Below are 72,089 nucleotides of genomic sequence, written 5' to 3'. Positions count from 1 at the left end.
CCTTTTGCGAAAATCCAAAAAATCTGGGGGAGGAAAAATTCCATAGTCTGGATGTTAAAAGGGCTCTCGTAGAATATATATCTGCCACTAGCCAGTGGAGGAGGTCACAGTCCCTATTCGTAGCTTTTCAGGGTGCCAGGAAAGGCTATGGGGTTTCAAAAGGGACTATTGCTAGATGGATTAGGGAAGCCATTAGTGTAGCCTATTCAGCTAGTGGTATCCCGATTCCTGACGGCATCAAGGCTCATTCCACCAGAGCCGTGGCGACCACCTGGGCTGAAAAGGCAGAGGTATCAATCGAACAGATTTGTAAGGCCGCTACCTGGGCCTCACCTTCAACCTTCTTTAAGCACTATAGATTAAATCTATCCTCCTCTGCTGACTTAACCTTTGGTAGAAGGGTGCTGCAAGCGGTGGTCCCTCCCTAAGGTGTTTCGAAGTCTCCAAAAATCTCTCAGGTGGTGCTGTCATGGGTGAAGGGAAAACCACCATGGTTACTTACCGGTAGCCGGTTTTTCCGGAACCCATGACAGCACCCGTACATTCCCCCCCTTTTTTACTGTATGGGTGTGCACAATTAGTAGGGTGTTTTGAGTGTTGTGGTGTTGGATTAAACATGTAACTAACCGGGAAGCCCTCTCAATGCTCTGTAACCCAACTGAAGCGGGGGAGAGGTGCCGCCCCTTATGTCTCAGTAGGTTCCTGTCCTGGCGGGGCGGATCCCTCTCTCAGGTGGTGCTGTCATGGGTTCCGGAAAAACCGGCTACCGGTAAGTAACCATGGTGGTTTATTCGGACTCCCATGACAGCACCACGAGAGAGGGGATCCGCCCTATAGGAACAGGAAACCTACAGATACAAAAGGGCGGCACCTCTCCCACGCATCAGTTGGTTTCCTGTTCCTGAGGGGACGGGATCCTACAGAAGATTTGGATCCCAGGCCGGCCAGCCGACTCCGGTAGCGAGGGGGTCTCCTACCTCGGCCTGGTTCGGATTTCCTGGAGGACGCCACGGTGGCCCAGGATGGGTGTCACGGCGGTGGCGTGGACAGCAGGGAGCGGCGTCCGGAGGATGTCCGTCTCCAGGAATTTAGCCGCCGCCGGTAAGTATACCCCCCCCGGGGATTCCCGGCTCCGGCGGCGCACATGGGTTGGCAGCGCCGAGGTAGCGGTGACGTCAGGGGGCGGGCGGAGGAGGCGCTTCCGGGTCAGCGCGCCACTGCGCATGCGCGGCGATTCCAAGATGGCGGCGCCCATCGGAAACACCGATGGCGCGAGTTCGGGCGCCAGCTGGGGTAGGGAGCTCCGTTAAGGGGGGGGAGGGGCGCGGCATGGATACTGCTGACCGGAGGAGGGGGTATTTAGGCGGGACCCGGGCAGGGTTCCTTGCCTTGGCCACATTACTACATGCAGCAGTGTGCAGCAGCAGCAGCAGCAGCAGTGGTAATGGAAAGCGATCGAGAGCAGCGGCAGCAGCAGCGGCAGAAGCAAGGGCAGCAGCGGCAAACATCACTGCCGCCCCTGGATGACCTTCGGCAGGTCAAACAGAAAAAGAAAGGGTCCCGTGACAGTAATGCGGGACGAAGTGACCAGTCCACTCGTAAGAGCTCCTCCAGGCAGACAGGAGCATCGGCTGAAAGAAATCCCCCTCGTTCTCCGGTACTTGATTGTGGCACTGGTAAGTGATCTTCGTGAAAGTTCACTCAGTGACGGGACCCCCCTTCTGTGTTTTTTCTTTTTCTAGGGAAAAAAAGCGACAAATAAAAATAAGCATAGGGAATGCGCACTCTGTGCATGCCCATTACCGGACGCGTGCCTCAAAAGATTGTGCCCTCCCTGTATTCAGCAGACGGTGGCAGAAGAGTCGCCTGCAGTAGCGGCGAGTTTGAGAGACATTGTCAGGGTAGAAATGAGGGAAACCCTAAAGTCCTTGTCTCAGCCGCAAAGTCTAAGGGGCGAGGTCCCGGCGGAGTCTGATTCCTCGACAGAGTGGAGAAAAAGCAGAGACTCCCAGGCTTCATCTCCCTCATCCTCCTCAGGAGAAGAGGACTCGGGGCGATTTTGTCTGCCTCTTGACCGGGTAGACAAGCTGGTCAAAGCAGTCAGAGGGACAATGGAGGTAGAGGAGCCTAAGCCCCATTTATCCATGCAGGATGTCATGTTCGGTGGGCTGGAACAGAGAAAGCGGAGAGTCTTTCCGTTAAACCAAAAGATACAGGATCTGATCCACAGAGAGTGGAAAAGACCGGACAAAAGAGGGTCGCTACCACCAGCCCTCAAAAGGAGATACCCCTTCGACGATCCGGCAGTAAGTTCTTGGGACAGAGCCCCCAAGTTAGACGCGGCCATTGCGAAGGCATCAAAAAAATCCTCGCTCCCCTTTGAGGACATGGGATCCCTTAAAGATCCCTTAGACAGGAAAGCTGATACTTTCCTGAAAAACACCTGGGAGATGGCGGCCGGGTCCCTAAGACCAGCAGTGGCTTCAACGTGCACGGCCAGGTCCATGATGGTCTGGTTGGACCAGTTGGAGTCACAACTAAAACAGGGTACATCAAGACAGACAATTCTTGGGGCCCTACCGACCATCCAAGAGGGAGCAGCCTTCCTAGCAGATGCCTCAGCGGATGCGGTGAGAATGGCCGCCAGAGCAGCAGGTCTCTCTAACGCAGCTCGCAGAGCCCTGTGGCTAAAGTGCTGGCAGGGAGACATCCAGTCCAGAGCAAAGCTCTGTGCGATTCCATGTGAGGGTGAATACTTGTTTGGAACTGTCTTAGACGAGCTGCTTGAAAAGGCGGGGGATGACAAGAAAAGGTTCCCAAACCTTTCATCAGCGTCCTACCGTCGCCCATTTGGTAGAAGGAGATTTGGCCAGGGGAGAAGGCGCAACTCTTCGCCTGTTAGAGATCGACCCAGATGGGAAGACAGAAGGAGACGAGGTACGGGCTATATGTTTACACGCTCGTCGAGAGATCAAAAGAAACCAAATCAATGACTAGCGGTTCCCGTAGGGGGTAGACTGTCATCCTTCTTCCTGACATGGTCACAGATTACGAATAGTGACTGGGCGCGCAAGGTAATATCCACCGGGCTTAGGTTGGAATTCTCCCAGATCCCGCGGGACACCTTTAAACTGACCCCCTTAAGATCTTCTCATCTCGAACAAGCGGCTTTAGAAGCGGAAGTCTTGAGCCTATGTCAGAAAATTGTTCTGGTAGAGGTCCCAGAGGCTGAAAGAGGAAGAGGGTTTTACTCTCCCCTGTTTCTAATCCAGAAACCTGATAACACATTCAGAACGATTATAAACCTTCGTTCCCTTAACGAGTTTTTGATTAATCATAAATTCAAAATGGAGTCCATTAATACAACAATAAAAATATTGTTTAAAGGTTGTTTTATGGCAGTCATAGATTTGAAAGACGCGTACTATCATGTACCTATCCATACAGACTTCCAGCAGTTCCTGAGGGTGGCAGTTTCAGTAGAGGGCACAGTACGTCATTTTCAGTATAGAGCCCTTCCCTTTGGTCTCTCAGCAGCACCCAGGGTTTTTACAAAGTTAGTGGCCGAGGTTATGGCTCACTTACGGGAGGTGGACGTCTTAATCATTCCATATTTAGACGATTTCTTGATTGTAGGAAAATCAGTGGGTCATTGTAAATCCCAGATAGAAAAAGCTAAATCCAGGTTAGAAAACCTGGGATGGATTTTAAACTACGAGAAATCCCGACTCCAGCCCTTAAAAATACAGAAATTTTTAGGGTTGATACTAAATTCAGACACTCAGCGGTGCCTGCTACCACTAGATAAAATACAAAAGATACAGGAGCAGGTTCTTCGGGCAATGGATAATCCATCTATGACCCTCAGACAGGCCATGTCCCTGTTAGGTTCTCTAACTTCATGCATCCCAGCAGTAAGGTGGGCACAGTTCCATACCAGAACCCTTCAAAACGACGTCTTGATGAATAGCAGGGCCCTTGGAGGCTCCTTACAGGGTCGGATGTGTCTAAGCCCCTCTACTGTTGCATCACTGAGATGGTGGCTTGAGAGCGAGAACCTAGCGTCAGGGGTGCCCTGGATAACACAGATAACCCGTATTATAACCACAGACGCAAGTTCCTTCGGGTGGGGAGCCCATATGGGGGACATAGTGGTACAGGGCCAGTGGGATTCTAATTCTGAAATCTCATCCAACCAGAGAGAACTATTGGCGATAGAGCGGGCAGTCAAGAAACTCATTATCTACCTGCAGGGCCATCATGTGAGGATACACTCGGACAACCAGGTAGCGGTAGCATATGTCAACCACCAAGGTGGAACCCGCTCCAGCGCTCTGATGCAGATAACAGAACGGCTCCTCCAGATAGCAGAGAGAAATTGTCTATCTTTGACCGCGCTCCACATCAGCGGAAAGGACAATGTAAGAGCAGACTTTTTAAGCCGCAAGGCTCTAAGACAAGGAGAATGGGCTTTGAACAAAAATATTTACCGCCAGATTGTCCGCAGATGGGGCCAGCCAGAGGTAGACCTCTTTGCCACCAGAAAAAACAGAAAAGAAAGATTGTTCTGCTCTCTGAACCCCAGGGAAAATCCCCTGGCGGTGGATGCCCTACTGATAAGATGGGATTTTTCTCTGGCATACGCCTTTCCACCATTGAATCTTCTTCCTCTGGTAGTCAGGTAGTCATGGTTGAGGACCATGTCGGTAGGCGATCCCTGGGTACTGCCGAACCTTGCACGGTGTGCACATGGCCTGATAGTGACCAACCAAAACTGGTCAGAGTAGATGAATGTGAGATACATCCAACGAGGAGTACGGGAAGTATCTGCAGCTCCACCACTGGGTCATGAAGAACCTGAAATATAAGGAGAAGAATACAACGAATTCCAAGAGAAAAGCATCAACGTGAAAGAGGCGACCTCAAATATTCCTCTATGTGTCCCATACAACACAGACAGAAAATGCTGGGAAATCGGGCATGACGTCTGAGAAGACACAGCCGAGAAAGACTCAGCCGGATCTCAGAGATTCCAGCTCTACAGATTCATCCCTGTTACATTACATGATGGTTTTCTACAATTCACTCCGACAACTAGAGAGTAGCGGTCACCATATTCTATAGCTACTATCCTTCCAAAATACCAGACTGCTGCTATAAAGGGGCTACAGACTGCTGCTACAGGGGGCTCTAGAGTATAGGTCCAGATTGCTGTTATAGGGGGTTCCAGACCACACACCCAGACTGCTGTTATAGGGGGCTCCAGACCATACATCCAGACTGCTGTTATAGGGGGGCTCCAGACTACACACCCAGACTGCTGTTATAGGGGGGGCTCCAGACTACACACCCAGACTGCTGTTATAGGGGGGCTCCAGACTACACACCCAGACTGCTGTTATACGGGGGGCTCCAGACTACACACCCAGACTGCTGTTATAGGGGGCTCCAGACTACACACCCAGACTGCTGTTATAGGGGGGCTCCAGACTACACACCCAGACTGCTGTTATAGGGGGGGCTCCAGACTACACGCCCAGACTGCTGTTATAGGGGGGGCTCCAGACTACACGCCCAGACTGCTGTTATAGGGGGGCTCCAGACTACACACCCAGACTGCTGTTATAGGGGGGGCTCCAGACTACACACCCAGACTGCTGTTATAGGGGGGCTCCAGAATACACACCCAGACTGCTGTTATAGGGGGGCTCCAGACTACACACCCAGACTGCTGTTATAGGGGGGCTCCAGAATACACACCCAGACTGCTGTTATAGGGGGGCTCCAGACTACACACCCAGACTGCTGTTATAGGGGGGGCTCCAGACTACATACCCAGACTGCTGTTATAGGGGGCTCCAGACCACACACCCACACTGCTGTTATAGGGGGGGCTCTAAAGTATAGGTCCAGACTGCTATTTTAGAGGGCTCCAGACTACGCACCCAGACTGCTGTTATAGGGGGCTCCAGACTACGCACCCAGACTGCTGATATAGGGGGCCGTCTAGACAACAAACATCTAACAGATGCATAAACAAAGCAAAGTTTGTGTCCCAGAATTACAACTTACCAGCTATCCACAGGATCGGTGATTAATGAGCAATCACTTGGGTTCTAGCAGCTGACACCTTTATGGATGATAAGTAGAGTTGAGCGAAACGGGTCGAAAAAATTCAAAAGTCGCCGACTTTTGGCAAAGTCGGGTTTCATGAAACGAAACCCGACCCTAGGATGAGGTCGGCCACGAGGTCGGCGACTTACGCGTCAAAGTCGCGTTTCAAAAGTTTGTTTTGCGCTCTTTTTCAGCCAATCAGGATCCACGGACACTGTGGGCAACGTGATGTCATAGGCACGGGTCACCACCATCTTTCAGAAGGGCATGCAAGTGATTGGCTTGCTTTGGTGGGCGTCACAGGGGGTATAAAAGGGCGTGCACGCCGACCGCCATCTTACTTCTGCCGATCTTAGTATAGGGAGAGGTTGCTGCTGATTCTGTAGGGAGAGTGTTAGGCAGGGAAGAAGACAAAAAAACTGCTTCTGCTGCTAGCGATTTGGCCTGCACAACACACAAGTCACTGTGTGTGCAGTGCAAGGGGAGGCTATATTGTGGTGTATCAGTGGTGTTGGTTGTTGGGCTGCCTTCTAAGGCTTCCTGACACGCTGGCATTGCTGTTTACCCACTGCTCCGCAAACTGCTTTTTTAAATGCAATCCAATCTCCCTTATCCTCTCGTCACTTTGGTCACAGGCAGCTGTGCCATCGAGCGTGTCACATAGCGCTCAGATATCAGTGGGCCGCACACAATCCACAAGTGTCCAGTGTCCAAAAGTGTACGCAGAGATTCAAAATCTCCATTATCCTCTCGTCACTTTGGTCACAGGCAGCTGTGCCATCGAGCGTGTCACATAGCGCTCAGATATCAGTGGGCCGCACACAATCCACAAGTGTCCAGTGTCCAAAAGTGTACGCAGAGATTCAAAATCTCCATTATCCTCTCGTCACTTTGGTCACAGGCAGCTGTGCCATCGAGCGTGTCACATAGCGCTCAGATATCAGTGGGCCGTACACAATCCACAAGTGTCCACTGTCCACAAGTGTACGCAGAGATTCAAAATCTCCATTATCCTCTCGTCACTTTGGTCACAGGCAGCTGTGCCATCGAGCGTGTCACATAGCGCTCGGATATCAGTGGGCCGCACACAATCCACAAGTGTCCACTGTCCACAAGTGTACGCAGAGATTCAAAATCTCCATTATCCTCTCGTCACTTTGGTCACAGGCAGCTGTGCCATCGAGCGTGTCACATAGCGCTCAGATATCAGTGGGCCGCACACAATCCACAAGTGTCCAGTGTCCAAAAGTGTACGCAGAGATTCAAAATCTCCATTATCCTCTCGTCACTTTGGTCACAGGCAGCTGTGCCATCGAGCGTGTCACATAGCGCTCAGATATCAGTGGGCCGCACACAATCCACAAGTGTCCAGTGTCCAAAAGTGTACGCAGAGATTCAAAATCTCCATTATCCTCTCGTCACTTTGGTCACAGGCAGCTGTGCCATCGAGCGTGTCACATAGCGCTCAGATATCAGTGGGCCGCACACAATCCACAAGTGTCCACTGTCCACAAGTGTACGCAGAGATTCAAAATCTCCATTATCCTCTCGTCACTTTGGTCACAGGCAGCTGTGCCATCGAGCGTGTCACATAGCGCTCAGATATCAGTGGGCCGCACACAATCCACAAGTGTCCACTGTCCACAAGTGTACGCAGAGATTCAAAATCTCCATTATCCTCTCGTCACTTTGGTCACAGGCAGCTGTGCCATCGAGCGTGTCACATAGCGCTCAGATATCAGTGGGCCGCACACAATCCACAAGTGTCCACTGTCCACAAGTGTGTGCAGAAATTCTAAAACTCCCCTGTCCTATAGACACCTTGTACCTTGTTTTACATTACTATATAGTTTGTTGGATTTTGTCTACATTTCTACCAAAAATGAGGAAGGCTGGTGGAAGAGGCCGTGGAATTGGGCGGGGGTTGGCAGCTGGTAATGATGGTGTTGGTGGTGGATCTGATGGTAGTGGCAAGAGCAAAATAGGACCAAATGCAGGAGGTGCTGACCCTGCGTCATCGTCTGTCTACATAAGGCCTCGAACGCTTAGTTTTCTAGGAGTTGGAAAACCGCTTTTAAAGGCAGAGCATCAGGAAAATTTTTGTCTTACATTGCTGACTCAGCCTCCAGCTCTATCGCCTCCTCTTCTTCAGTTGTAAAAAGTAAAAGCACTGAGTCGTCATTGGAGGCTCATGTTCATGAACCACACCTTTCCTTGTGTCCTTCACCCCAACCAAGATTGAAGGATGACGCAGGCCATACTACTGATTACTCCATGGAGCTGTTTTCACATACCATGCCTGGATTATCAAGTCAAATGGTGAATTACCCAGGCCAAGATGAATCTGACATGGAGTGCACTGATGCACAGCCGCTGATGGATGATTCTGCTGGTACATTCACTCAGAGCACTACATTGTCCTCGCAGTGTACAGAGCCAGATTTTGACCCTGATGAGACTCAGGTGCCCCTTCCCGCACACTATACCACCATACACGGTGACACAGAGAAAGGTGCACATGACATAGAAGAGGAGGTGATGGATGACCCAGTTGTTGACCCAGATTGGCATCCATTGGGGGAAGAGGGTGCTGCTTCCAATAGCTCAGATGAGGAGCATCCACAGCAGACATCGACATCGCAACAGCTGTTATCTGGCAGGCCCGGAGCACTCCAAAGACAGGTTCCAAACATCAAAAGAGTTGCTGGACAGCTTGTCCAGAGGGTCAAAAGATCACAGCGTGCTAGGCCGCAAAATGTCTGCCAAAGTAGGAAGAGTGCAGTGTGGCAGTTTTTTGAACAAAATCCTCATGATCAGGCCAAGGTTATCTGTAAGAAGTGCGCAAAGACCTTTAGCCGAGGGAAAAATCTGAAAAATTTGAATACCAGTTGCATGCTTAGACATTTAACCAGCATGCACTTGCAAGCGTGGACACAACACCAAACCTCAAGTGCCACATGTGCAACTGATCACAACGAAGGTAGTCAGCAACGCTACATTGTTTCCCCCACTGTAAGCACACCGGTTAGCACAGCAGCAAATGTTGAGGTGTCGTTGCAAGGCCACAGCAGTCAGGGAATCCCACTGTTATATCAACGAAAGACTGATTCTAGGCCATCAGAAAGAACACCAACTCCATCACCATCATCAACCCTCTCTCAGTCCGCCCTGTCCACCGCTACTTCCACCATATGCAGCTCTCAAGTCCAGCTCACCCTCCCAGACACTATGAGTAGGTCAAGAAAGTACTCAGTCTCTCATCCGCGTACACTGGGTTTGAACGCCCACATTGCCAAACTAATCTCGTTTGAGATGATGCCCTTTCGGTTGGTGGAAAGCACAGCTTTCCGCGAACTCATGGCCTATGCAGTACCACGCTATGACCTACCCAGTCGCCACTTCTTCTCTCGCAAAGCCATCCCAGCCCTCCACCATCATGTGAAAGACCGCATTGTCCATGCACTCAAGCAGTCAGTGAGCGGAAAGGTGCACCTCACAACTGATGCATGGTCCAGTCGGCATGGCCAGGGCCGTTACGTGTCCATCACTGCGCACTGGGTTAATGTGGTGGATGCAGGGTCCACAGGGGACAGCGGTGGTGGGACAGTGCTGCCTAGCCCACGGTCTAGGAAACAGTTGGCTGTAGGCGTTCGACCCTCCTCCTCCTCCTCCAGAAGCGACAGCTCGTCCACAGAGCGCAGTCGTACGAGCACTCCATCTGCAGCTGCCACTGTTGCACACGATGTGTCCCCCTATCGAGCAGCTAGTGGAAAGCGTCAGCAGGCTGTGTTGCAGATGATGTGTTTGGGCGACAGACACACCGCCGAGGTGCTGGCCGAGTACTTGAAGCGACAAACTGAGTCATGGCTGGGCAGTGTACATCTTGAGGCAGGCAAGGTAGTTAGTGATAACGGCCGTAATTTTGTGGCAGCCATAGCCCTTTCAAAACTCAGCCACATACCTTGCTTGGCTCACACCTTGAACCTGGTGGTGCAGTGCTTCCTCAAAAATTATCCGGAGTTAACAGCCCTGCTCCAGAAGGTGCGAAGACTGTGCGCGCACATCCGCCGGTCGCCTGTACACTCCGTTCGTATGCAGAAGCTGCAGCGATTGCTCCACCTTCCCAAACACCGCCTCATTATCGACATTGCAACAAGGTGGAACTCCACCCTGCACATGGTGGAGCGGCTGTGCGAGCAGAGGCAGGCCATAATGCATTTGTGGGAGGATACACGGCCAGGCACTTTGAGAGCAGACATGGAGTTGACAGGCGTGCAGTGGTCGAAGCTGAAAGACCTTTGTAAAGTCCTTCAGTGTTTTGAGGAATGCACATGGCTGGTAAGCGCAGACGACGCCATCCTAAGCATGAGCATCCCACTTATGCGTCTGCTCATGCAAACTTTGACGCACCTTAAGGAGCAGGCGTCTGCAGCCAATGTTGATGAGGAGGAAGAGGAGGAGGGAATCCTTGATGACATTCAGCCATTGTCTGCTCAGGGACCTCTCCTGGACGAGGTGGAGGAAGAAGAGGAGGAGGAGGAGGAGGAGGAGGATGATGGGGATGATTACTTAGGGGAGGAGGATGCATCTCGTGGGGCAAGTGAAAATGTTGGCGTGGCAAGGTCTGGTACAGGGTTTGTGCGTGACTGGAGGGATGTGGATTTGCCAGAAAGTGCTCCTCCACCCAGCACTCGCAGTGCATCATTGACACCGGGAACATTGGCCCACATGTCAGATTATGCCTTGCGGATCCTAAAAAGGGACCCCCGCATTGCCAAAATGATGAACGATGACGACTACTGGTTGGCCAGCATCCTGGATCCACGCTATAAAGGCAAATTACAAAACATCATGCCACAGGAGAACCTTGACCTAATATTGGCTTATAAACAAGCAACTCTGGTAAATCGGTTGCTTGAGGCATTCCCAGCACACAGCAGCGGTGATGGTTCTCACATGAGCCGTACGGGCCGGGGCAGCTTGGCAGAGGTGTTCGTGGTGCACACAGCAGAAGTGGCGTTGGAGACAGGGGTTTCATGACAATGTTGTGGACTGATTTTTCAAATATCGCTCACACAACTGGTAATACTGCATCGATGGAAAGTGACAGGAGACAGCAGTTGTCAACTATGGTTACAAACTACTTTTCCTCCCATATCGATGTTCTCCCACACAGGTCATTCCCCTTTGACTATTGGGCCGCTAAACTGGACACCTGGCCTGAATTGGCCCAATATGCCTTACAGGAGCTCGCTTGCCCAGCTGCAAGTGTGCTATCGGAAAGAGTCTTCAGTGCAGCTGGATCAATCCTGACAGAAAAAAGGACCCGTCTGTCAACCCAAAATGTGGATGATCTAACCTTCATTAAAATGAACCACGCATGGGTTTCCAAGGATTTTGTCCCACCTTCCCCTGATGACACATAGGGTGACAGAAAAATGGCTTGCTTTGGTCCACCTCTTCCTGGTACTTCACCTATTTCGCCTTTTGCATCAGTTGAATGTCCAACATCAACATATGCCACTTTCTAAAACTCCCTAACTGTGCTGCCTCCCCCCCATGGCCGGGGTCACCACCTAGCGCACGACACCGTGCGAGTGCCGTTGCCCTGGACAGGTGGGTAGGCCGACTCTTGGGCGCGGGCACTGGCACAGGGTCCCTCATAGTGCAATCAAGTGTCTCTGATGGTGGTGGTGCACACCCGCCGTCAGACACACCGCTGTACTATGAGGGGCCCAGTGCCAGTACCGACGCCCACGAGTGGGCCCCCCTTGCTTGGCCAGGGCCCCAGCATTTGCAATCTTTACCTCTCCCTGCTCCTCCGCTGTGTAATCTGGGCCGTCAAATCCATACTGTGCCTGACACCGTCTGAGCCTGCCTCCTGATGTATAGACATATATTTTGAATGTGTACGCTATCCATACATGTTATCCGGGGATACGTTACCCCTTCTAAACTTTGTGCAATGACGTGCAATCCATACTGGGCCTAACACCGTCTGAGCCTGCCTCATGCTGTATAGACATATATTTTGAATGTGTACGCTATCCATACATGTTATCCGGGGATACGGTACCCCTTCTAACCTTTGTGCAATGACGTGCAATCCATACTGGGCCTAACACCGTCTGAGCCTGCCTCATGCTGTATAGACATATATTTTGAATGTGTACGCTATCCATACATGTTATCCAGGGATACGGTACCCTTTCTAACCTTTGTGCAATGACGTGCAATCCATACTGGGCCTAACACCGTCTGAGCCTGCCTCATGCTGTATAGACATATATTTTGAATGTGTACGCTATCCATACATGTTATCCAGGGATACGGTACCCTTTCTAACCTTTGTGCAATGACGTGCAATCCATACTGGGCCTAACACTGTCTGAGCCTGCCTCATGCTGTATAGACATATATTTTGAATGTGTACGCTATCCATACATGTTATCCGGGGATACGGTACCCCTTCTAACCTTTGTGCAATGACGTGCAATCCATACTGGGCCTAACACCGTCTGAGCCTGCCTCATGCTGTATAGACATATATTTTGAATGTGTACGCTATCCATACATGTTATCCGGGGATACATTGCAATGGTGGAACCTGCCTAACCTTAAAAGCTAACAAAAATCTGACATTTGTATTTATTTTGGGTTAGAAATTTTTTTTGAAGTTTTTTTTTTTAAATGAAATTGCAATGTAAGACCTCACAGAAAAAAAACCCTATCCATCATCAAACATCAAAGCTTCCAGGAGTCTTCTACATTTAGTGTTCAAGAATGGAAGTCGTTTGTTAATATGTATTTTCCTTTTTTTTCATGTTTAATTCAATTTCGTTCTTATCTTATGTTTACCTTACATTTATAATATGCGCATCGAAAGTACTGGAGTCTAAATTACTATTTTTGAGAAATAAAATTTGACGTAAATGGTCTCTGTACTTTCAGACTTCATCCCATTTGTTGGATAATCTGATTAAATTTGCAATCTGCAATTCATTTTATTTATACATTTTGGGGCCTTAACCTCGAAAAATCCCTCTTTTTGTTCACTGCCTGTTGTTAAGTGTAATCCACCTCTAGAAGACAAGGATCTAGAGACGGATTACAGGAAGTAGGGCTCCAATAAGGTACATAGAGTCCTACTATAATGATCTGTGGGGGTCTCAGCAGTCAGACATCTCCTGATGAATCATATGCACATGTATCACAACAGCATGGATATGAAGAGTCTACACACCCCTGAGGACTGCCGGGTTTTTGTCATGTAAATCAATTGTACCAAGAAGAATTATTGCAGAACTCTTCACATCTTTAATGCCTCCCATAATCTGTACAAATCTATTGAGAAATAAACTGAAATATTTTGGGATGGAAAAGAAAAATAAAGAACTAAAATAACGTTGTTGCAGAAATATGCATACCCTGGAACTTTGCTATAAAAAAAATCTTTGAATTTATGACAGCATTCAGACTTTTTGAGTAGGAGTCTATAAGCATATGACAACCTTTGCCTACTTTTCCTTGCAGTAGCTCCACATTTGTCAGATTGCAGGAGTATCGCCTGTGTTCAGCACCTTCTTCAGGTTAGCATAGATTTTCAATTGGATTTAGGTCTGGACTCCATCTGGGCCATTCCAAAACCCTGATCTCCTTCTATATTTTATATTCTCTACACCTTGACTAAAGCCACAGTTCCAGCTGCTGAATAACAGCGCTAAAGCATAATGCTGCCTTCATCATGCCTCACTGTGGGTATGGGGTTCTTTTAGTGATGCGCAATATTGACTTTACACCAAACATACCTTTTGAAATCATGGCCAATAACTTGAACTTTGCTCTCATCAGACCATAACATGTTTTCACACATGCTTTTTTGAAGATTTGATGTAGGTTTTGACAAAAAAATTAGCGGGGTTAGGATGTTACTCATTGTAAAAAAAAGGCTTCCGTCTTGTCACCCTACCACACTATCCTGACATATGAATAGTACGAGATTGTACTCACATGCAGTATACAACCAGTACTTGCCAGAAATTCATGCAGCTCCTTTAATGTTGTTGTAGGACTCTTGTTAGCCTGTAGGGCCATTTTCTTGTCAATAAATTTATGAAGGACAACCAGATCTGAGTAATGTTATTGCTGTGTCTATGCCAAGTCTTGATGTCTCCATAGTGCTCCATGGTGTATCTAATGTCTTTGAATTTGTTTGTTGACTGATAACTTGGAACAATGAGATCCCTTTGCTGTGTTGTAAGCTGTTTACTGACCACGGTTTTTACTGAAAAATGCAACTAACAAAATGTTAGGAAAATCCTCCTAAACCAGCAACACTTACTATGGGGGTAATCATAAAATGATGGTGGATGTGCGCTGACTACTATGTAACATGAGGGTAATAGTGATTGGCTAATTCTGAACACAATTACATCCCCAATTGTAAGAGGGTGTTCACACTTATGCAACCACATTTAGACTTTTTACATGATAATTTAACCCGAGTGGTTTTCCCTGCTTGATCTCTACAACAGCCAACTAAATCTGCATTTTCTCAGTCATTTCAAGGTATATTGTCATTTTAATGCCACATTTCCCATCAATAAATACAGAAGTGCTGATTAAATCCATATCCAGGGTCCGCTTCTCCGTAAGCGAAGCCAAAACACTGCCGCTCTAAACAGTCTCAGGAAAGCACTTTCATTTAATCTACTGCATTAATGCGCTGTTATGTGGAGAAGAGACTTTACTGAAAATTAGTGATTGCAGTGTGTGAACCTACGCTGTGCAAAAAGCAAAGTAATGTACTAATAACAACCACAAATAGCCATAAGTGAGAATTAATTATAGTCTTTGCATTGCAGTTCCTAAGGGGGTAGGTGTCCAAAATGGTTGCTTGCTGAAAGGGGTGTTTTATCTTGATAAATGGGTAAAATTGCAAAGTGCTTTTAAAAGAAAGCAACATTTTAATTTACCACTTATTAAAAATCCTTTCTGTTGTCAAGAACGAAGGGATTCTATAGTTTACTGGCTACCTCTGCAGGCTGTAAGAGGTGGCCGGTTTCCTAGCAAAGGAGCAGGCTATAAGAGGTGGCTGGCTCCCTAGCAAAGGAGCAGTCTATAAGAGGTGGCTGGTTTCCTGGCGAAGGAGCTCAGCACTTACAAGCTCTTTGCTATAGAGCTTGCAAGTGCTGCTCTGAAGTCGTCCAGGTGACTGGACCCGGCAGCTTCAGTGCTCCAGTGCTATTCCGATGGTGCAGAAGCAAAGCTGCCTCTGATAGCTCGGGCCAGCGGCTCATCCATGCCGCTAATCACAATCACCTGGAGAGCACTGTCCTCAGCTATCTGAAAGTTGGGAAACTGGGGGCTTATCTAACTATTATGAAAAGAACACTTAAAAGAATTATTCTAAACACATGTGGATAGGAGATAACTTGCAAATCAGTGGAGGACCAGATGTTGGACAGTCTAATGAGGGAGACCACCAGTCAAAAATGAACTTTTTACTGAATGTGAACTTGGTAGGGAGTATATACAAGAGATACACAGTCTTATGAACGTTTCCTTCACAACTCAAATAATTTTCCGCACACAGATTCCTTTCTGTTTACCTTGTTGTCCTCAATATTCACCTTTCCTTTTTACTCTCTTTATTTGTCCTCTATACTCACGATTCTTCATGACTTCCCCACAATCCAGCTCGAAACTACAGTCCTTGTTTAGCTTCACCCGCGGTTTTGTATCTTCTCTCCCCTTAGGGAAGCTATGGTGCCAGTATGGTCGGTACTTATCTTCTCTAGTGCTGACGCTCTGGAACTCCCACCGGGGTGGTGTACTCATTTTGCATACTCAGTCTTGTCCAGGCACGTTACCTTCAAGAGTTACAAAACTCTGGGCCTTTCTGCTAAGCATCCTCTCCCAGGAACCATCTCTGGAAAATCACTCTCTGTCGCTTCTTCTCCAGATCTCGCTATCCATTTCCTCTTAGTCTCCTCTTACTTAGGGACACCCCAGAATGCGGTACTGCTCACTTTGTACCTTAGATCCTTTCTCTATGCACTCTAGGTCCTATCTATCTCTCTGACAAGAAACCATCACTTTCCCTTCAACTTGCCCCTCACCCCCATTTTGGGCTAGTCCCAAACATTAATTATCACTATCCCTACTGTCAAACTACACCCATTAACATTAATAATATATTTAATACACATCACAATTCACCGTATCATCCAAGGAAACATGTAAACTTACCAGCTGCAATCTAAATGACAAGAACCAGATGAATAGTAACTCAAAGCATGATGTCATAAAAAATAGCCTTATCATGTTTTCACAATACCACTTATAGGATTCAACGATGGCAATAATGTCCACCAACCCCAAGCAAGAGGTCAGATTCCCACTTACCAGATACACGAATGATTACCCCAATATCTTAACCTCTATGAAAGCACGAGACTACCTTAGGCATAAAGGAGGGGTCTAAGAGGAGGATAATGCTATCTGCAGTAACTGTTAAGTAGGGCTCCTGCATTGATAGGGCCTGCAGCTCTCCTACACGTCAAGCAGAAGTAATTGACACCAGAAAGGCAGTTTTAAGGGTAAAGTTTTTTAAACTCAGATGATAAGGGTTCCAATGGATCTCTGGTTAAGCTATTAAGCACCAGATATAGATCCAAGGGGGAATCCGGCTACGAATCCTAGGCCGGATTCTAGCAGCTGAGGTCATGATTCGCTTTATCCAGCGATGACTAGCTAAGTTCTGGTCAAAGAAAGAACTAAGGCAGGACCCCTGCACCTTCAAGGTGCTAGGTGTAAGACCTAGATCAACCCCCTTTTGAAGAAAGTCCAAAATCTGAGCAATGTTAGGATGGAAGGGATCAGGAATGTTCGGAGAACACCAGGACAAGAATTTCTTCCAAACCTTGCCATAAATGGCGTTGGTCACTGGCTTCCTGCTCTTCTGGAGAGTTTGTATTACTTCATCCAACAGCCCTTTAGCTCTTAGGATTCAGGTTTCAGTAGCCAGGCTGCAAGGTTCAACCTGTGAAGGTCCAAATGTAACAGGGTACCTTGGTGAAGGAGGTCGTCCTTCTGGCATAGCGGTAGTGGACCTTCCTGGGCCATGTCCATCAGAGCGCTGTACTAACTTCTTCCCGGTCACATGAAAGCGATTAGGATCGTGGTGACCTGATCGGACCGTATCTTCTGTAATGTCCTTGCCAGAATCGGGATCAGTGGGAAAGCATAGACCAGGTTGAATCTCCAAGGGTGCGAAAAGGCGTCTATGCCCAATGCCCTGTCTGCGGGATTCAGAGAGAACTTCTTCACCTTCGCGTTTTGGCCATTGGCAAAAAGATCCACATCCGGAATTCCCCATCTTGTCACTAGGGATAGAAAGATTGCTTGGTCGAGGCACCACTCCCCCGGTTGGACGTCCCTTCTGCTGAGGAAGTCCGCCTTAGCATTGGCGAACACCTTCAGGTGGACTGCTGTAATGGACAGAAGTTGTTTCTCCGCCCAGGAAAAAATTCTTGCAATGACCGATTTTAATCTGACGCACTTCGTGCCCCACTGGTGACGGCGGTATGTCACTGTGGTCATATTGTCGGAATAAATCCGTACATGATAACCTTGGACAAGGGCAGATACGGCTTTCAACGCTTCCTCTACTGCCTTCAGTTCTCTGAGGCTTGAGGAACTGGATCTGATGTCTGGGGACCATAAACCTTGGAGTGGGTTCTCTCTATCACAGCGCCCCAGCCTCTCTGACTTGCGTCTGAAGTGAGTATTTTCAGGAGAAGCTGATCCCAGCTGACCCCCCCCACTGGAGGTTCCGACAGTTTAGCCACCATGCAAGGGAAGACTTCACATGACCAGGAAGGGGAACTCTCCTGGTTAGAGAATTTTGATGCCTGTCCCAAGACGAGAGAACATGAGTCTGGAGGACTTGTGTATCAGCTTGGGCCCAGGACACTGCCTGGATGCATGATGTCAGCGATCCCAGGATGGACATTGAGTCCCTCATGGTAGGAGCCCTCTGGTCTCTGAGATCATCTGAAAAAGATCGAGTTGGCGATCTATGGGCAAGAAGGTTGCTCTTTTTTCTGAATCCAGGAGGATTCCCATGAATTTCTTCCTTGATGAAGGATGAAGACATGACTTCTCCAGATTTGGGATCCAGCCCAGGGATTTCAGAATTTCCAAAGTCTTTGCCACATCTAGATTTAGATGGGGAATAGATGGTGCAATGACGAGGAAGTCGTCTAAATACAGAACGATGCAAATCCCGATGACGGATTACTGCTTCTGTCATAATCTTGGTGAATACCTGTGGTGCTGATGAAATGGCAAACACGAGGACATTGAATTGGTAATGGCTGACCCGGAGACCATGGGAAACTACAAGTCTGTGGAACGCCGATGATCTGGGTAGATTGGCACATGGTAAAAGGCATCCTTCAGATCTATTGTAGCCAATACCGAATTCTGTCCAATGAGTGGGACTGTCGATTTGATCGATTCCATCTTGAACTGTCTATATGTATATATGTGATCACCTGATTCAGGGGTTTCAGATTGATAATTCTGGGTTTCCCTGAGGGTTTCTTAACTAGGAAGAGGAGAGAATAGCAGTCCCTGCCTATCTCTTGTTGGTATACTCAGAGACCACCATTGCTTGAAGAAGACCCTGAAGACCTGACAAGGAGTCTTGAAAGTGTAGATTTTGTAGTGAGGTAATCCTCAGGAATTGAGGGGGGAAACTCTCGAACTCTAGTTTTAATCCATCCCGAGTGGTACGGAGGACCCTCTGGTTTGTGGAGATGGACTGCCACCGAGTGAGGAAGCCCGAGAGTCGACCCCCGACAGGGGAGGAGTCATTGCTTGTCAGGAGCTTGCTGGTGGTGGGGGACGAGGATATTTTTGTCGTTACCACTTTTTGGATAGCTCCAATGGTCTGATTTGCCTTTCCCTTTGTATTCCCTCTGGGAAGACTGGTCTCGGGAGGGACAAAAAAAACGTTTCCTAGGGTTTTTCTGTTCAGGGAGCACTTTCTTTTTGTCCGTAGCTTTCTCCAAGATCTCATTGAGAGCTGGACCGAAAACATAGCGACCCTGAAATGGAATGGCGCAAAGCTTAACCTTAGAGGTGACGTCACCAATCCATGATTTCAACCATAGAGCTCCTAGCCGAGTTGGAGAGGACTGCGGACTTAGCTGCTGTGGTGCCCCTGAGGCTTCAGTCGCCACAGAGGTACTGCACCTTCTCCTAAGGTGTGGTATCCCACCATCGAGGTAGGGTGGGAACTCACTTCCACATTCCAACACCTGCACCCCACACACAGGATAGTTCAGCAGGGACCCATCCATGCTTTATGCTGGAAAGGTCATAGGGTGCCTTTTGTGGTCCCTGGCTTCGTAACACGAGAGGTGCTGGGGAGGCGGGTGGAGTTAGATATAAAAGAGAGGGAAGGTGTAGGATTTCAAGTCAGTCCACAGAAGAGGGCAGGCGGAGTAGGAGAGGACAGCCACTCGCTGAGGAGTGGTGATCCCTGGAAGAAGGTATGGAGGAAGGAGTGCTGCAGCTGCCCCAGTGAACTGGGCCAGCTGGCACGGGAAGGAAGAGTAGGAGAAAGAGACGTAGACTGGAGACTACAGATTCCATAAGAGAGAGAGAACAGATCGGTACGAAGGAGAATAGAAGGACGGTGGGAAGCAGGTTGAGAAAGAGAGAGAACCCTTCCAGTCCAGAGCGCAAAGGCCCTGGCCCGGTCCCCGAGGTTGATTGGATCTTTATGTCCGGCAACAGACACCGGAGGAGTAGTGAGCCACTAACGCCTTACTCCCATCATAAACTTGGGACACAACAGCAACTGGATAGTGAGCCGAGACGCAGAGAGGAGTCCCCGAAGCAGGCTACAGCTGTCTGTCATACAAGTAGAGACTAGGAACACCTAGAGAGAGGCATTCCAGGGTAACTAAGTACTGGAGTGCTTCGCACCTAAAGGCGCATTGGAGGAGTCATTCGGTAAGGTACATATTGGCGGAGTGTGGAGGGGAGAATCCTATCCTTCCTGGAGGTTGGCTGGGGCCCTGACCTGAAGAACACAGTGCGGAGGCTGGCAGTTGTGTGAACTGCAAACAGTGAGTAAAGCTTTGGAACCGCATACTCTGGTGTCCTCCAGTTATTCCAGCATCGCTACACCTGGGTACCTGCACCTGCACCAACTGCGCCTCCCCGCCATTACTTCATCTACACTGCCCTGGGACTACAGCTCCGCCTGTGGGGAGCTTTACCATCTAAACTGCGCATACCATCAGTCCCAGAGGATCTGCCCGCAGCGTCGGCCTAACATCACACTTGCCGAGCACAACAGGTGGTGTCACGAACTATTCCAATAAAATTTAACACCATTAACATCACTGCCATTGATATTGGGCGCCCAGGGCCACGGACCGGGTCACCGCTGCTGTGACACATTCCCCCTGACACTGATCCGGTGCCGAGTATCCCGCTGCCCTGGGTGGGAGGGCGACCCGATTTTGGCGTCACGAACAGGATGACGAGACCCGATGCCATCGGGTTCTGTGTGCCTGAAATTTGTGAGACTTTGTGCTTTTGAAAATGTGCAGAAGACCTGATTTAATAGACTGTAAAATGGACATTAGACATGGCCGCTGGCGCGGAGAAGAAGGGCGTGAAGAGATGGGAGGTCCTAAGAAAAGACCGCGAAGAGTATTGGGCCTTCCCTGCCTGAGGAGTGGTGATCCCTGGAAGAAGGTATGGAGGAAGGAGTGCTGCAGCTGCCCCAGTGAACTGGGCCAGCTGGCACGGGAAGGAAGAGAAGGAGAAAGAGACGTAGACTGGAGACTACAGATTCCATAAGAGAGATAGAACAGATCGGAACGAAGGAGAATAGGACGGTGAAAGCAGGTTGAGAAAGAGAGAGAACCCTTCCAGTCCAGTGCGCAAAGGCCGGGGCCCAGTGCCGAGGTTGATTGGATCTTTGTGTCCGGCAACAGACACCGGAGGAGTAGTGAGCCACTAACGCCTTACTCCCATCATAGACTTAGGACACAACAGCAACTGGATAGTGAGCCGGGACAGGTGGCGTCACGAACTATTCCAATAAACTTTAACACCATTAACATCAGCGCCATTGATATTGGGCGCCCAGGGCCACGGACCGGGTCACCACTGCTGTGACACATTCCCCCTGACACCGGCCCGGTACCGAGTATCCCGCTGCCCTGGGTGGGAGGGCAACCCACTGCTACAAGAACAGATTCCGCAGAAGCACTAGCAAGGAACCCTGTTGCTTTCTGAAGGAGGGGAAGAGAGTTAAGAATCTCCTCCCTCGAAGTTCTCTGAGTGAGGTGATCTTCTAATGTAATGAGCCAGCAGAATAGAGACCTGGCGACACAAGTGGAAGCCACGTTTGTTTTTAGCAGATTAGTGGAGGTATCCCAGGATTTTCTTAGCAAGCTCTTGATTTTACGATCCATGGGATCTTTGAGCAGAGACGAGTCCTCAAATGGGAGAGCCGTCTTTTTTGCCTCCCTGGATACCTGCACATCTATTTTGGGAGTCTCCCATAGAGAACATACTCCATTTAAGGGAAAACGATTTTTTAAATCTGAAGGGACCCTAAGCCCTTTCTCGGAATGGTCCCATTCATAAAGGATAAGGCTCTGGCTGTGTTCATGTACTGGGAAACCCTTGCAGCTCTTAGGTTTCAACCCCCCAAACATTTCATCCTGCACTGACTGCTTCACTTCCTCCTCCTCAACCCCCATGGTGCTTCTCACCATACTAACCAATTCCTCCATATACTCGGGGGAAAAATAATATTTTTTATTATCGGACTTGGGGGTGGAAATGGAACATTCCATCTCTCAAACATCCTCTGACCCAAAGGTATGGACATCACCTGATTTTGAATCAGACTCCACAAATGCCATTTTCCTTTTCTTAGGGGGAGGAGGCTGTGATACTGGAGCCTGGGATAGGGTGGACATAGAGGACTGAACCTCTTATTTAATGAGGGTTCTGTCTAACAGCGATGGCTGTTCGGCATGCAACACATTGTCAGTGCAGGGCTAGCAAAGCTTCTTATACGCTGAGGGAAGTTTGGTAGCACATATATCACACTTGCAGCTGGGCACTTTATCCTTCTTAGGGGCAGGAACCCTGTCTCCCTAAAGAGAGAGAGAAAGGTAGAAAAAGTCTCACCCTTAGGACATACCCAGATAGCAAAGGACCTTCATCCACTACTTACAGTAGGAGGGTGGACGCAGGACTCTGCAGAAGCAGAATGGGAGGTTTTGTCACCGTTCATGGTCACACAGAGACACAATGGGCCTCACCTGGAGGCATCTGCCGACCAGGATTAAATAAATGAGGTCCCAGCGTTTCACACTTGTGCTCCTCCTCCCCCAGGTCGACAAGGGGGAACCCCGAAAGGAATACCCCAACGTGCCTGCAGATCTGGAGCCATCCCATCACATGCCGGGAGCGCATGCGTTCCACCGTGGAACGCACAGGAAGTCAACCAGAAGTCCGGTCTGACGTCACTTCCGGTACAGATGGCATCTAGAATCGGCTGGCATGAGGATAGGAGGACGTCTGTTAGCTGCAAGAGGACCCCGGCCGCACATCACTGACCCGCTTTAGCCCTGAGGAGGCGCAGGAGGGGCGGGAAAAGGTCCTGAGTCAAATGGAGAACATGGAGACGGGAGAAGCACATGGAGGAGGAGAGCAGAGCCCCCCGACCTCAGCTGCCCGGCAATTAGTAAGCCGTCGTGTTTTTTCCAGCTCTGGATAAAAAAAAAGTTAAAAAACAAAAATTCTGAATGATTCCGATCCATATCCAATTTACAACAGCGTAAAACTTTAATAAAAGTGCATTCGATATTACTATATACCAATAAAAACCTAAAAGGTCATTCCCTCGTATTTTCTAGTTCTCAGTTGAATCCATTTCTCCGTCACTATCACTATGTGATCTCCAGACCTACCAAATATCACCGTGCGCCCCCCTCCCCTTCTATAGGGAATAGTGGAAGTCAGAGATACTTAGCTACAATAACGTTGATATTACACTGACCTTTAAGCAAAAGAGCCGGGACAGATTTCACGACGGTAATTACAGTTTAGCCCTAAAATCTTCTCAAACAGCCGAGAAATTGTACGAAATGTAAACTTAATATCGGAAACATTTCTAACCTTTCTATGAATCAACAGACCGTTATTCATTCCTCTTCTTGATCGTTCCCTATCAGAACCACCATTGGTTATTAATATTCTATACCTTATATCTTACGTCAAGGGTTACGGTTATTTATTTCCCATTCTGGATATTATGTGCCTGAATATTTCATATATTTATTAATTAATCCTCGATCAGTTTTCTGTATTTGTAAAGTTTGGATTGTATTATAATAGTAGCAACTGTTCTTACTCATCTTATCCCATTGACATAAGATGAGCACCCATGGTAGAATTGCTCTCAGGGGAAGTTTGATCAATAGTGTTACCAAAAACAGCAAATTAGAAAAGTTTATGGAATAGATTTTTGCCCAATTTTCAAGGCATTTTTTACTTTCCTTTTTACGCCATCCCATGGCTGCTGAACCAAAACACTTCCCTTAGCACCATCCATACAGCACATACACACGTGGTCAAAATTGTTGGTACCCCTCGCTTAATGACAGAAAAACCCACAATGGTCACAGAAATAACTTGAATCTGACAAAAGTAATAATCAAAAATCTATGAAAATGAACAAATGAAAGTCAGACATTGCTTTTCCACCATGCTTCCACAGAATAAAAAAAAAAAATAAAACTCATGAAATAGGCCTGGACGGAAATGATGGCACCTTAACTTAATATTTTCTTGCCCGACCTTTTGAGACAATCACTGCAATCAAACGATTCCTCTGTCAATGAGACTTTTGCACCTCTCAACAGGTATTTTGGCCCACTCCTCAAGAGCAAACTGCTCCAGTTGTCTTGTGTTTGAAAGTTGCCTTTTCCATATGTCACGTTTCAGCTCTTTCCAAAGATGCTCAATAGGATTTAGGTCAGAGCTCATAGAAGGTCACTTCATAATAGTCCATGGTCAAATCTAGAAGTTTTGCTGAGATTACAAATGTTACCTAATCCTTGTTGATGGATGGGGGTCCGAACCTCTTCTTGAAGGTCAAGAACGGGCAGCAATGGTAAGATAGCTCCACAAGTGATCAATGGGATTTAGATCCAGAATCATTGTTGTCACTTCAGAACTATTCAGCACTTTGTTTCCATTCATTTCTAGGTGCTTTTTTGAAGTATGTTTGGGGTCGTTATCTTGCTGGAAGACCCATGACCTAGGACATAACCCCAGCTTTCTGCCACTGGGCACTACATTGCCACCCAAAATCTTTTGGTAATTTTCAGATTTCATGATGCCTTGCACATAGTCCAATGCTAGAGGCAGCAAAATAACCCCAAAATATTTTTGAACCTCCACCATATTTGACTGTAGGCCTCAGTCTGTTTTCAGTAGACTATAAAATGATGTGCTTTACCAAAAATGTCTATCTTGATTAGTGTTGAGCATTCCGATACCGCAAATATCGGGTATCCGCCAATATTCGCGGTATCGGAATTCCGATACTGAGTTCCGATACTTGTTGCATATCGAATACCGGAATCGGAAGTTCCCATAATGCTATGAGCCAGTTTGATTTGATTCCGCCAATGAGGAATCCTCAGAAGTGTGGGCACATCCTGTTAGACATGTAGGCATGTTACCTAATGGCTGTGATTGGCTGCTGAAATGATGTCATGATGCACTATAAAAGCCACCGCCGCCATTTAGGGTTCACTCTGCTGTGAATTCAGTTAGGGACAGGCTGCTGTTCAAGACTCTGAGGGACAGTTAGAGATAGCGATTTGCTAAATAATATTGTGCTTTACCCAGGCTACATTATCAACCACTGTAGCTTTCTTTTGCCTTGCAGCGCTGTTCACAGCTGTCTGCAAGGTCTGTGTGAGTGCAGCTCATGCTGTAGTGTGTCCTGCAGCCACCTCTGGTTGTAGGCCGCTCAGCGTGCGTCACTGCCTCATACATATTTATTTTTGTTTTATTGCTGCTCATTTTTCATTAATTCTCCTATTAGTGTGCATCCATCCGTATCCATCTACATTGGTCGCAAACACTATAGGAGTAGACAGCGGAGCCTTTCTGCAGCCTTTCAGTGCTAGTGCCCAGTTCTCTGCACTGTTCACGGCTGTCTGTGAGGTCTCTGTGTGTGAGTGCAGCTCACGTTGTAGTGTGCTCTGTAGCCACCTCTGGTTGTAGTCCGCTCAGTGTGCGTCACTGCCTCATACATAGTACTTTTTGTGTTTTATTGCAGCTCATTTTTCCTGATTTTTTTTCTCCTATTAGTGTGCTTCCATCCGTATCCATCTACATTGGTTGGTTGCAAACACTATATAGGAGTAGATAGAGGAGCCTTTTTGCTGGCTAGTGCCCTGCAGCCGCAGCCAGATTAGTATTAGCCTATTTTTTGGAGCCTCATCTATTGCATTGTAGGTTACCTTCCTGCATTGTAATAGCTCCAAAAAGTTTGTGATACTATCGCATTCACATCTTTGGTCACATCCTTTTTGGTTTTTTTTAAAAAAACAAAACACGTAAATAAAGTTCACCAAACACTCCACTTGACAGTTGTGTAGGCCACATTAGCTCATATTAAAGTGTAGTCCACACACTTTATAAAATTAGTGTTTCTTATACCTGTTAGCAGCTGTTCAGGAATAAGCACACTAAGCCCCCCCTTAGTACTTTTCTGCCTATCTTTATCAGTCTACCAAGATGAAGAAGGCAGGGAGTAAGGCAAGTGGTCGTGGGCATGGAGTTTCAGCAGGGAGAGGACGTGGGGATTCTGTGCCTGCTGTGGGCACCAGTGAGTCAGCATCCCCCAGTTTTACCAGGCAACAGTCCTTTATGCGCAGCTTTGTTGGACCTCGCCGTACCCCACTGCTACGGGACGAACAAATTGAAGCCGTTGCCGGATGGATGGCAGCTAACGCATCGACTTCAATTACTTCCACATCCTCTCAGGGCCAGAGCACAGAAGAGCAACCATCTGAAGAGGGAGTATGCAGTGATGCGCAACTGCTTTGTCCCTCTGAATCTGAAGAGGCGGGTGGGCCAGTGCCTATGGTCAGCACACCTCAATACGCATCAGATGATGAGACTTAGGTGCCACTTTCTGGTGCGTACTGTGCTGGCAAGACTACCCAGGAGAAGCAGGTGTTTGAAGAGGGGAGTGTAGACGATGAGGTCCTTGACCCATCATGGCGTGAGGAACAGGAAGGTGGTGGGAGCAGCTCTGAGGAAGAGATTCCCCGAATGGCCAAAAAAGGAGGGAGAGGGAGGGGGCAGACTTGGTTGCTTGTAGCCTCTACTTCGGCACCCGTTAGGAGCATTCCTCTTCCAAAACCCAAAACGAGCGCTCCCAGGACTTGCAGTGCGTGGTCCTTTTTTGACACAGTTGCAGATGACATTTGCTTTGTCAAATGCATGCTGTGTAATCAGAAAGTCAAAAGAGGGAAAAGTGTCAGCAGCCTCAATACCACAAATATGTGGAAACATGTGCGGACCAAGCACGAGGTGGAGTTACACAGACACACTGAAGACGTAGGCCAACGTACAGCACCACCTACCACCTCTTCAGCTCATGTTGTAGCCTTTTCCTCCAGCTCACACACAGCTGGTTCGGCTTCCTCACAGGATTGCCATGGAAGAACCTCTGGCACTGTTGTCCAGAGACCCAGTGACATTCCACCCACAGCACCACGTTCCCTGTCATCCTCACACTCCCAGGCCACTCTACAGCCATCGGTAGCACAGACATGGGAGAAAAGGCGGCCATACTCGGCAAACCATCCCCGAGCACAGGCTCTGAATGCTGGCATTGCAAAACTACTGGCCCTTGAAATGCTCTCATTCAGGCTGGTGGAGACTGACACCTTCCGTAACTTCATGGCATTGGCAGTCCCACAATACACTGTGCCCAGCCGCTTTTATTGCAGCAGGCAAGCCGTCCCTGCCCTGCAAAAGCATGTGGAGGGAAAAATTAAACATGCGCTACTAAACGCCGTCAGTAGCAAGGTCCACCTGACCACCGATGCGTGGACCAGTAACCATGGACAGGGACGATACCTTTCCCTCACTGCCCATTGGGTCAATGTTGTGGAGCCGGGTACAGATCTTGAAAGTGGCGCTGTACGTTTTCTGCCAACTCCAAGGATTGCAGGAATCCAGTCTGTACACATTGACTCCTCCTCATACTCCAAACTCTGAATCAGCGCTGCAGGAGCCTGTTACGACTGATATGAGCACAGCCGTGGCCAAACGTCAACGGGCCGTACTGAAATTAATTTCGTTGGGGAATCGAAGCCACACAGCGCAGGAGCTCTGGAATGCCATCAAGCAGGAGAGTGACGTGTGGTTTGTGCCAGCGAATCTCCAGCCAGGCTTGGTAGTGTGTGACAAAGGCCGAAATCTGGTGGCAGCTCTGGGCCTAGGCAACCTCACTCACGTCCCATGTCTGGCACATGTGCTCAACTTGGTCATGCAGAGCTTTCTGAGGGACTATCCGGATCTTGGATGCACTGCTGCACAAGGTCCGCATGGAGTGCGCTCACTTGCGGCGTTCCAGCATGGCAAGATCGCGCATTGCAGCTCTGCAGCGCCGATTCCGCCTTCCGGAACATCGCATCATATATGACCTACCCACCAGGTGGACTTCAACGTTACATATGTTGGAGCGGTTGTGTGAGCAGCAGGCAGCAGTAATGAAGTACCAGCTGCATCAGGCGCAAACAAGTCGCACTGTGCGCCGGTCACACTTCAGCACCACTGAGTGGGCCTCTATGAAGGACATCTGCAACGTTTTGCGTGCCTTCGATGATTCCACGCGGATGGCGAGTGCTGATGATGTACTAGTCAGCATGACTGTCCCCCTTATCTGCCTGCTTCAACACTGCAAGCACTAAGGGAGGAGGTTTTGGAAGAGGTGGAGGATGAGGAGTCACAAATGCCATCTGCTTCTGGACAGTCTGCGCAACGTGGCTCCTCACAAAGGCCTAGGCAGGGGACACTTTGTGAGGAGGATGAGGAGGAGTCAATGGGGGAGGGAGATATCTCTCCAGAGGAGGGAGGTACACAATGCTCTAGTAGTCAGTATGTACAGCGAGGGTGGGGTGATGCAGAGCAGGCAGAGATGACGCCTCAATCAGGGAACAGCATTTCTTGGGCAGTTGGGAGTCTGCAGCACATGGTTGATTTCATGCTGCAGTGCCTGAGAAACGACCGCCGCATCGCCCACATTCTCAACATGGCTGATTATTGGGTGTACACCCTCCTAGATCCTCGCTACCGTGACAACTTACAAAGCCTCATAACACCGTTGAACCGAGAGCGTAAAATGCGGGAGTACCAAGACACACTGGTGCATTCCATCATGTTCTCCATTCCACCCGAGAGCAGTGCTGCTAGTGCTTTACAAAGCAGCTCTGTGCGTCGAGGCAGTGGAGGAAGCTCTGCACAAAGAGGGAGCAGAGACAGCGCCACAAGTGTCTACACCATCACAGGCGGCTCCAGTCAGCAGGAGGCACCGTTTCCGTCAGATGGTGACAGACTACATGTCTTGCCCTGTCAGTGTCCTCCCAGACGGCTCTTCCCCCTTCAAGTTTTGGGTCTCTAAGCTGGATACATGGCCAGAGCTTAGCCAGTATGCATTGGAGGTACTGGCTTGCCCTGCTGCTAGTGTATTATCGGAACGCGTCTTTAGTGCCGCAGGTGGTGTACTAACAGACCGTGGCATGCGACTATCCTCCGATAACGTTGACCGGCTTACTTTTCTGAAAATAACCAGGCCTGGATCTCGCCGGAATTTGCCAGTCCTCTTCCAGAATAAATAATTGGTTGGCAACAGTATCCAGGTCTCCTGTTGTGTTCATGTTTCTACCACCTGAACTGTAATCCCTGCGCTCCAACACCACCAGTTGTTGCTCAGAAGTGCCGTCTGCACAGAGAAAAACACTAGCTCCTGTGTTAGTGGGGTTCAGTAACGTCAGCTGCTCCCCTGCTGTGTGTCTGGCAAAGTCTCCTGCTGCCTCCACATTCAAACTACATCAGATTTTACACTTGCTCCAAGTAGGCCTCAGCCTACTCCATGAATGACCCTGGGCTGAAACACTGCCAGCTGCTGCTCAGAAGTGCCATCTGCACAGAGAAAAACACTACCTCCTGTGTTAGTGGGGTTCAGTAACGCCAGCTGCTCCCCTGCTGTGTGTCCGGCAATATCTCCTGCTCCCTCCACATTCAAACTACATCAGATTTTACACTTGCTCCAAGTAGGCCTCAGCCTACTCCATGAATGACCCTGGTGTTGTGAGTTCATTCTCTGGTTCACCAGTTGTGAGTTCTCCTTCCAGACTCCCTCTGGTGGTAACAGGAGGTAGTGAGGCTGATTTGATCGGTGGAGATCTGCCACCTGAGAATGAGGATGACGATTGGACCTCAGGAGTCTCGTATTGGAATTAAGACAGCCGACGCACTATTCAGTTGCTGGTGATTCCTTCTGGCTTGTCAGCTCTTGGTTTTCAGCTCTGTTCCAGTCATCTAAAGCTAAGTTTTTCTGCTAATGTTCACACTTGATTTTGTTGGTCTATTCAGTTCTTTGTGTGGTCAGCCAGCCATGATTGACCCTGGGCTCCAACACTGCCAGTTGCTGCTCAGAAGTGCAGTCTGCACAGAGGAAAACACTAGCTCCTGTGTTAGTGGGGTTCAGTAACGCCAGCTGCTCCCCTGCTGTGTGTCCGGCAATATCTCCTGCTCCCTCCACATTCAAACTACATCAGATTTTACACTTGCTCCAAGTAGGCCTCAGCCTACTCCATGATTGACCCTGGGCTCCAACACTGCCAGTTGCTGCTCAGACGTGCCGTCTGCACAGAGACTAACACTAGCTCCTGTGTTAGTGGGGTTCAGTAACACCAGCTGCTCCCCTGCTGTGTGTCCGGCAATATCTCCTGCTCCCTCCACATTCAAACTACATCAGATTTTACACTTGCTCCAAGTAGGCCTCAGCCTACTCCATGAATGACCCTGGGCTCCAACACCGCCAGTTGTTTCTCAGAAGTGCCGTCTGCACAGAGAAAAACACTAGCTCCTGTGTTAGTGGGGTTCAGTAACACCAACTGCTCCCCTGCTGTGTGTCCGGCGATATCTCCTGCTCCCTCCACATTCAAACTGCATCAGATTTTACACTAGCTCCAAGTAGGCCTCAGCATAAACCCTGATTAACCCTGGGTTCCAACATCGCCAGTTGCTGCTCAGAAGTGCCGTCTGCACAGAGAAAAACACTAGCTCCTGTGTTAGTGGGATTCAGTAACGCCAGCTGCTCCCCTGCTGTGTGTCCGGCAATGTCTACTGCTGCCTCCACATTCACACTACTACTGATTTCAAACTTGCTCCAATTAGGCCTCTGGCTCCACTCTGTCTCTAGTATTTACCTTGGCCTCCAACACTGCCAGTTGCTGCTCAGAAGTGCCGTCTGCACAATCAACACTTGTTCCTGTGTTACTGTGGTTCAGTAACGTCAGCTGATCCACTGATGTGTGTCCGGCAATGTCTCCTGCTCTGTCCACATTCCCACTACTAGTAGTGGGAATGTGGACAGAGCAGGAGACATTGCCGGACACACATCAGGGGATCAGCTGACGTTACTAAACCACAGTAACAAGTGTTGATTGTGCAGACGGCACTTCTGAGCAGCAACTGGTGGTGTTGGAGGCCAGGGTAAATACTAGAGACAGAGTGGAGCCAGAGGCCTAATTGGAGCACATTTAAAATCAGTAGTAGTCTACAACAGATATTAAACTTGATGAAATTAGGTCTCAGCCTACACCCTGATTGACCCTGGGCTCCAACATCGCCAGTTGCTGCTCAGAAGTGCCGTCTGCACAGAGTAAAACACTAGCTCCAGTGTTATTGGGGTTCAGAAATGTCATCTGATCCCCAGCTGTGTGTCCGGCAATTTCTCCTGCTCTGTCCACACTCACACAACTACAGATTTTAAACTTGCTCCAATTAGGCCTCTGTCTCCACTCTGTTTGTAGTATTGTCCCTGGGTTCCAGCACCGCCAGCTGTTTCCCGGCATTTTCTTTGGCACAGGTACTCCCTCCTGCCCAGCCTGGTTCCAGCACGCCTGCTGTTTCCGGATAGTGTCAACGTCACTTTGCCACCAATACATTGTCCAGTCGTGTTGCGGTTGGGTTAGCCGAGTCTATGGTGCCTGCAGTTTATGGGCTTCCTATGTGGACTGCGGGATCTGGCAACAAAGGCTGGTTCCGTAGTGCCAATAGGACAAGCACCCCCTGTAGGACTGTGGGTTTCGGTAACTGCGGCTGGCTCGCGGCCTTGCAACTTTGTTTTTCATGGGTATCTTCTGTTACCCATCCAGGTTCCAGCACCGTCAGCTGGTCCTCGCTAGTTCCATTGGCACTTGCAGCTTCTGCTACCCATCTGGGTTCCAGCACCGTCAGCTGGTTCTCGGCAGTGTCTTTTGCTTAGGTGCCTCCGTCTCGGTATCCGAGTTCCAGCAACCTCTGCTGGTCTTTGGTAGTGCTTTCTAGCACAGGTACCTCCTGCTTAGTAACCAGGTTCCAGCACCGTCAGCTGGTCCTCGGTAGTGCCATTGGCTCTTGTTCCTCCTGCTGCCCCTCCGGGTTCCAGCACCGTCAGCTGGTTCTCGGCAGTGTCTTTGGCACGGGTACTCCCTCCTGCTCAGCCTGGTTCCAGCACGCCTGCTGTTTCCGGGTAGTGTCAACGTCACTTTGCCACCAATACGTTGTCCTGCTGTGTTGCGGTCGGGTTAGCCGAGTCTATGGTGCCTGCCGTTTATGGGCTTCCTATGTGGGCTGCGGGATCTGGCAACAAAGGCTGGTTCTGTAGTGCCAATAGGACAAGCACCCCCTGTAGGACTGTCGGTTTCGGTAACTGCGGCCGGCTCGCGGCCTTGCAACTTTGTTTTTCATGGGTACCTTCTGCTACCCATCCGGGTTCCAGTACCGTCAGCTGGTTCTCGGCAGTGCCTTTGGCTTAGGTGCCTCCTTCTCGGTATCCGAGTTCCAGTAACGTCTGCTGGTCCTTGTAACGCTTTCTAGCACAGGTACCTCCTGCTTAGTAACCAGGTTCCAGCACCGTCAGCTGGTCCTCGGTAGTGCCATTGGCTCTTATTCCTTCTGCTGCCCCTCCGGGTTCCAGTACCGTCAGCTGGTCCTCGCTAGTTCCATTGGCTCTTGCAGCTTCTGCTACCCATCCAGGTTCCAGCACCGTCAGCTGGTTCTCGGCAGTGCCTTTGGCTTAGGTGCCTCCTTCTCGGTATCCGAGTTCCAGCAACGTCTGCTGGTCCTTGGTAGTGCTTTCTAGCACAGGTACCTCCTGCTTAGTATGAAAACCTCAAAAAGAGGAAAAAAAATCCTCCAAAAAATTCAGTTACAAACCAGACAGGCCCAAATGCATCTGCACTAATCCAGGGTGCAGCGGACCCAAGTAAAATGGCAGCTGCACAGGTGCATAAATACCAAATGAAACAGCCAGCCTACAATCAGGGATTGGCCGTGTGGTACACCAGTGCAGAAAAAATAATCCGCATGTGGCAGTGTTCACACAGGGAATGCAGGGCTTCTGGCTCACAACCTCTTAGTAATACCATATAGGGGGCTGCCCAGTGCCAACTACAATGCATCCCATGTTAACAGAGGCCACAGCTGCCATTTTACTTGGGTACACTGCACCCTGGATTAGTGCAGATGCATTTGGACCTCCTGCTTAGTAACCAGGTTCCAGCACCGTCAGCTGGTCCTCGGTAGTGCCATTGGCTCTTGTTCCTTCTGCTGCCCCTCCGGGTTCCAGCACTGTCAGCTGGTCCTCGCTAGTTCCATTGGCTCTTGCAGCTTCTGCTACCCATCCGGGTTCCAGCACCGTCAGCTGGTTCTTGGCAGTGCCTTTGGCTTAGGTGCCTCCTTCTCGGTATCCGAATTCCAGCAACGTCTGCTGGTCCTTGGTAGTGCTTTCTAGCACAGGTACCTCCTGCTTAGTAACCAGGTTCCAGCACTATAGAAAAAACACGGCACTCAGTGAGGAGGGAGGTGCACAAGTCGGGTATCCAGCCAACTAACAATGTAGTACAAAAACTTGGCACTCAAAAGAAAAATTGAAGGTCGATGACTAGATAAATACTGAAATAGCGAATCCTGAGATAAGGTTCAAGTGAGCTTAGTGAAACTCCACAGGTTCCATGGGCGGTGATAGAGAGTCCGTGCTGTGATGGTATGTAAGGAACATATGTAAAAGACGTGCCCTAGGAGGTTGAAAACAAAGAAGTGTGACACTAGTCAATAAAGGATACAGTGAGATTCGTGGTCGGCTGGTGCTACTGGATGTGCAATACCACATGAAAGGTAATAGCCGACTGGAATGAGTGCCAAGACAGGTACCTGAGAGGAACTGTAATGGAAAATTCCATATATTATTATTAAAGAACCGCTGTCATAAGTAGGCACTATTCAGTACTGGAAAAAAAAGAACAAGACGGTGAGTGACTATGGCACATAAACATATTGGGCGATGTTATGTGAATGAGGAAGGAGAAAAAGTCCAAAACAGTCAATTAATACCTGGGTATATTCATTAATAATGTAGAGAAACAGACGTCTGGGAAGCAGCAGCTACTGAGGATGAAAGAACACTGAGGATGATAAAAAAAAGAGTATAAATGTATGTACTGAGATAGGCTGAGGATATGAACGTAATGTGAACCGAATTACCCATTCATGTAGGAAATCACCAGACCCACGGGTTTGACACCTTGGGTTATACAGGGACCAGTAGATCCAATGATTGGTGTGGGTGTCCAGAAATTTGTACTGCAATTGAAACATGTAGAAGGTACGAGTAGCCCTGAGGACAAAGAATGTGAGGTGAACACTGTATTAAGAAGTGTAAAATCACCTGTAATATATTCAGGAAACTATCCTGTATTGTTTGAGACAGGTATGAATGTCCACAACTGGGTGCTGAAATTGAAAGAGAAGAAAGCAGAAGCAAAAAGGCACGAGTTGGTACAACAGTGGTGCCCTAATGTTGTCTGGGAGAGCTAGAGTCACGTGTGATTCTCCAAATGGTCTGTCCTGCCCAGGGAGGCAAGTGTGTCACAGGGAGAAGCACTGAGGGTGCAGAGGAATAGCGCTGCAAAAAATGAGTAAATGCTGTCAATGTGATAAAATAGAGAACCAGCAAGAAATGAGCTAGATCTCTTAAAAATGTTACCGTGGTCTGTGGCTGGACGCATGTGCTGCTGGTATGAGAGATGCTGTGCCTTTTAGTCACTCACCGTCTTGTTCTTTTTTTTTCCAGTACTGAATAGTGCCTACTTATGACAGCGGTTCTTTAATAATAATATATGGAATTTTCCATTACAGTTCCTCTCAGGTACCTGTCTTGGCACTCATTCCAGTCGGCTATTACCTTTCATGTGGTATTGCACATCCAGGAGCACCAGCCGACCACGAATCTCACTGTATCCTTTATTGACCAGTGTCACACTTGTTTGTTTTCAACCTCCTAGGGCACATCTTTTACATATGTTCCTTACATACCATCACAGCACGGACTCTATCACCATCCATGGAACCTGTGGAGTTTCACTAAGCTCACTTGAACCTTATCTCAGGATTCGCTATTTCAGTATTTATCTAGTCATCGACCTTTCGTCTAAACTTTACATGATGTTCATACGGTCATTATCAGCATCCTGTTGCTCAGATATTTGTTATATACATTACTTATTTGTTCACTAACCATACTGTCTTGTCTTCTTGTAAACTCATTCTAGTTAAAACCAACTGTGAAAAAATTCTGTTTCTGATGAAGGTCAATTGTATGACCGAAAACATTTAAAGAAGTAAAAGAAGTATATTTAACTGGATGCCTTTTACAATAAAGGAACTGTCAAATCAATTTTTCTTTTGAGTGCCAAGTTTTTGTATTACAGGTTCCAGCACCGTCAGCTGGTCCTCGGCAGTGCCATTGGCTCTTCTTCCTTCTGCTGCCCCTCCGGGTTCCAGCACTGTCAGCTGGTCCTCGCTAGTTCCACTGGCTCTTGCAGCTTCTGCTACCCATCCGGGTTCCAGCACCGTCAGCTGGTTCTCATCAGTCCTTTGGCTTAGGTGCCTCCTTCTCGGTATCCGAGTTCCAGCAACGTCTGCTGGTCCTCGGTAGTGCCATTAGCTCTTGTTCCTCCTGCTGCCCCTCCGGGTTCCAGCACCGTCAGCTGGTCCTCGGTAGCGCCATTGGCTCTTGTTCCTTCAGCTACCCATCCGGGTTCCAGTACAGTCAGCTGATTCTCGGCAGTTCCTCAGCCTTCTTGTACCTTCTGCTACATTTCCAAGTTCAAGCTTTTGGAAATGTTTTTTGGTTATCACTCTGGATCTCCTTGACGACGACCCTGAAGATGACGACCCTGAAGACCACCCCGAAGAAGATGACGACCACGAAAACGATGACCCTGAAGACGACGACCCGGAAGACCACCCCGAAGACCAAAAAGATGACCCTCAAGAAGATGACCAAGAGGACAAAGAACATGAAGACAACCACCAAGATACAGAACAACAAGAGACAGAAGACCAAGAAGCAGAAGACCAAAAAGCAGAAGAACATTAAGCATAAGACTAAAAATCAGAGCAAAAGATATTATCAAAATTATAAGCAGAAGAAGACTAAGCAGTGTATGGGGGTGAGTCCGTTCCTCCTCGTGGTGCCCCTGGAAAATGCCTGCTGCTGCAGGCCAAACTGAACGCGAACAAATCCTGTTGTAAATCTTTTGTGACAGGCAGAACGGAAGGTGTAATCTTCAAACTTTTATAGATAACAACTACAGGAATGACTGTCACAAATAAGAATATGATGAAGAAGAATAGGAAGAAGAATAGTAGTTGAATAAGAAGAATATAAAAAAAAAAAAAAGAATAATAGGAAGAAGGTGAAGAAGAAGATGAATAAGGTGAAGAAGTTGATGAAAAAGATGCTGCAGCTGCTGAGGATCACGAAGGAGAAAGTGTGGGAGAAGTAAAAAAGGTGAAGAGCATGGAAGTAGTGAAACATACATATCTGACAAAATATAATAAAGGTTAACATAGTCAATATCTTTGTAACGCCGAACGTCTTAAAAAAAAAAAAAAATGATTCCTGCTATTTCATTTGATTGGGCTAAACCTCTATGCCTTTAATGTCTCCTCCACCTCCCCCAATACATTCTACATTATTCTTAGTTGTTTTTCTTCATGTAGAATTAACCTACAAGGAAAGAAAGGGTTTTTTTAATTCCGATATTTCTGTCCCATTGACTTGCATTGGTTTCCGGTATCGGAATCGGCGATATCCAATACTTTTTGGGTATCGGTCCGATCCGATATTTCACGATATTGGATGGTATCGCTCAACACTAATCTTGATCTCATCTGTCCATAAGACACTTTCCCAGAAGGATTTGGGCTTACTCACATACATTTTGGTAAACTGCAGCCTATCTTTATATCTGTGTCAGCAGTGGGGTCCTCCTGAGTATTCTGCTGTAGCGTTTCATTTCGTTCAGATGTGGACAGAAGATAGTTTGTACTGACACTGACGCACCCTTCGCCTGCAGGACAGCTTGACTTTCTTTGGAACTTGATTGGAGCAGCTTATCCACCACATTCTTTCATCAGTTTTTCTCTGCCGTGATTTTTAGTTCCAAATAAATGGTTTTTAGTAAGAAAAAAAAATTGTCCCTAAAACCCTTTAATGGCTGTAGGGTCTCATTCAGACCTCCGTTTTAGATGCCATTGTTCTGTGTTTTTCAGGGATAGACTATAATGAGTACAGTCACATATCTGTTTTTTTCTTTTTTTTTTTTTTTTTGGGGGGGGGGGCAATTCACCACAAAAGAAAAAATGGAGATGTGTCCGTTTTTGATCCAATTTGCAAATCACTAGGTTTGTGATTAACAAATATAAATAAAAAAAAAAAAAAAAAATGATATCATCCGAGTGCTGTCCGTTTATTGCTGTGTGATAAGTAGGAAAACTTAAACTTTTCTTTTGTATATCAGGGAACTGAACTCTACAATGATGGATAAAACGGACCAAAAACAGATAAAAATCGGATCCAGCACACTGATGAAAATGATCCCTTTTCTTTTGCACAGAAAAATAAAATGGCCATTGGAATGAGGCCATAATGATAGTCTATGGCTACCATCAAGTAACCCATTAAGTTATGCCGCGCCCGCTAATCCATCACAATTTTTTTTTGTTGCAGAAAAACAAAGAGCCCTCCCTGCTTTTATCATACTCCTTAGATCACATGGTCACTAAGGGGTTAAGCGGCTCCAGGATCAAAGACGACTCCAATCCCACACACCACGGCAGGAATGGAGATAGCAGAAGAAATTTTTGAACCCCTCTCCATAATCTTTGAAAATTCTTGGAGAACAGGAGAAGTCCCAGAAGACTGGAGAAGAGCAAATGTTGTTCCTATCTTCAAAAAGGGGAAGAAGGTGGACCCAGGCAACTATAGGCCGGTGAGTCTGACTTCTATACCAGGAAAGATCTTTGAACAACATGTATGTCAGTACCTGGATAAGAATGAAGTGACTAAACAGAGTCAGCATGGGTTTGTAACTAATAAGTCATGTCAGACTAACTTAATTTCCTTCTATGACAGAATCACTGACTGGGTGGATCAGGGAAATGCTGTTGATATAGTATAACTTGACTTCAGCAAAGCATTTGACAAAGTATCTCATACAATCCTTATTGAAAAAATGACAGTATGGAATGGACAAGGCAACTGTTAGGTGGACTCATAACTGGCTTAGTGATCGGACCCAAAGAGTGGTCGTAAATGGCTGCACATCCAGTTGGAAGAATGTCTCAAGTGGGGTACCACAGGGCTCTGTCCTGTTCAACATCTTTATCAACGATTTAGATGAAGGAATTGAGGGTAAACTGATTAAATTTGCTGATAACACAAAGCTAGGAGGGATAGCTAATACTAAAGAAGAGAGAGAGAGGATTCAAAAAGATATAAATAAACTGGAGAAGTGGGCAGCAACAAACAGAATGGTTTTTAACAGGGAAAAATGCAAAGTACTACATCTGGGCAATAAAAATGGAAAAAGCATATACAGAATGGGAGGAATAGGGCTAAGTGACAGCACATGTGAAAAAGACTTGGGTATACTAATAGATCACAGACTGAATATGAGTCAACAGTGTGATGCAGCAGCAAAAAAGGCAAATGCAATTCTAGGATGTATTAACAGAAGCATACAGTCTAGATCACGTGACGTCATTATCCCCCTCTACTCCTCTTTGGTCAGACCTCATCTGGAATATTGTGTCCAGTTTTGGGCGCCACATTTTAAAAAAAGACATCAACAAACTGGAGCAAGTTCAGAAAAGAGCGACCAGAATGGTGACCGGTCTGCAAACCCTGTCTTATGAGGAAAGGTTGCAGGATTTGGGAATGTTTAGTTTGCAAAAGACTGAGAGGAGACTTAATAGCTGTCTACAAATATCTCAAGGGCTGTCACATTGTAGAAGGATCAACTTTATTCTCATTTGCACAAGGAAAGACTAGAAGCAATGGGATGAAACTGAATGGGAGAAGACAGATTAGATATTAGAAAATCTTTTTGACAGAGTGATCAATGAGTGGAACAGGCTGCCACGAGAGGTGGTGAGTTCTCCTTCAATAGAAGTCTTCAAACAGAGGCTGGAGACATCTGACTGGGATGACAGCGAATCCTGCTTTAAGCAGGGGGTTGGACCAGATGGCCCAGGAGGTCCCTTCCAACTCTACGATTCTATAAGTCGAATGTATCTGGCGACTGTTCTCATTGCCCCCATACCAGCCATTCAATGGGTCGCCAATAGCGCCTTGCAAGAGACCGCTGCTTCAAGGCTCGGGAAAGGAACAAATAGAAGCGTGATTGAAAAATAATGAAAAGAGAAAAAAATAAAAGAAACCTGAAATATACAGGAAGAGAATAAAATAAAAAAAAAATAAATAAAAAAAAAAACCTCCTTGAAAAATATAGGAAGAAAGTGGAAAAACAAACATCTGAAAAATAAACAAAGAAAATGAAAAAAAAAAAAAACCCTGAAAAATATAGGTGAAAAAATAGAAAACAAATATGAATAACTTCTTATCACTTGATCATATAAAATCTAAAAAGAAAAAAAAAAACTTTGTAACTGCCTGAACTAATTCAAGCTTATATTTAGTTCACACAGTGAACGTCAAGAAAAAAATAGAAGTTTTGTAGTTCCCAATAAAGGGAATAAAAAATGGGAATAAAAAGTGGTCACCCAGCTTTCCCTGATTCCAGACCGGCAACTTTGCCAAGGGACATATCTAAATGTCTATAGACGCTACGATAACTGGGTGGCCACCCTTGTGGGAGCTGGGGACCCTCATACTACTTTCCCAGGGTACAAATACTGTGACCAGTCACAAGAGAAGCACGAAGACCCCCACAACAACTCTGCAAGCTGCACCGTCTCCACACACCTCCTCCCCTCACTGGGTTCCCTTTATACATTAAAGCCGTCGAAATGCATCATGGTCTGCGCAGTTCAAAACAAGCTCCAGACACTGTGCGCCTGCCCTGCTCAGACTACGATTCCCGTCATCCTTTGCGAGCGGCCTATGAACGAGTCACACATGGAACAGGGGGGAGCCGGGGAGGGGATGTTGGCAGCGGCGGGCGGGCGCCTCCTCTCCTCCTGCCAGCTCCTGGATAGTGGCAGCAGCTGCCACCCAGCACCCCCGGCTCCGTCGTCCCCATGCCATCCCTAGACATGGATCTGCTCGGGGATCTGCGGAGAATGAACAAGAGGCAGGTGAGTGACAGCGGCCAGGGGCCACACAGCGCTGCCAGGCAGGGGCCACACTCAGAAAAGTTACTGGTGCTGCTGAGAAGTGGGGGCCGGGGTGATGGGGGGCACACTGTCATCACTGGGCACTTATAGGTGGGTGATGGGGGCACACTGTCATCACTGGGCACTAATAGGTGGGTGATGGGGGCACACTGTCATCACTGGGCACTAATAGGTGGGTGATGGGGGCACACTGTCATCACTGGGCACTTATAGGTGGGTGATGGGGGCACACTGTCATCACTGGGCACTTATAGGTGGGTGATGGGGGGCACACTGTCATCACTGGGCACTAATAGGTGGGTGATGGGGGCACACTGTCATCACTGGGCACTTATAGGTGGGTGATGGGGGCACACTGTCATCACTGGGCACTTATAGGTGGGTGATGGGGGCACACTGTCATCACTGGGCACTTATAGGTGGGTGATGGGGGCACACTGTCATCACTGGGCACTTATAGGTGGGTGATGGGGGCACACTGTCATCACTGGGCACTTATAGGTGGGTGATGGGGGGCACACTGTCATCACTGGGCACTTATAGGTGGGTGATGGGGGGCACACTGTCATCACTGGGCACTTATAGGTGGGTGATGGGGGCACACTGTCATCACTGGGCACTTATAGGTGGGTGATGGGGGGCACACTGTCATCACTGGGCACTTATAGGTGGGTGATGGGGGCACACTGTCATCACTGGGCACTTATAGGTGGGTGATGGGGGGCACACTGTCATCACTGGGCACTTATAGGTGGGTGATGGGGGGCACACTGTCATCACTGGGCACTTATAGGTGGGTGATGGGGGCACACTGTCATCACTGGGCACTTATAGGTGGGTGATGGGGGCACACTGTCATCACTGGGCACTTATAGGTGGGTGATGGGGGCACACTGTCATCACTGGGCACTTATACGTGGGTGATGGGGGCACACTGTCATCACTGGGCACTTATAGGTGGGTGATGGGGGCACACTGTCATCACTGGGCACTTATAGGTGGGTGATGGGGGGCACACTGTCATCACTGGGCACTTATAGGTGGGTGATGGGGCACACTGTCATCACTGGGCACTAATAGGTGGGTGATGGGGGCACACTGTCATCACTGGGCACTTATAGGTGGGTGATGGGGGCACACTGTCATCACTGGGCACTTATAGGTGGGTGATGGGGGCACACTGTCATCACTGGGCACTAATAGGTGGGTGATGGGGGCACACTGTCATCACTGGGCACTTATAGGTGGGTGATGGGGGCACACTGTCATCACTGGGCACTTATAGGTGGGTGATGGGGGCACACTGTCATCACTGGGCACTTATAGGTGGGTGATGGGGGCACACTGTCATCACTGGGCACTTATAGGTGGGTGATGGGGGCACACTGTCATCACTGGGCACTTATAGGTGGGTGATGGGGGCACACTGTCATCACTGGGCACTTATAGGTGGGTGATGGGGGCACACTGTCATCACTGGGCACTTATAGGTGGGTGATGGGGGCACACTGTCATTACTGGGCACTTATAGGTGGGTGATGGGGGCACACTATCACTGGGCACTAATGTTCTGCATTTATTATATTTTTAAACATATTATAGATGCGACTGAGCTGCGTGTACTGAACAAAACACCAAAAAAATAGCTACTGCGATAAATATGGCTGATCCGGCCCTTTAAATTGAAGCCTAACTGCTGTGACCAGGGAACAGCCAGATGTGACGGCTGCAGCGGTCATGTACCAGCTTCCATATGGTGACCCAGCATTTCTTGTCTTTCATGTTAAAGCTCGGACTGTGTATGGTATTATATACACATAAGGGAATATCATTAACCTTTTCAGGACTGGACCAACATTTTGTTTTTGCACTTTCTTCCAAGAACCCCCCTTTTTTTTTTCTTTCCATGCATGGAGCTTGTTTTGTTACTTGTTCACAGAGGTGTCGTTTATTCATCAATTTTAGGGTGCGTGCAACATTTTTATCACTTTTTATTGCATTTCTTATTGGAGATATTGGAAGGTGCGGCCGCTGAAAAGCGGTAATTTTTTAATTTTTGTTTTTATCTTCTGATTTCATGTCATGGACCCCAATGCACCTCTGTATATGGAGGACCTTCATGTGCCTCCGATCTCATGTGGATGACCCCTCCGATGTTATGCGGAGACCCCCATGTGCTTTAGACCTTATATGAAGGACCCTATGTGCCTCCGATCTGAAGCAGGGGACCCCCTCTGCCTGTGTGTCTCCCGTAATGGTGGTGAGGACCCCCTCCACGCGTGCATGCCTGCCTGTGGTCTGGTGGTGAGGACCCCCTCCACGCGTGTATGCCTGCCTGTGGTCTGGTGGTGAGGACCCCCTCCACGCGTGTATGCCTGCCTGCGGTCTGGTGGTGAGGACCCCCTCCGCACACGTGCCTCCGGTCTGCTGGTGAGGACCCCCTCCGCACACGTGCCTCCGGTCTGCTGGTGAGGACCCCCTCCGCACACGTGCCTCCGGTCTGCTGGTGAGGACCCCCTCCGCACACGTGCGTCCGGTCTGCTGGTGAGGACCCCCTCCGCACACGTGCCTCCGGTCTGCTGGTGAGGACCCCCTCCGCACACGTGCCTCCGGTCTGCTGGTGAGGACCCCCCTCCGCACACGTGCCTCCGGTCTGCTGGTGAGGACCCCCTCCGCACACGTGCCTCCGGTCTGCTGGTGAGGACCCCCTCCGCACACGTGCCTCCGGTCTGCTGGTGAGGACCCCCCTCCGCACACGTGCCTCCGGTCTGCTGGTGAGGACCCCCCTCCGCACACGTGCCTTCGGTCTGCTGGTGAGGACCCCCCTCCGCACACGTGCCTTCGGTCTGGTGAGGACCCCCCTCCGCACACGTGCCTTCGGTCTGCTGGTGAGGACCCCCTCCGCACACGTGCCTTCGGTCTGCTGGTGAGGACCCCCCTCCGCACACGTGCGTCCGGTCTGCTGGTGAGGACCCCCCTCCGCACACGTGCGTCCGGTCTGCTGGTGAGGACCCCCTCCGCACACGTGCGTCCGGTCTGCTGGTGAGGACCCCCTCCGCACACGTGCGTCCGGTCTGCTGGTGAGGACCCCCCTCCGCACACGTGCGTCCGGTCTGCTGGTGAGGACCCCCTCCGCACACGTGCGTCCGGTCTGCTGGTGAGGACCCCCTCCGCACACGTGCGTCCGGTCTGCTGGTGAGGACCCCCCTCCGCACACGTGCGTCCGGTCTGCTGGTGAGGACCCCCTCCGCACACGTGCCTCCGGTGTGGTGGTGAGGACCCCCTCCACACACGTTCCTCCGGTCTGCTGGTGAGGACCCCCTCCGCACACGTGCGTCCGGTCTGCTGGTGAGGACCCCCTCCGCACACGTGCCTCCGGTGTGGTGGTGAGGACCCCCTCCACACACGTTCCTCCGGTCTGCTGGTGAGGACCCCCTCCACACACGCACACGTGCCTCCGGTCTGCTGGTGAGGACCCCCTCCGCCCACGTGCCTCCGGTCTGCTGGTGAGGACCCCCTCCGCCCACGTGCCTCCGGTCTGCTGGTGAGGACCCCCCTCCGCACACGTGCGTCCGGTCTGCTGGTGAGGACCCCCCTCCGCACACGTGCGTCCGGTCTGCTGGTGAGGACCCCCTCCGCACACGTGCCTCCGGTGTGGTGGTGAGGACCCCCTCCACACACGTTCCTCCGGTCTGCTGGTGAGGACCCCCTCCACACACGCACACGTGCCTCCGGTCTGCTGGTGAGGACCCCCTCCGCCCACGTGCCTCCGGTCTGCTGGTGAGGACCCCCTCCGCCCACGTGCCTCCGGTCTGCTGGTGAGGACCCCCTCCGCACACGTTCCTCCGGTCTGGTGGTGAGGACCCCCTCCACACACGCACGCGCCTCCAGTCTGGTGGGGAGGACCCCCTTGGCACGCATGCCTCTGGTCTGGTGGTGAGATGACCTTCTTTTTTTTTCCCGCAGTTTCTGAAACGATATATAATTTTTCTCCTTTGTGTAGGAAGCCCTGTGCCGATCCGTTATAGAAGGCGCGGTGGGTCGTTAATGGGAAGTGCCGCGGTGATGACTGAGTATCCCGAATTAGATCAGTGTCGGGGCACATTAAATTTTAGGAGCATTACGGCGGCTTCTGTGCAGATTTCTCCTGCGGTTGCACAGACCTCATCCCTAATAATTTCACTTCCAATCATTTCCCATATGCTGCTCTATAATAATGATGGTGTTTTATAGGGCAAATTAGGGCGGTAAAATGCCTCCGTTCCTCCTGCAGCGAGCGCTCGTTATTCTTAAAGGGACCTTTTAACTATTATTTACTTTGATCTATAGTATGTGTAGTGTGACTCCGGGGTTTGACCGGGCACCCAGAAAAGTCTCTGACCGCCCCAAGAATTGGACTCTGAATGCGCCATCAGTTTGCACTTGTGCTCCGCTGCCACATTCATTCTCTATGGGACTGTGGAACTTTCAGAACTTTTTTTCACCTTTGCACCAAGGTGCTGTTTCTGGCATAATTTTGCAGTATATGTTTGATTTTTGTGCTTTTTCATTGGGGTTGCAGAGTTGACTTTCGAGCGTCCGCTGCCTAGAGACATTTTTGAGGATCTGTCTGGAATTTAATGTCTATAGGGGTCACATTTCTAGAGAAATTTTTTTTTTTAAAATGAGTAACTGCGGCCCATACTCACAGTTCTTAAGCCCTCCAAACCTAGTACCCTATCCTACTGCTTCGATGTGTATGTCAGAGAGGTCCTGTTATTATGTAACAGGTGGCTCTGGATGATCAGCTCTCTGAGTTCTTGAATAGGTCCATGATGTAGCCCTCTGCATAGTGGATGGCCTGGGGTGGTAGGGAAAAACAATGAATTGGAAGAGGATGCAATAGAATTTCAGGAATGGTGAGAGTCCTAGAGGAGTGATCGTATAGCATAACCTAGCAATTGGGCATCTCCTTTAAAAAAAAATAAAGACCTTTTTAAATTTTTTGTTTGATTTCTATCTGGGGTAATTGCTGCTGTTCCCCTGAATCCAGCGATGTTTTTCTTTCGTTTCTACTCCTCTCCTTTCCTGAGATATGGCCCGTTTTTTCCCTGTATATAAATCCAGTCTTGTTAGACAAGTGGGCGTGACCCCCCAAGAAGTCACACCAAGAGAACACTTGAGGACCATGCCCACTGCTCTGAACAGACTAGATTTACATACAGAGAAGAGGAGGCCATATCTCAGGAACAGAGAGGCGCAGGAACAAAAGAAAAACTACGCCGGATTCTGTAGAACATCGGCATTCACACCGTGTTAAAAAAGTGACCTATTTCTCACGAGTGGTAGGCCCCCTTTAAGAATGTAAATATCCCTTTAAATGTCGGGAGGGTATAAGATAAAGTATCTGCAAATACATCTAACCTTGCAGCTTCAAATTATATGTTAGAGTGCTGCTTTAGGTAACTCACCGACCGAGGTCGTCCTGGTTAGATACCCCTTCAGTGCTGATATAAAAGGCAGCAGCATTGGCCCAGACTTCTGTGGAAAGCTGTGATTAAAGCCCCCGGTGACTTGCCGAGCGCTAAGCAATCTATCACAGCCTTCTTAGCCGTTCCTCAGGTCTCAGCAGGCCGGCATTTATTTTCTGATGTATTTAGCCGCATTACAATGCAGCGAACGTCGGAGTGTTTTGTATTGTTTTCGGTGTCTTTTTCCACTCGTCTCCCTGCGGCGAGGCTGTAAAGAGCCTTTTATGCACATAATTCCTGCCTGGTTACTGCGAAATAAAGAAAAGACGCTGTCACCATGTAATAGCGATCTGAATGGGGAGCGAGCGTCCCCGGCTGAGAATGCGCCGAATATATATATAGATAGATATTATAATATCTATTAAGGTTATCACTGGATAAAATAAAAATAAGTAAATTTTTCTTCTTAAATACATTATTTCTCTCTCTATCGATTGTCAATATCTCTGCTTGCAGACAGTGAATGGGAACGTCCCCGTTTCTGCCCATCTCCTAATTCTAAGCACATGCCGAAAAAATTGGACCGGGACGAATTGATGGGTCTTGTTCCGACCTCTGAAAATGAACTGATGGTGTCCCCTTCATTGAACTGTGTCGCGGCTTGTATCATGCGCCATGGCGCCGCAGCAGATAACCGGCTGCCCAATTAAAACCTAAAGGGGGATGCATTGCAGCCCCTTCATTTATGAAGATGGGAATACCCCTTTAGCAGTTGGTCACCAGGTGGGTTTAGAAAATGCGGAGCCGTGCCGACGATCTGATCCATAACTGCTGGAGTAATGCGGCACCCAGCGCCGTACGGCAGTGTAAGGTCGGCCACGTTACATCTCCACTCGACAGGATGACAGGAGCTTAATGAGCTCCCTTCTCATTAGTGGCACAGAGCAGCGCGCCTCCGTCTGCCAGGAAATCAATATCTGTATCATCTGTGCAATAACCTGCACCGGAGCTGTAATCCGCCATCGTTAGTCACTGTCGATGTGACGGTCCGCTCTGCACCCGGGATTGGAGGGCGGCATTTTACGGGCCACATCCCGACCATTGGGTCACTTTTTTTTTTTTTATCAGACTAGACAGGTTATAGTCCTATATATTTTTTTTTTTTTTTCTTGAAAGTTCGGCTGACAGCCTATTTGTCCCCCAAATCGTCTTAGTAGTTGACTCCCAGAACCGGTAACGTAGGACGGTTTTGCCAATTTTTCCTAATCTTTCAGCGGTGCCCTCTGTCACTCCAAAATACATGGATGAGGTCTGGAGAAGAGCCCCCGACCTTCTAGGTCTGCAGTCCCTGACATAAGTGGTCCCATCAAGGCTTAGTGGGGGCCTCTTGAGTGTGCTTCAGCTCTTGTCTTGGTTGCCCCCAAGTTTCGGCAGGAACTCCATGCTCTTTTTGGCTCCTACAGAAGGAAAAAAAAACGTGGTTCTTGGCCTGAGGTTGCGTGAAAATTTTAGGGTGTGACCCTGCAAATAAGGCTTTAGGCAGCAAATTCAGGAAAGTATATTTGCTCTACAGCCAGCAGATCTAATAATTTTATACACTACTGATGCATTTCTCAGCCACGGTCAATGCCCGACAGCTACCGCCGAGACCAACCGTGATAAATGTCTCCTGCTCCCGAGCCGGGCGCTTGAAGGTCGGAGATCCTTCATCTGGTGCTACTGAATGCAGAATATTGTGAATGGGAACCTGTCGCTCTGCTCTATTGAAGCAGGGGGTGTTGCTGTGTAGGCGCTTGTCACCCAGTCAACATGATGCCTTCTTTTTAGAGATCCGATGTGCCAGTCATGAGAAATTTATCATAGAAGCCAAGTGCAAATTATCGGAGCCCCCAGTACACAACTGCCTGATATGAGTGAGCGAGAGCTCAGGGGTCCAAATGACCTCTATTTAGTCACGACCTTCCCGGCCTGACTGAAAGCTGCAGCTTGTGCTCAGGGAGGTGAGAACACAGCAGTAGGAGGAGAGGAGTAGGGTCAGGGTAGGTGAGCAGAGACTCCAAAGCAGTTAAGAGACACTGAAGAGCTGTCAATCAGGTTAGGTGAGTCAGCAACATGGAGGAGGGGCACTGAGGAGCCTGTCAGACAAGGTGGAAAGGGATTCAGCAGCAGGGAGGAGGGACTCTGAGGAACTCTCCATAAGGCTCCGTGTATGGATATTTAATAGGAAGGAGGAATCCGGAGGAGAAGAGATTAGTGAATAATTTGCTGAACACTTTTTCAGGGGCAAGATTACTGTTCCATTGTTGCTGAACAGGAGCCCGATCGGCATCCATGGCATCTTGTGTGTAGTAATGATGTCACACCAGTCTGGCTAATCAAAAGAGGAGCCATGGATGCCGACATGTAAGAAGCGGTTAGAAGACTTACGGGATACTGACGTGACTGTTGGGCCAGGGTACAATAGATCGATTTGCTCCACTTCACTAGGGACCTTTCAGTCTAGTTGGGTGGAGATGCAGCAGGGTGGAGGGACACTGAGGAGCTGTCAATTAGGCTAGGTCGGTGCAGATTGCATTTAAACTTTCAGAAAGCATTGTACAGCCATTCTCACATTGATTTATAAAGTAAGTACACCAGCCTCATCTGGTCCGAGAGATCTCTCTAATAATGTATGTAACACCCAACGTACAATGCTGTTTGCACCACTGTCGTGGCATAAAGAAAGTTGCAGATTTTTACTACCCCTTGCTACTTGTGAAAAATGTGAAAAGCAGCAAATAACATGGGCATGGTATAGGAGTGAGGACCCTAAAAAAAAGATATTTTTTTTTTTTCGGGAAAATCGTTTCCTTAGAGCAAGGGGTTACATTTGCCTGTGCTTCAGCGACTTCCCTGAACGCTCTTTCTAGACCGCGCTGTCCGGAGCGCCGTGCAAGGCAGGGCTGTAAATGGAGGTGGCACAGATGGGCAGTAATGAGCCGGTTTCCTGGGTAACTCTCGAGCTGGCAACATCTGAGCGATTTTTCCGGCCGCATATTCGCTTCATCGTGTTCTCGGAGAAACAAAATAGAAATCTTACTGAACGGAGGAAACATGGCACACACGGCCCCTTGTAGACATCCATTCATCAGCATGGAGCTGGAGAGGCGCCCACGTTTCTTACCAACACTCAGTGATTAATGCCGGCGCCGATTATTCAATGATTTTTCATGAACAGCAGCGCTGGAATCAGGGGACACCATGCCAGCTGTGCTAAGAAACACCCCAGAAAGAGCGAGCAGTGCAATACAAATATATACATTATACGTCTCCGGCTGCCGGTCCAAGCCGGGCTCCTATAGGGGTGTAGTGCCGCTCCCAGCCGGGCGCCTATAGGGTGTAGTGCCGCTCCTATAGGGTGTAGTGCCGCTCCCAGCCGGGCTCCTATAGGGTGTAGTGCCGCTCCCAGCCGGGCTCCTATAGGGTGTAGTGCCGCTCCCAGCCGGGCTCCTATAGGGTGTAGTGCCGCTCCCAGCCGGGCGCCTGTAGGGTGTAGTGCCGCTCCCAGCCGGGCGCCTGTAGGGCGTAGTGCCGCTCCCAGCCGGGCGCCTGTAGGGCGTAGTGCCGCTCCCAGCCGGGCGCCTGTAGGGCGTAGTGCCGCTCCCAGCCGGGCGCCTGTAGGGCGTAGCGCCGCTCCCAGCCGGGCGCCTGTAGGGCGTAGCGCCGGTCCCAGCCGGGCACCTGTAGGGCGTAGCGCCGGTCCCAGCCGGGCGCCTGTAGGGCGTAGCGCCGGTCCCAGCCGGGCGCCTGTAGGGTGTAGCGCCGGTCCCAGCCGGGCGCCTATAGGGTGTAGCGCCGGTCCCAGCCGGGCGCCTATAGGGTGTAGCGCCGGTCCCAGCTGGGCGCCTATAGGGTGTAGCGCCGGTCCCAGCCGGGCGCCTGTAGGGTGTAGCGCCGGTCCCAGCCGGGCGCCTGTAGGGTGTAGCGCCGGGCGCCTGTAGGGTGTAGCGCCGGTCCCAGCCGGGCGCCTGTAGGGCGTAGCGCCGGTCCCAGCCGGGCGCCTGTAGGGCGTAGCGCCGGTCCCAGCCGGGCGCCTGTAGGGCGTAGCGCCGGTCCCAGCCGGGCGCCTGTAGGGCGTAGCGCCGGTCCCAGCCGGGCGCCTGTAGGGCGTAGCGCCGGTCCCAGCCGGGCGCCTGTAGGGCGTAGCGCCGGTCCCAGCCGGGCGCCTGTAGGGCGTAGCGCTGGTTCCAGTGGAGTGGAAAGAAAAAGTGTGGTAGAAAAAGGTGCACAAGCAACCGGGATAACCGCAGCCTTGAAAGGGTTGTTAAGAAAAGGCCATTCAAAAATTTGGGGGAGATTCACAAGGAGTGGACTGCTGCTGGAGTCATTGCTTCAAGAGCCACCAGACACAGACCCAGGACATGGGCTACAAGTGTCACATTCCTTGTGTCGGGCCACTCATGACCAATAGACAACGCCAGAAGCGTCTTACCTGGGCCAAGGAGAAAAAGAACTGGACTGTTGTCAGTGGTCCACGTTGTTGTTTTCAGATGAAAGTACATTTTGCATTTCATTTGGAAATCAAGGTCCCAGAGTCTGGAGGAAGAGTGGAGAGGCCACAATCCAAGCTGCTGGAGGTCTAGTGTGAAGTCTCCACCATCACTGATGGTTTGGGGAGCCATGTCATCTGCTGGTGTAGGTCCACTGTGTTTTATCAAGACCAAAGTCAGCGCAGCCGTCTACCAGGAAATTTTAGAGCACTTCATGCTTCCCTCCGCCGATAAGCTTATGGAGATGGAAATTTCATTCTCCAGCAGGATTTGGCCTCTGTCCACACTGCCAAAAGTACCAATACCTGGTTTACACACAACAGCATCACTGTGCTTGATTGGCAGCAAACTCGCCTGTCCTTAACCCCATAGAGAATCTATGGAGTATTGTCAAGAGGAAGATGAGAGACACCAGGCCCAACAATGCAGGCGAGCTGAAGACTGCAATCAAAGCAACCTGGGCTTCCATAACCCCTCAGCAGTGCCACAGGCTTATTGCCTCCATGCCACGCCGCATTGATGCAGTAATTGATGCAAAAGGAGCCCCGACCAAGTGTTGAGTGCATTTACTGAACATAATGTAGGCCAACATTTCGGATTTTACAATCATTTTTTAAGCTGGTGTTATAAAGTATTCTAATTTACTGAGATAATGACTTTTGGGTTTTCATTGGCTGTAAGCCATAATCCTCAACATTAACAGAAATAAACACGTGAAATAGATCACTCTGTGTGTAATGACTCTCTAGAATGTTTCACTTTTTGTATTGAAGAACTGAAAGAAATTAACTTTTTGATGATATTCTGATTTAGTGAGAAGCACTTGTAGTAATATCATACACACAAGCATAACCCCCATCTGTGGACGTTGGGCACTCAGACCATCCTCATGGAGTCGGTTTCTAACTGTTTGTGCAGACACATGCACCTTTGTGGCCTGCTGGAGGTCATTTTGCAGGGCTCTGGTAGTGCTCCTCCTGTTCCTCCTTGCACAAAACCAGAGGTAGTGGTCTTGCTGCTGGGTTGTTGCCCTTCTACGGCCCCCTCCATATCTCCTGGTGTACTGGCCTGTCTCTTGGTAGCGCCTCTGGACACTACACTGACAGACACAGCAAACCTTCTTGCCACAGCTCGCATTGATGTGCCATCCTGGATGAGCTGCACTACCTGAGCCACTTGTGTGGGTTGTAGAGTCCGTCTCATGCTACCATGAGTGTGAAAGCACAACCAACATTCAAAAGTGACCAAAACATCAGCCAGAAAGCATTGGTACTGAGATGTGGTCTGTGGTCCCCACCTGCAGAACCACTCCTTTATTGAGGGTGTCTTGATAATTGCCAATAATTTCCGTCTGTTGTCTATTCCATTTGCACAACAGCATGTGAAATTGATTGTAAATCAGTGTTGCTTCCTAAGTGGACAGTTTGATTTCACAGAAGTTTGATTTACTTGGAATTATATTCTGTTTAAGTGTTCCCTTTATTTTTTTGAGCAGTGTAGTAGTATCGTACACACCGCAGTGCCCGTGTAGTGTGCATATTGTATATATAGTAGTATTGTACACATGGTCACACTCGTCAAACATAGTGTTTGACGAGTGTGACCAACTTTTTACTATTGAAACTGCCTATGCGGCATCAGTAGTAAAAAGATCTAATATTAAAAATCATAAAAAAAAATAAAAAATTGTGATATTCTCACCTTCCGGCGTCCCATGCAAGCGTCCCCAGGCCTCAGCGATGCTCCCGGTAAGTCCCGTTCCCAGCGATGCATTGCGACAATGACCCCAGATGACGTAGCATCTCGCAAGACCGCTGCATCATCAAAGGTCGTTGTTGCGAGGCATCGCTGGGAACGGGACTTACCGGGAGCATCGCTGAGGCCTGGGATGCTGCATGGGACGCCGGAAGGTGAGAATATCACAATTTTTTTTTTTTTTTAATTCTATTTTTTACAGGGATATGGTACCCAGAGCCTGGAGGACAGTCTCCTCTCCTCCAGACCCTGGGTACCATCCGCATATGATCCGCTTACTTTGCGCATGATGGGCACAGCCACATGCGGAAAGTAGGCGGAACAATGCATTCCTATGTGTGCGGAATTCCCACGATTCCGCACAAAGAATGAGCATGCTGCGTATTTTCCCGCGGAAAAATACGCAGCATTAGCACAGCATGTGCAGAATGCCATTGACTACAATGGGTTGCTTATTGTATGTGTTTACGCTGCGAAAAAACGCATAAAACACGCGGGAATTCCGGACATGTGCACACAGCCTTACAGACAAGGACTTTTTTTCTTTTTTTTTTGTGATCTCACCTGTTGATGTTTTTTCTTTGATCTGCAGCTTTACTATCAGGTGCTGAACTTCGCCATGATTGTGTCCTCTGCCCTGATGATATGGAAAGGCCTGATCGTAGTCACGGGCAGCGAGAGCCCCATTGTTGTTGTACTGAGGTAGGTTCGGGTCCTGAAAGGGAGTTTTCCATCCTTTTTAAAAACTGTCTAAATTAAAGGGCCACTCCACTCCGATGGTCGTTGTCAGAAGTGGTGATGTCATCAGTCAGCTGACCCTGCAGCCAATCGGTGGCCTCGGTAGTCAGGGGATTGACTGGATAGGAGGACATCATGTCCTATCCTTGTGTGGATCGCTGGAGCGCCGGGGGCAGGAGCGCTACGTGTAGACACTCCCCAGGCATTTGACTAATTTCATCCACAAACGGAGATTTCTGCTCGTTCTTGGTCCCTTAACTCTTTAAACGGAACAAGACAAATGGCATTTCTGCATGGATGTGTGAACAGAGCCCACTACTGTAGTATTAGTTTTTTTTTTCCTTTGAGAATTCTGGCTGATGCAGCAGAGCTGAGATTGTCATTTGCCATCTCTCAGTGGTGATGTTAGTAGTTTTACATAGAGCTGCTGGTAGCCCCTGCCTAATGATCTTTATCCTAAAATCCTCAACAGCCACAGTCTTAAGTCAAAAAGCTGAGAAGCCATTTCACCTCTGCTACATCTGTAGCAAATCAAGTTACTAGGTTTATGTGCATCCTTTAATTTGTGTGTGTTGTTGGTTTGTGACCCGTCTGCTTCTTCCACAGCGGCAGCATGGAGCCGGCCTTCCATCGAGGAGATCTGCTGTTCCTCACTAACTTCCATGAGGACCCCATCCGGGCCGGAGAGATTGTGGTTTTCAAAGTGGAAGGCAGAGACATCCCAATAGTTCACAGAGTCATCAAAGTTCATGAAAAGTAAAGTATTATTTAGGAGACTATATGGTTAGAGCAGAATAGTGAGTGCAGCTCTGGAGTATAAAACAGGATGTAACTCAGGATCAGTAATGTAATGTATGTACACCGTGACTGCACCAGCAGAATAGTGAGTGCAGCTCTGGGGTATAATACAGGATGTAACTCAGGATCAGTAATGTAATGTATGTACACAGTGACTGCACCAGCAGAATAGTGAGTGCAGCTCTGGGGTGTAATACAGGATGTAACTCAGGATCAGTAATGTAATGTATGTACACAGTGACTGCACCAGCAGAATAGTGAGTGCAGCTCTGGGGTAATACAGGATGTAACTCAGGTTCAGTAATGTAATGTATGTACACAGTGACTGCACCAGCAGAAAAGTGAGTGCAGCTCTGGAGTATAATACAGGATGTAACTCAGGATCAGTAATGTAATGTATGTACACAGTGACTGCACCAGCAGAATAGTGAGTGCAGCTCTGGAGTATAATACAGGATGTAACTCAGGATCAGTAATGTAATGTATGTATACAGTGACTGCACCAGCAGAAAAGTGAGTGCAGCTCTGGCGTATAATACAGGATGTAACTCTGGATCAGTACAGGATCACCAATGTAATGTATGTACACAGTGACTCCACCAGAAGAATAGTGAGTGCAGCTCTGGAGTATAATACAGTATGTAACTCAGGATCAGTACAGGATCAGTAATGTAATGTATGTACACAGTGACTGCACCAGCAGATTAGTGAGTGCAGCTCTGGAGTATAATACAGGATGTAACTCAGGATCAGTACAGGATCAGTAATGTAATGTATGTACACAGTGACTGCACCAGCAGAATAGTGAGTGCATCTCTGGAGTATAATACAGGATGTAACTCAGGATCAGTAATGTAATGTATGTATACAGTGACTGCACCAGCAGAATAGTGAGTGCAGCTCTGGGGTATAATACACGATGTAACTCAGAATCAGTATTGCAATGTATGTACACAGTGACTCGACCAGCAGAATAGTGAGTGCAGCTCTGGAGTATAATACAGGATGTAACTCAGGATCAGTAATGTAATGTATGTACACAGAGACTGCACCAGCAGAATAGTGAGTGCAGCTCTGGGGTATAATACAGGATGTAACTCAGGATCAGTAATGTATGTACACAGTGACTGCACTAGCAGAATAGTGAGTGCAGCTCTGGAGTATAATACAGGATGTAACTCAGGATCAGTAATGTATGTACACAGTGACTCCACCAGAAGAATAGTGAGTGCAGCTCTGGAGTATAATACAGGATGTAACTCAGGATCAGTACAGGATCAGTAATGTAATGTATGTACACAGTGACTGCACCAGCAGAATAGTGAGTACAGCTCTGGGGTATAATACAGGTTGTAACTCAGGATCAGTTCAGGATCAGTAATGTAATGTATGTACACAGTGACTCCACCAGAAGAATAGTGAGTGCAGCTCTGGAGTATTATACAGGATGTAACTCAGGATCAGTAATGTAATGTATGTACACAGTGACTGCACCAGCAGAATAGTGAGTGCAGCTCTGGGGTATAATACAGGATGTAACTCAGGATCAGTAATGTAATGTATATACACAGTTACTGAACCAGCAGAATAGTGAGTGCAACTCTGGAGTATAACACATGATGTAACTCAGGATCAGTAATGTAATGTATGTACACAGTGACTGCATCAGCAGAATAGTGAGTGCAGCTCTGGAGTATAACACAGGATGTGACTCAAGATCAGTACAGGATAAGTAATATATGTACACAGTGACTGCACCAGCAGAATAGTGAGTGCAGCTCTGGGGTATAATACAGGATGTAACTCAGGATCAGTAATGTAATGTATATACACAGTTACTGAACCAGCAGAATAGTGAGTGCAACTCTGGAGTATAACACAGGATGTAACTCAGGATCAGTAATGTAATGTATGTACACAGTGACTGCACCAGCAGAATAGAGAGTGCAGCTCTGGAGTATAATACAGGATGTAACTCAGGATCAGTAATGTAATGTATGTACACAGTGACTGCACCAGCAGAATAGTGAGTGCAGCTCTGGGGTATAATACAGGATGTAACTCAGGATCAGTAATGTAATGTATGTACACAGTGACTGCACCAGCAGAATAGAGAGTGCAGCTCTGGAGTATAATACAGGATGTAACTCAGGATCAGTAATGTAATGTATGTACACAGTGACTGCACCAGCAGAATAGTGAGTGCAGCTCTGGGGTATAATACAGCAGGTAACTCAGGATCAGTAATGTAATGTATGTACATAGTGACTGCACCAGCAGAATAGTGAGTGCAGCTCTGGAGTATAATACAGGATGTAACTCAGGATCAGTAATGTATGTACATAGTGAGTGCAGCTCTGGAGTATAATACAGGATGTAACTCAGGATCAGTAATGTATGTACATAGTGACTGCACCAGCAGAATAGTGAGTGCAGCTCTGGAGTATAATACAGGATGTAACTCAGGATCAGTACAGGATCAGTAATGTATGTACATAGTGAGTGCAGCTCTGGAGTATAATACAGGATGTAACTCAGGATCAGTAATGTATGTACATAATGACTGCACCAGCAGAATAGTGAGTGCAGCTCTGGAGTATAACACAGGATGTAACTCAGGTCAGTAATGTAATGTTCAGATGTATTGAGTCTTAGGTACTTTTCATAGATTAATTCTGTATATTTCATTTACAGAGATAACGGAGATATTAAATTCCTGACCAAGGGAGACAATAATGAAGTTGATGACCGAGGTCTCTATAAGGAAGGACAGAACTGGCTTGAAAAGAAGGATGTTGTGGGCAGAGCGCGAGGGTGAGTAGTGGGCGGCTGAGATTTTGCAGGACTCCATAGCAGTTTTTGTACCATGTTTGGTCGCCAGAGCCGCTGTCTGCGCTTCTGATAAGACAGGAGGTTGGTTTTACATAACCTCAGACTCCAATAGACGCTGTAGCTAAGCCGGGGTCGGAGATCATCTGCAGCGCCCTTCTATGAAGCAGGGTGTGGTGAAGCCCCTACAGGGTTACTTACGGCTCCGACTAATTGGGGATATGCCATTAATGAATGGGGTGTGTTCCCTTTAAGAGCATCCCCCGTGGAGGCGGCAGCAGCTGTAGTTATCTATCATGGTAGATCCGTCCGGCTGTTGATATTCATCTTTTCAGATTCGCTCAGTTTGGCGCAGTCAGCGTAACAAAGGTCCTCGCGGCTCTTTTAGCTTTCATTGTGGGCGACCATAAAGGTAATTGCATTTTTGTGTTATTCAGCCTTTCGTGCCGGCATTATGTAAGCGGCGCAATCCGTCTGTGCAGGAATAGAATAAAACATCATTTCAGCTTTAGCGGCTCCTCCACCTCCGAGCCGAACAATCGGCAACGTCGGCTCCTCATTCCTAAGGCGACTTCACTTTTATTGCTCCGTAAGTGCCTTTCGTTTCCTTTATGAGGAGGCATTAACTATTCTGTCTGCTCCTACAACACGCCGGCTCTCTGCTTAGGCTAGTTTCACATTAGCGTTTTTTTGGGCAGCGCATCGGGCGCATGAAAAACGCAAAACAAACGCGCGTTTTTTTAACGTCATGCGTACGCTGATGCGTCAAAAAAACGCAGCGTTGCTTGCGTTTTACATGCGTTTTTACATGCGTTTGCGTTTTTTTATGCACATGCGTTTTTAGGTGTGACATTTTTTCCATTGTCTAGAGAACATTCTAGACTTGTTTAACTCAAAAACGCATGCGCAAAAAAACGCAACCGTGCGCAAGACCATGCGCACGCATGCGTTCCCATAGACTTCAATGTGTTGTTTTTGCGCATTCCGTGCGCAAGCGTGCGCATGCGTTTTTTTGCCGAGACAGGGCGCACCAAAAAATGCAACATGTTGCATCTGGCGCGCCTGGTACGAAAGACAAAAAAATGCATGCGCACGAAAACGCAAGTGTGCGCAAGACCATGCGCACGTCATGTTAAACATAGGTGCGCAGTGCGCATGCGCACGATGCGCTGCGCACAAAAGCGCTAATGTGAAACCAGCCTTACCCGCCGTATTTTTAGGATGCAAAAAGAAGTACAAAAATTCTAGGAACGCTCGTGCGCGGTTTTTGAAGAAACTCGGCACGGTGGTTGTCTCGTACGTTTTGGAAGTAGCGATTTTACTTTGCGGCGGGTTATCAAACCATGGGTTAATGTGATGCCATCTGGAGGCTGACGTTAAGGGAAAAAAAGTTGGCTCCTTTTACGACTGGCTACACTTGTCCTGTCGACACGCAGCCTAAAACCTGCGAACGGCGCTGTAGCTACTTGACGCATTGCTGAAGCACCACCTCACTCTTTACCGTCATGGATGTCTTCTTTCAATTCTGAATCAAAGAGTAATGTATTGTTTAAAAAAAAAAAAATGCATAAAAATTAAGATTTTGGGGTTAAAATCTGGTCCACAGCACCGCCTGAAAATAAAAGTTCAGGAGGTACAAAGGGTGGATTCAGGGCATAGCTGCTCTTATTTTCACCCATTTTGTAGAAGAACAAAGATGCCGCCTCTGTAAATGAGACAATCCAAAGGGCACATATCATTTCTGATTGCGAAAATGGGGTGATAACCTGAAAAGAAGCCTCTGTGCACAGGAACGGATTCCTATGAGACTGCTTTTTTGATTTACTCTCTACTACACAGATACAGAACCGGGAACTATAAAATTTTTCATCCTGTTCCTCCCTTTGGTAGGTAATTTTCTGAAGACACATTCCCATCATTTGCCTAGCTCTTTTTCTACTTGCAGGCCCAAGCATAGTGACACTGCCTTCTGTGCTTGCTCTCTGACTCCACTACAGAGATACAGAACCGGGAAGAAAAACTTTTTATCTCGTTCCTCCCTTTAAAGGGAATGTGTCTTCAGAAAATGATCTATTCTTTGCCTACCCCCTTTTTTATACTTGCAGGCATAGGGATACAGTAAATTTTAGATCCTATATAGTCCCTGTCGGGGACCCTCAGCTTTTCTGTGACAAAGGGCCGCGAAGCCTGAAACGCGTTATGTGAAACGCAGTCTGAAATGTAAGGTTTTTTGTGGGGTGGGGAATTTGCTGCCGTTTACAGTTTTTCCCAACATCTGCCGTTCATGTGTGGCCCGAGAAAGGTCCGCGATTTGGGTGATGTAGTAAGCTGACGGCCACTGGAATAGGCCATTTTCAGAATTTGAGCCCTTGCGGATGGCACCTCTTGGGGGTACCTGATTCATCCTCTACTCCTTGTGGGATCTTAATTATTCCTTTTCAACTAGACACATTGCAGATGGTCAGTCCACCACCACTAAAAGTAGATCCCTTCATTCTGGGGGTCCCAGCTTCAGAGAATTAAAGGTGGACTTCTCCTGTCAAGGCTTCTGTATTCTGTCTTTCATCATTTTCACATCATCATCAGATTTCGAATGACTCAAGTCTCTCCAACCTCCTGTACTTGTCCTGACTCCATGCCGCATGCAGACGCCAAAACCATAAATGGGTGGGTTTTATGCATGTTTTTTTTTTTTCCATTTGCAATGTTGATCCACCCAGTCGGTGCCATTATTCGTGCACAGATTGTAGGGTCAGCCTATCACTTTGTCTCAACCAAGTGGAGTCCAATATTCACTAGCCAACCAACTGTGCATATGATGTCTGGCCATAGGTGCCCTAGCCTTTGTTCTCAAGGAACATAAGTCGCTTCCATTAAGTTACTGCCAGTTCCTCCTTTCAATTGAAGACGTAGGCATGCTCAGCTGAATCGAGCATGCATACGCTAAGAGAAGTAAGCCATTAGGAATCACTGTCTGCCAAACAAGCATTTTATAAGTGTGTGGTCACTTTTTACATTGCAATCTATGTATATTTTGGAGGAGGTGGTGGATGTTGTAGACTCGTGGTCAAGAGTAGACTTTCTGCGCTAGAAGACACAAGCAGGAGAAAGCAATTTTTTTTCCCAATGCACCATTATCCAAAAGAGTCGAGGAAGGCTTTGACATGTAGATTAGATTTCTTACATTTAATCTTCTCTTTGGAAGGTCCTTCGTATTTCTTCTGTCCTGTAGTTCGGATGTCTGGACTGTGAACCAGAACTGTTGCCAAGGAAGGATTTTCACAAATCTCGCTCTTTTAATGGAGATTGCAACAGAAAATCACAGCTCGGCCTCCAGTGACTGTATAAATCACATCAGAGCAAACAACTTTTAGAGCTTTGGAAAGGACAGTTTTGCACATGTAGAAAACACAGAGTAAATTGCTTGAGTACATAGCAGGAGGGACCCGAGAGAGAACATAGAGGGAAGGACCCGGGAGAGAACACGAGCAGCTCTTCTCTCAAAGAACCTGGTGAAAGTCTTTACATGTTGCACCGGGAGCGGCGCAGATGAACATCCGTATGATCTAAACAGACAGAGCTGTGTAATTCCACTGCCGTCACCTCCCGTCTGGAGGGGGAGCCGAGATCCCATCGCACTGCTTATAGCCAGGCACAATTCTTGTCAGAAGTCACTTTAGGATGTAGATCATTTATAACAGATTATATGGAGAATCAAAGCCAATTTTCATTTTTACACTTTTGTCGTTTTCCTCCTCTTCTTTCAAGAGCTATAATTTTTCCTTCCACATTACTACGTACTAGGGCTTGTCAGTTTTCTATTTTTGGGGATGAGATGTACTTTTCATATCATTTACTGAAGAAAATTTGGTTAAAATGTGTGTGTGTGTGTGTGTGTGTGTATATATGTGTGTGTGTGTGTGTGTGTGTGTATATATATATATATATATATATATATATATATATATATATATATATATATGTGTGTGTGTATATATATATTTTAGATGGTGGCCCAATTCTATCGCATCGGGTATTCTAGAGTCTCTGTTAAAATAAAAAATAGTGATATACTCCCCTCCCGACGGCCCCCGGACTCTGTCCCTCCTCTCACCACGCTCCCGGCATCTTCCGGTCCCAGTAATGCTTTGTGCGAAACACCGCTGATGACGTCGCGCTCTCACAAGAGTGACGTCATCTCCGGCCCTTCTCGCTAATCATTACTGGACCCGGAAGAGTCCGGGGGCCGTCGGAAGGCGAGTATATAACTATTTTTTATTTTAACAGAGACTCTAAACTACACGATGCGATAGAATCGGGCCACCATCTAGTGTATTATACTCATGTTACACCCGGAGCTGCTGTCACGGTTCTGCTGTTACCTAATGTATTGTACTCCAGTTACAGCCAGAGCTGCAGTCTCTGTTCTGCTGTTACCTAATGTATTGTACTCTAGTTACACCCAGAGCTGCTGTCACTGTTCTGCTGTTATTTAATGTATTGTAGTCCAGTTACACCCAGAGCTGCAGTCACTGTTCTGCTTTTACCTAATGTATTGTAGTCCAGTTACACCCAGAGCTGCAGTCATCGTTCTGCACTTACCTAATGTATTGTACGCAAGTTACACCCAGAGCTGCACTGTTCTGCTCTTACTTAATGTATTGTACGCAAGTTACACCCAGAGCTGCAGTCACCGTTCTGCTGTTATTTAATGTATTGTAGTCCAGTTACACCCAGAGCTGCAGTCACTGTTCTGCTTTTACCTAATGTATTGTAGTCCAGTTACACCCAGAGCTGCAGTCATCGTTCTGCACTTACCTAATGTATTGTACGCAAGTTACACCCAGAGCTGCACTGTTCTGCTCTTACTTAATGTATTGTAGTCCAGTTACACCCAGAGCTGCAGTCACTGTTCTGCTTTTACCTAATGTATTGTAGTCCAGTTACACCCAGAGCTGCAGTCATCGTTCTGCACTTACCTAATGTATTGTACGCAAGTTACACCCAGAGCTGCACTGTTCTGCTCTTACTTAATGTATTGTACTCCAGTTACACCCAGAGCTGCTGTCACTGTTCTGCTGTTATTTAATGTATTGTAGTCCAGTTACACCCAGAGCTGCAGTCACTGTTCTGCTTTTACCTAATGTATTGTAGTCCAGTTACACCCAGAGCTGCAGTCATCATTCTGCACTTACCTAATGTATTGTACGCAAGTTATACCCAGAGCTGCACTGTTCTGCTCTTACTTAATGTATTGTATGCAAGTTACACCCAGAGCTGCAGTCACCGTTCTGCTCTTACCCAATGTCCTCCTGTTACACCCAGAGCTGCAGTCACTGTTCTGCTGTTACTTAATATAGTGTACTCCAGTTACTCCCACAGCTGCAGTCACTGTTATGCTTTTACCTAATGTATTGTACTCCAGTTACTCCCAGAGCTGCAGTCACTGTTCTGCTTTTACCTAATGTATTGTAGTCCAGTTACACCCAGAGCTGCAGTCACCGTTCTGCTCTTACCTAATGTATTATACTCCTGTTACAGCCAGAGCTGCAGTCACTGTTCAGATCTTACCTAATGAATTGTACTCATGTTACACCCAGAGTTGCAGTCACTGTTCTGCTCTTACCTAATGTACTCCTGTTACACCCAGAGTTGCAGTCACTTTTCTGCTGTTACCTAATGTATTGTACTGCAGAATATGTACAGGACTGTGCCTGTGTAATGAGCAGCGCAGCAGTGATGCTTTTAACGGCTGTAATGCGCCTGAACAATAAGCAATGCAGCCGTGTTGCCGCGACAACTAAGCAACTGTCGCTGATTGGTCGCAGCCTAACTGCCACGACCAATCAGTAAGGCAGGATTTCGATTACAGACAGACAGAATTAGACAATTATATAGTAGATATATACACTCACTGGCCACTTTATTAGGTACACCATGCTAGTAACGGGTTGGACCCCCTTTTGCCTTCAGAACTGCCTCAATTCTTCGTGGCAGAGATTCAACAAGGTGCTGGAAGCATTCCTCAGAGATTTTGGACCATATTGACATGATGGCATCACACAGTTGGCGCAGATTTGTCGGCTGCACATCCCTGATGTGAATCTCCCGTTCCACCACATCCCAAAGATGCTCTATTGGATTGAGATCTGGTGACTGAGGAGGCCATTTGAGTACAGTAAACTCATTGTCATGTTCAAGAAACCAATCTGAGATGATTCGAGCTTTATGACATGGCGCATTATCCTGCTGAAAGTAGCCATCAGATGTTGGGTACATTGTGGTCATAAAGGGATGGACATGGTCAGCAACAATACTCAGGTAGGCTGTGGCGTTGCAACGATGCTCAATTGGTACCAAGGGGCCCAAAGAGTGCCCAAAAAAAAATTCCCCACACCATGACACCACCACCACCAGCCTGAACCGTTGATACAAGGCAGGATGGATCCATGCTTTCATGTTGTTTACGCCAAATTCTGACCCTACCATCCGAATGTCGCAGCAGAAATCGAGACTCATCAGACCAGGCAACGTTTTTCCAATCTTCTACTGTCCAATTTCGATGAGCTTGTGCAAATTGTAGCCTCAGTTTCCTGTTCTTAGCTGAGAGGAGTGGTACCCAGTGTGGTCTTCTGCTGCTGTAGCCCATCTGCCTCAAAGTTCGACGCACTGTGCGTTCAGAGATGCTCTTCTGCCTACCTTGGTTGTAACGGGTGGCAATTTGAGTCACTGTTGCCTTTCTATCAGCTCGAACCAGTCTGCCCATTCTCCTCTGACCTCTGGCATCAACATGGCATTTCCGGCCACAGAACTGCCGCTCACTGGATTTTTTTTCTTTTTCGGACCATTCTCTGTAAACCCTAGAGATGGTTGTGCGTGAAAATCCCAGTAGATCAGCAGTTTCTGAAATACTCAGACCAGCCCTTCTGGCACCAACAATCATGCCACGTTCAAAGGCACTCAAATCACCTTTCTTCCCCATACTGATGCTCGGTTTGAACTGCAGGAGATTGTCTTGACCATGTCTACATGCCTAAATGCACTGAGTTGCCGCCATGTGATTGGCTGATTAGAAATTAAGTCTTAACACACAGTTGGACAGGTGTACCTAATAAAGTGGCCAGTGAGTGTATATTATACACACAAAAATAAATATAACAAAATAAAACATTTGTGTTTTCACCACTGTGTTTTTTTTTTTTAAATTATATTATTTGATCACTTGTACTATATACTGCGGTACTGCAATTTTGCATACATTGTAAAAAGACGCCGACCATATGGGACCAGTGGGGAGCGTACACTTCGACACCATGTAAATACCAACATGATAGTAGACAGAAGATTGTAAATGGTTAAAGACTGCAGTTAGCGCCAGCCGTACATAGCAGCCGGCATTTGCCGAGTTTTGAGCTCCGTATTCCACCCTCCTTACATGGAATATGATATATATATATATATATATATATCACCCACCTATCCACACTCCCCATGTGCTGACTTCTCCCGTCTGTGCTCTCTTCTTTGACCTGTCTACCCCATTTGCTATCCCCTTGTCTGCTGTCTCTCTCCTTCCTGTGCTGTGTTCTCCCCTCATGTGCTGTCCCGTTTGAGCTGTCTCCCCCTGTGCCCTGTCTCTCTCACCCCTGTGTAGGACCATGTACAGAGCATACCACAGCTCCTGGGCAGGGGAGGAAGCAAAAGACAATACTGACATTACAGCGGGAGATCGCAGAGGATACATTTGGTGAGGTAAAATATTGTTTTAAACAGTCAGTGAAATATTTTACCTCACAAAATGAATCCTCTGTGATCCCCTGCTGTAATGTCAGTATTGTCTTTTGCTTCCTCCCCTGCCCAGGAGATGTGGTATGCTCCGTACACGGTCAGACACAGACAATTTTTAAAACGAACTTTCGTTCGTGGGAAAACCCCTTTTAATGTGACCGGCTTCCTCTGTCTGTAGACACGTTGCGCTTATGCCGCCGGAATCAGCAGAATGATTCACTGCGCCTGCAACGGTGTTCTGCAGGTGGTACCGCGCAAGAGGCTGCGTGAGTGTGTGTGGTGCGTACGGCATATAGTGTGTGTGATGCGACGGTGTTTCGCTGGTGGTACCGCGCAAGAGGCTGCGTGAGTGTGTGTGGTGCGTACGGCATATAGTGTGTGTGATGCGATGGTGTTTCGCTGGTGGTACCGCGCAAGAGGCTGCGTGAGTGTGTGTGGTGCGTACGGCATATAGTGTGTGTGATGCGACGGTGTTCTGCTGGTGGTACCGCGCAAGAGGCTGCGTGAGTGTGTGTGTGTGGTGCGTACGGCATATAGAGCGTGTGAGTGTGTGTGGTGTGACGGTGTTCCGCTGGTGGTACCGGGCAATAGGTTGGTACCAGCAGCAGTTTCCATATTGAGACACCCATCACTTGGGTGTCCCAATATGGTGGTCGGTGAGCTTCCTCCGCTTGGAATTCTCGGATGCGGTGACATCTGGACAGATCAGGAAACATTACAAGGCAATTATATATTAGATATACTTCCACATTGGTATGAGTTTGAGAGGCTGTTTATTTATCCAGGGCCATTAATTGTGATAATTGGAAACCAAACAGAATTTGAGAACCCAAAAATTCCAGTAAATGTTTCTCCTTGTAAATCATTGTTTTCTATAATCTAAATAGGCTGAATTCCCCTGCTGCATAACGGATGTAAAAGATAACATTCGGCCTGCCTGCAGCCACCACCTGGGGGAGCTCCGGAGCTTACCGCATACTACACAATACCCCAGTATGCAGAAAACTTGTAAGCGCCCTCTAGTGGAGGCTGCAGGAAGACAGCATGGTATCCTTTCATTGTGTCTCTGTGAAGGATTTGGAGCGCCGACTTCCCTGCACTGAATAGTTGGTTGTAGCCAGATGGTTGAGGTGTTCTCCTAGGGTTGTGAATGTCGTGTCTATGGCTAAGTCAGTGGACCGAGGATTTTATACAATTGGGCTGGTAGCGAGAAGAAAATTCTCACTGTATGATCCCAGAGGAGGGAATACAGGAGCTTTTCTCCATGTTATCACCCTCTTTCATATATGATACATATAGGAGGGCTCTTCTATGTAGATGTTTACTGGTAATCTGGATGGCGAATAGTTTTGTTTTTTATACTGGTGAATATATGAGGATTGGTGAACGAGCACATAGACATGAGTAACATGATTGACATTGAAAATATATATTTTTTTTTTTAAATCCGTGTATCGTTCCATACATGATTCTGCGAGTGGCCATCTTGCCTAAGCTTTTACGACTTTGTTTTCAGCTGGTCAGAGTTTTTCTTGACAGCAACCATATAAAATGGGCTCTCTCCTTGATTCCTTTGGGGAGAGTGTTATGGGCATGCTCTGAGCACAGATCAATGTGTAGGAAGGGGGGAGAAGGTGAGCTGTGATCATCTATTTTCATTGTTGGATTCCTGCATTATTTTGGCTTTATAATAGAAGTTTTAGGCTCCCTATTAGAGTCCCTGGGTCTCTGCAAGGAGAAATATTGCTCTAGAACTCAAGGGTCAAGTTCTCCATTACCTTCTGGTCACTCCAGTGTTTTGCAGCTGATTTTTTTTTTTTTTCTGCTGCAAATTCTGAACATGTTGCACATCGCCTTACAGAATAACTGCCTATAGGTGGCGCTAGTGAGAATTTTCTTCCTTTTTTTTTTTCTTTGGAGAAGCTCAAATTTGCATACCGTCGTGTTATTCCTGGCTGTGATGATAATGAGACGTCTGTGAAGGGATCTCTACAGAATGGGCCAGTGTCGGGCTCACTGTAAAAAGGGCCAGATTTTACAACTCACCACTGTCACTTTATGAGGTTATAACTCTGGAACGCTTTAACGGATCCCACCGATTCTGAGTGTTTTTTGTGACATATTGTCCTTCATGTTAGTGGTAAAATTTCTTCGATATGACTTGCGTTTATTTTTGAAAAAAATGGAAATATGGCGAAAATTAACATTTTGCAATTTTCAAACTTTTAATTTTTATGCCCTTAATTCAGAGAGATGTCACACAAAATACTTAATAAATAACATTTCCCACATGTCTACTTTACATCAGCACAATTTTGGAAACAAATTTTTTTTTTTTTTTTTTTTGGGAAGTTATAAGGGTTAAAAGTTGACCAGCGATTTCTCATTATTAGAACAAAATTTACAAACCATTTTTTTAAGGGACCACTTCACATTTGAAATCAGTTTGAGGGGTCTATATGGCAGAAAATACCCAAAAGTGACACCATTCTAAAAACTGCACCCCTCAAGGTGCTCAAAACCACATTCAAGAAGTTTATTAACCCTTTACATGCTTCACTGGAACTGAAGAAACGTGGAAGGAAAAAATTAACATTAAACTTTTTTTTTTTTACAAACATTTTACTTCAGAACCAATTTTTTCATTTTCACAAGTGTAAAAAGAGAAAATGAACCACAAAATTTGTTTTGCAATTTCTCCTGAATACGCCGATACCCTATATGTGGGGGTAAATCACTAGGCGCACAGCAGAGCTCAGAAGGGAAGGAGCGCCGTTTGACTTTTTCAATGCAGAATTGGCTGGAATTGAGATCGGACTCCATGTCGCATTTGGAGAGCCCCTGATGTGCCTAAACAGTGAAACCCCCCCCCCCCCCACAAGTGACCCCATTTTGGAAACTAGACCCCTTAAGAAACTTATCTAGATGTGTGGTGAGCATTTTGAACCCCCAAGTGCTTAACAGAAGTTTATACCGTAGAGCCATGAAAATAAAAAATCATTTTTTTCCTCAAAAATGATTTTTTTAGCCCGCTATTTTATATTTTCACAAGGGTAACATGAGAAATTGAACCACAATAGTTGTTGTGCAATTTGTATGCTGGTACCCCATGTGTTGGGGTAAGCCACTGTTTAGGCACACGTCAGGGCTCGGAAGGGAGGGAGCACTGACTGACTTTTTGAATGCAAAATTGGCTGGAATAAATGGTGGCGCCATGTCGCGTTTGGAGACCCCCTGATGTGCCTAAACAGTGGAAACCCCTTAATTCTAATTCAACCCTAACCCCAATTCCAACCCTAACTCTAACCACAAACCTAACCCCAACACACCCCTAACCCCAATTCCAACCCTAACTCTAACCACAAACCTAACCCCAACACACCCCTAACCCTAATTCCAACCCTAACTCTAACCCTAACTTTAGCCTAACCCTAATGGAAAAATTAAAATAAAAATATTTTATTTATTACATTATATTTCCCTAACTAAGGGGGTGATAAACGGGGGGTTTATTTACTATTTTTTCTATTTTGATCACTGTGATAGGGTTTATCACAGTGATCAAAATGAAAGAATAAAATCTTGCTGGGTGCCGGCCGCCAGATCTCGGAGGGCGCACTGTGCATGCGCCCGCCATTTTCTTCCTGGAAGAAGATGGCGGCGCCCATGGAGGGGAGGCATGCGGGTCAAGGACCATCGGGAGGAGGGGGGAGGGTGGATCGGGGACCCTATTTCTCTCTGCTCTGATGTGCGATCACATCAGAGGAGAGAGAAATTAAATGACACATCAGACTTTTTTTTTTTTTTTGCGGTCGCCGTTATACGGTTAATAACAGCGATCGTAAAAGCGGAGTCGTTAAAAACCGACCTGAATCATGTTCTCTGTGGTCTCGGCTACCCCCGGCAGCTAAGACCCCGGAGAAAATCTGACTCTGGGGGGGAGCTATACATTTTTTTTCACAGCTAACGGCACTGTGGTTTAATTACCCTTAACTAGCGCCGTTAAAAGGCCTATCGGCAGTCGTTAAGGGGTTAAAAAGTCAAATGTATATAAAAATCCATAACACAAAAAATACTTTGCTTTTAGGCATTAACTGTTTACCTTTTTATTTTAGGTTTTTACCGTATGTCGGAATGGTAACGATTGTGATGAATGATTATCCAAAATTTAAGGTAACTAAAGATTACTCGCCCATTTCACCAGTTCTAGATTCTATGCCATTAATCGTTTAACAAAAAAAAGTTAAAAACAAAACAAAAAAAAAATGATCACGAAAGAGAGAGTCCTGGTCCGTTTTTTAGAAAACTATTGCGATGATCCGCCTCTGCTTGTAATAGGAACAGCTCAGCAGTTATACCACGATATTTGGAATGAGTGTGTCCCCCGCTTGTGCAGTTCACGCTGCTCCACATGGCGCAGCCTGTCGCCTCTCCTGTGCCTTTTCCTATATCCGTCTCTCCCAATGTTCTGTACTAACCTCCTGCTACTACTACTACTACAGCAGACTTTGTTACCTCTCCTCTTTTTTATTTCCAGTATGCGGTTTTGGCCATCATGGGCGCTTTTGTACTTTTGAAACGTGAATCTTAAGCCGAGTAGATGAAGAATTGAGAAGAGGAGGAAAGAGCCTGTTTCATGGTTTATTAATTTCTGTCACGAGCAGTCATCAGCCGTTAGCAATTACTATCCTCTGTTGAATCGCCTGTTATGTATTTATTTTTTTTGACCCGTCAAGTTATGTCAAATTTTATGATGCAATGCATATTTTCTAAAAATTTGACCCAATAAAAATTGACACAAAATAAACCTCTCTGGTTCTTTATCTCGCATCTTCTTTTGTCATCATTAAATGGGTATTTCCATCTCCAAAATCCTCTCCCACTATGTGGTAGGTGTACTATTAATAATAGCATATGCCTCCAATTTGAAATGTAGGATAGTTCTTCTGATTCGCTATGTCGCCTACCCGATGTGCAGGGCATTGTAGTAGCATAGGTATCCATGGTTACGACCACTCATATAGTGACAGTTGCTAGTGGTCATAACCATGAATACCTAAGCTACTGTAGTTTTCCCTTCCCCATGACAGCACCGCACATGAGAGAAGGTATCCGCCCCCAGGAAACAGGAAACCTGTAGCAGAGACATAAGAAGGGGGTGGCACCTCTCTCCCCAGTTTGGTTTCCTGTTTCCTGCAGGCGGATGCCTGGGGCAGAGCTGTACCTCCGGAGGGATCCCCCTCTGATGTTGTCCGGTCAGGAGGCCGAGGTCCGCGGGGAGGGAATGGCAGCGGGGCGCGGTCGTGCGCGCGCCTGACAGCCCAGCTTGGTGGGCGCTGTGAGTGGTGTCCTCCCCGGTGGCCGCTCCAATGGGAGGCAGGGCCGGGGAGGCGTGGCCACCGTGACGCTGATTGAGTGGCGACGGCTTCCGGGGTCACATCGGAAGTGACGTCGCATGCTGGGGGAGCGGTGTACTGGGCACTTCCGGGCGGGAGCAGTCCCAGAAGCTCGCACCGCTCCTCCATAAGAAGGGAGATGCGGCAGATGCCACTGGTCCCAGAGATGCTGCACATAGGCTCCTTTGTATAGAGCCAGGCCAGCAGCAGAACGGAATGGATCCTGACGTCGGGGAGCGAGTACAGGAGGAAGAGCCACCGGCTACTGGGGTACCCAGAGGGCCGGGTGAGTGCCTTTGTAAGGCAGCGCAATATATTAACAACGGCCCTATGTATGTTTTCTGTAGGGAAAGGCCACATCCAAACAAAGGAACAAAGAATGTGCATTATGTAAAAAGGCCCTAGCTAAAAAGTATGAGATGCGACTCTGTTGCTCGTGCATTAAAAAGACAGTGGCCAAAGAGTCACCATCCCTGCTCCAAAGCATTAAAGCTATGATCTGGGATCAAGTAAAATCGACAGTGAAAGATTAAATAAAAGAGCAGACCACACGTAGCACCGATACAACACCTGCCTCACCCCCGCCCCCACTGCCTCCCACAGAGATAACTACTGATATAGAGTCTGAGGAAGAGCAAGGGGAGATAGAGGCCTCGGATTTGGACCTGGACTCCTCGGACGAGGAAAAGGGTCGTCCTTATTTCCTATCTGAGGACATTGGGAAATTGCTAAAGCTTGTAAGGTCCACAATGGGGCTTGAGACACCAAAAGAGCCGAAATCAATTCAAGATGCTATGTTTAGCAATCTTGAGGGGAAAAAGCGAAGGGTTTTTCCCTTCCATGATAACATGATAACCTGTTAAATTTAATCAAGAGAGAGTGGAAAAAAAACAACAAAAAAATGTCCATACCGCAGGCGCTCAAACGTAAATACCCGTTTGATGAGGAGGTATGCGATAAATGGGAAAAAGCTCCCAGACTAGATGCTGCCATTGCTAGTACATCCAGAGGAACAGCATTGCCATTTGAAGACATGTGCACCCTAAAAGATTCCCTTGGCAAGAAAGCAGACGCTTTTCTAAAAGCTGCTTGGGAAACATCAGCTTGGTCATTTAAACCAGGGGTGGCTGCCACTTGTACAGCACGTGCTATGGTCAGGTGGTTAGATGAATTAAGTGACCAAATTAAGAATAAATGCCCAAGGGAGACACTGCTGGAGGCAATACCTTTCCTACAGAAGGCAGCGGGATTCCTGGCTGACGCTGCAGTAGATTCCGTCCGAGGTGCCACCCGTGCATGCGCCCTTTCAAATTCAGGCTGCAGAGCACTTCGGTTAAAAAACTGGTCAGCAGATTTCCAGTCAAAGGTTAAACTCTGTGCCGTCCCTTGTGAGGGTCAATACTGGACGAAATTTTGGAAAAAGCGTCAGATAAGAAAAAACTGTTTCCAACCCCCTTCCCTAGGCGTCGGTGGACTGAGACTCACTCGTCCTTTCGTGGAACAGGGAATAGAGGGAGCCGAGGGCGGCCAGATGATTAGAACCACGCGGGGTAGGCCCTGGAGGGGAAGAAAGGAGAGAGGTTTCCTTTGTAGCAGAACCACCCCGAGACCCGACACCAAGCCAGGGCGGTTGGGGGAAGGCTTCAGTTCTTTGTCCATCAGTGGGTAGCATTGCCCACCTCAAAGTGGGTAACTGACCTGTTAGCCGAGGGCCTACGATTAAGTTTTCTAACCCTTCCTCCTCAAAGACTAAGAGTGACCCGGGTAGCCAAAAAGAATCAGGCTACATTAGAAAAGGAGATCCAGCTCCTCATTCAAAAAGAGGTACTTATAAAAGTACCGTGTCATCAAAAAGGGAAAGGGTTTTACAGTACTCTGTTCCTCACGCCAAAACCAGATGGGTCACTAAGAACAATATTCAATCTCAAAGCCCTGAACCAATATATCAGAACAGAGAAATTCAAAATGGAGACCTTGGGGTCAGCAGTGAAACTACTCGACCCAGGGTGCTACATGGCAGTAATAGATCTTACCGATGCCTATTACAATGTCCCAATATGGGGGAAACACCAACAATATCTGAGACTGGTAGTAGAGATTGCTCAAATTCCCACTCATCTACAGTACCAGTGCCTACCCTTCGGGGTATCAGTAGCCCCGCGTATATTTACAAAAATCATCGGGGAAGTAGCGTCCTTTATAAGAAGGGAAAATATCCTGTTAGTACCCTATCTAGACGATTTCCTGGTTATAGCAAACGACAAGCAAAATTGCGAAGATGCAGTTACAAGGGTCCAGGAAATATTAACCAGGTTAGGCTGGATGATCAATCTGAAAAAATCCAAATTAACTCCAGTGCAGTCACAAGAATTCCTTGGAATTCAGTTGGACTCATTAAAACAGCAGTGCATTCTTCCAGGAAGAAAAATTGGGGCTATCCAGCAAAAAATACAATGGATACAGTCCGTCGAGCCATACCAGTAAGAGAGGCAATGTCGCTCCTGGGCACGTTAACAGCAACAATCCCAGCGGTCCGGTGGGCACAAGCCCATACGAGAGAACTACAGTGGCAAATCATATCCGAGCAGGAGAAGGGTCCTTCCAATTTAAATCTGGAGATTATCCTCTCCCCTCAAGTG

General features: G+C 47.8%; 1 protein-coding gene across 1 annotated transcript; it reads left to right on the top strand.

The window, feature by feature from the left end:
- Positions 1 to 39,954: 39,954 nt before the first annotated feature.
- Positions 39,955 to 68,861, top strand: SEC11C (SEC11 homolog C, signal peptidase complex subunit). Its single transcript, XM_073584796.1, has 6 exons — positions 39,955 to 40,128; positions 52,494 to 52,603; positions 53,246 to 53,395; positions 56,132 to 56,251; positions 68,170 to 68,227; positions 68,592 to 68,861. The coding sequence occupies exons 1-6, from the start codon at positions 40,072 to 40,074 to the stop codon at positions 68,643 to 68,645; spliced, it is 549 nt and encodes a 182-aa protein (XP_073440897.1). The 5' UTR covers positions 39,955 to 40,071; the 3' UTR covers positions 68,646 to 68,861.
- The last annotated feature ends 3,228 nt before the right edge of the window (positions 68,862 to 72,089 follow it).

The sequence above is a fragment of the Dendrobates tinctorius genome, unplaced genomic scaffold, assembly GCF_039654945.1.
Source record: "Dendrobates tinctorius isolate UK_male_01 unplaced genomic scaffold, ASM3965494v1 ptg000085l, whole genome shotgun sequence".
In the NCBI taxonomy this organism is placed as follows: Eukaryota; Metazoa; Chordata; class Amphibia; order Anura; family Dendrobatidae; genus Dendrobates; species Dendrobates tinctorius.
The sequence above is the reverse complement of the archived record's forward strand: the minus strand, read 5'-3'. Positions and strand labels throughout refer to the sequence as shown.

Coding starts and splice junctions, on each gene's coding strand:
- SEC11C (XM_073584796.1), top strand. CDS start 40,072: ATGCCATCCCTAGACATGGATCTGCTCGGGGATCTGCGGAGAATGAAC. Junction 53,396..56,131: donor GTCATCAAAGTTCATGAAAA/GTAAAGTATTAT, acceptor TTTCATTTACAG/AGATAACGGAGATATTAAAT. Junction 68,228..68,591: donor ATGATTATCCAAAATTTAAG/GTAACTAAAGAT, acceptor TTTTATTTCCAG/TATGCGGTTTTGGCCATCAT.